The sequence below is a fragment of the Procambarus clarkii genome, unplaced genomic scaffold (assembly GCF_040958095.1).
Source record: "Procambarus clarkii isolate CNS0578487 unplaced genomic scaffold, FALCON_Pclarkii_2.0 HiC_scaffold_482, whole genome shotgun sequence".
Lineage (NCBI taxonomy): Eukaryota > Metazoa > Arthropoda > Malacostraca > Decapoda > Cambaridae > Procambarus > Procambarus clarkii.
Window position 1 is genome coordinate 1,417 of NW_027189515.1, and position 72,089 is coordinate 73,505.

The window sequence follows — 72,089 nt, forward strand, 5'->3', positions numbered from 1 at the left end:
TTGAATGAACAGCATGTTAAAATTTATGAATGCGTCTGTGGGGTTGACCGCTGAATGTAATGGACTTGAGTCGAGGACGGGTTGGTCCTGGGACCTCTGTTGTTTAATATATATATAAATGATTTAGATTCAGGTTTGAGTAGCAACATTTGCAAATTTGCCGATGATACGAAAATCGGTAGGGAAATTAATTCGGAAGAAGACTTACTATCACTTCAAGTTGATCTAGATAGGGTTTGAAATGGTCAATAGGATTGGCAGATGCAGTTTAATGCTGATAAATGTAAGTTCTGAGGTTAGGTAATGATGATAGAGTTACAAGATACGAGCTAGATGGTGTTGAGATTGCGAAAGGGATCTGGGAGTTATGATTAGTAAGAATTTAAGCTGAGTAGACGCAGGCTAACAGTAAGGAAAGAGCAAGAAAAATTCTTTATAGACAGCATAGAACATTGGTATAACAATTATGGGCCTGAGAATGTACAACAGTTTTATGATGACCTCATAAATAATACCTATGAGGCCATCAAAAATAGTGAGTCACGCCAAACAAAAAGAAGTACTAGTAAACAGGTCAGACACAACCAGTACTATGATGATGCTAAACTGAAAGAGCTTAAGGAGCCATGGTAACCGAAAACCTGAAGAAAAATGGAATATTTACGAAAAATTACGAAAATACTACAACGTTCTGGCAACACTCTGGTCCAAACCGTTTAATGATATCTTGAAAAATAACGTAGAGTCAAATTTCCCGCTGCAACTTTCGTGAATCTGGTCCTCGCGGCGTGAGTGCGCCGCGGGGTATTGTATCTTACGTTGTAGAAGTCTTATTTTCGTAATAGCGTTGAAAATAACATGTTATGCATAAAATGAATATAAACTCACTCATTGGCAACAGTATTGTGTGAGAGAGAGGGTGGTACGTGGCTCAGGCCCTCAGTGACTGTATGTCTCTCGTGGGAGTGGTTCTATCGCTGACGCGCTCTCACAATATCTCCCAGAACTCATGCTATTATTGTTATTTGTACTGCAATATGACTTACCAAACGAACAAGAGACAAGCATTGAAAGCTAGATGCATGCGAGCTCTCCATAGAAGGTACGAGCTGGCCGCAAATGCGTAAATCACGCATTGTCACGAGTGACCGCGAGTAGAGTAACTTGTCGCGCGCGCTACGCAACTCCAACTTTTACAACTAGATCTGGTTTCACAGCCTTTATTTATTATTCAATTTACATGAAACTTGCACACTATATGTAGAGTTTACGCCTCTAAAAACTTACGTCATTATTCTTATCTACGTAGATTTATTGATTTTATAAATAATGATACACTTCATTTTGTTGCATACGTTTTGGGAAACTTTTAAAAATCTGTATTTAGGAAAGACTTGGGTAAATACTGGTTCAGTAACAGGGTTGTTGATTTGTGGAACCAATTGCCACGTAACATTGTGGAGGTGGGGTCTCTCGATTGTTTCAAGCATGGGTTGGACATGTATATGAGTGGGATTGGATGGTTATAAATAGGAGCTGTCTCGTATGGGCCAATAGGCCTTCTGCAGTTGCCTTTGTTCTATGTTCTTATGTTTACAAGTGGATTGATGGACACAACAAACGGGATAATAATAGGGTATTAAAAGTATCAACACAAGACAGAACACGAAACAATGGGTATAAATTGGATAAATTTAGATTTAGGAAAGACTTGGGTAAATACTGGTTCAGTAACAGGGTTGTTGATTTGTGGAACCAATTACCGCATAACGTGGTGGAGGTGGTGTCCCTCGATTGTTTCAAGCGTGGGTTGGACATGTTTATGAGTGGGATTGGGTGGTTATAAATAGGAGCTGCCTCGTACGGGCCAATAGGCCTTCTGCAGTTATCTTTGTTTTTATATTCATATGCTCTCATAATCTTGCTCCTCCCCACCCGTCTTCTATCCCTCACTGACACCTGACTCCTACCCTCTTCTCTAGGACACTAATAAATACGCCTCCATCCTAAACATGGCACACCATCTGGTCACCACTTGGTCCGGGAGACATCTCCCGTCACGCAGGGTGCAGTCGCACCTCCACAGATCTCCAGTATCATCTATTGATACTGGAAATGGCTCAAAAGGGCCACCACTTACGGGCTATTCATGCCCGTGCCACCTTTTGGGTGGCTTAATCTTCTCTCTCTCTCTCTCTCTCATCAATCAATCTAAACATGGCCTCTGTAATCAGTAGGCGAAATGGCCAACCGCACGATCAGGGAAGCCCGGGCCACTCACGGCACAAACCCCCAGTATTTAGTTGAGAAAATTATAAGAACTAGGATATACGACTCTAGATACTGGAAAGAAGAATGCTTTGCCCTCTCGGCGGAATTACTAGTCGACAAAGCAATAGCCCTCAGGAGTATTGGTGGTGTTCACGGAGCCAACAGCATACCCACGCCATTCCTATGTCTCGTGCTAAAGATGCTCCACTCCAGATCCAACCTGAGACTGACATAATTATAGAATTCATCACACAAGAGGATTTTAAGTATGCTCGTGCTTTGGGGGCATTTTACTTGAGACTTGTATGTGGATCACTGAATTGTTACAAGTACCTGGAACCTCTCCTTAATGACTTTAGGAAACTACGCGTTATTGACCGTTCCGGCCAGTTCCAGTTTACTCACATGGATGAATATATTGATTGTTTATTAAGAGATGAATGTTCATGTGATATAATTTTACCGAGGATCCAAAAGAGACCGATTCATGAAGCCAACAACGAGCTTAAAGGTCGAGTATCCGTATTAAATGATGATTTGGACAACCACGAGAGGGAAAGTGATGAGGAGGACATCTTTCCTCCACCAAGACCAAGAAATGATCCAGTAGAGCCATCCCGAACAACACTCTGTGACGACCAGGATGGCAGAGGCCACTCTAGCTCCCCACACCGAGGCCTTCCATGTGACAGAGAAAGAGAAAAGCTTCGCAGAAGTCACTCACAGAAGACAGATCATGAAAGAGGCAAGGAAAGGTCGAGAAAGAGACATCGCAGCAGATCAGAACAACGTCAGCGACGAGGATCTCCAGCCCATCGTCCTCATCACCGAAAAAATCGTGGAGAAAGAGAATCAAATAGAGAGAGAGGAAGGGATTGGAATCGTTGTGAACGCAAAGGAAAACAATATCGCAGTGGACGTAGTAAATGAGATACCTTTTTGAGGATGTGGTAGGAGCTGACAGTGCTCCATTTGACCTGCAACCTCACTAATATCTCACTGCCCTCTCATGAGTTGACCTCACACTTGACTGCCGCCTCATGATATGAACCTCAAGCTTCCTGTGTTATCATTATATATATAATTATACACGAAGCCTTCTTTGGACTCTTGTATGTATTTGAAGACCTGTATTCACGTTTCTGTCTTATAAGAACTATGTATTAATAAACACTGTTGTAATAAATGAATGCTATTATTTACATCTCATTATTTACCATCCCAAAGAATAATATGTACCTTTATTCAAGTACAAATAAAATATTTAAATATCTTAGCGCCTGGTGCTTGGAGAGTAGCTGTGATTAGGGTCTTCATCTGGATGAAAAATGTGAAAACCTTCTTAAATGTGTTTTTTGATGTTTTTGACGTTGGTCGCAGAAAGGTGACATTTATATAAGGTATTTATATAAAGTCGTTTTTAACATTTAAAATACGTTAATTTCAGTCACTCAATTCATGGACCTTTGGTGCAAACGTATAACTAATGTTTTTAAACGTTTCTATTTTAAATTAAGTAAAAATGCTTAATGTATGTGGGTGGTTTTGTGCATGTGTGGGGTTGTGCTGGTCTGTGTGTGTGCGTGTACTTTTGATGTGTATGTTAAAGTGCAAATATGTAAGCACTACCATTACAAGAATAGGTGTATGGAGGTATTCCTTTTTTTTATTAATACATTAGGTACATCTGCATTTGTGCAGCTACCCTAGACTACATGAAGGGGGAGTACAGTGTCAAAAAGCTAGTTACGTGATGCTAAAAATTCCCCATCACACTGGATGGTTAGCCCGTTTTGAATGAACAGCATGTTAAAATTTATGAATGCGTCTGTGGGGTTGACCGCTGAATGTAATGGACTTGAGTCGAGGACGGGTTGGTCCTGGGACCTCTGTTGTTTAATATATATATAAATGATTTAGATTCAGGTTTGAGTAGCAACATTTGCAAATTTGCCGATGATACGAAAATCGGTAGGGAAATTAATTCGGAAGAAGACTTACTATCACTTCAAGTTGATCTAGATAGGGTTTTGAAATGGTCAAAGGATTGGCAGATGCAGTTTAATGCTGATAAATGTAAAGTTCTGAGGTTAGGTAATGATGATAGAGTTACAAGATACGAGCTAGATGGTGTTGAGATTGCGAAAGGGATCTGGGAGTTATGATTAGTAAGAATTTAAGCTGAGTAGACGCAGGCTAACAGTAAGGAAAGAGCAAGAAAAATTCTTTATAGACAGCATAGAACATTGGTATAACAATTATGGGCCTGAGAATGTACAACAGTTTTATGATGACCTCATAAATAATACCTATGAGGCCATCAAAAATAGTGAGTCACGCCAAACAAAAAGAAGTACTAGTAAACAGGTCAGACACAACCAGTACTATGATGATGCTAAACTGAAAGAGCTTAAGGAGCCATGGTAACCGAAAACCTGAAGAAAAATGGAATATTTACGAAAAATTACGAAAAATACTACAACGTTCTGGCAACACTGTGGTCCAAACCGTTTAATGATATCTTGAAAAATAACGTAGAGTCAAATTTCCCGCTGCAACTTTCGTGAATCTGGTCCTCGCGGCGTGAGTGCGCCGCGGGGTATTGTATCTTACGTTGTAGAAGTCTTATTTTTCGTAATAGCGTTGAAAATAACATGTTATGCATAAAATGAATATAAACTCACTCATTGGCAACAGTATTGTGTGAGAGAGAGGGTGGTACGTGGCTCAGGCCCTCAGTGACTGTATGTCTCTCGTGGGGAGTGGTTCTATCGCTGACGCGCTCTCACAATATCTCCCAGAACTCATGCTATTATTGTTATTTGTACTGCAATATGACTTACCAAACGAACAAGAGACAAGCATTGAAAGCTAGATGCATGCGAGCTCTCCATAGAAGGTACGAGCTGGCCGCAAATGCGTAAATCACGCATTGTCACGAGTGACCGCGAGTAGAGTAACTTGTCGCGCGCGCTACGCAACTCCAACTTTTACAACTAGATCTGGTTTCACAGCCTTTATTTATTATTCAATTTACATGAAACTTGCACACTATATGTAGAGTTTACGCCTCTAAAAACTTACGTCATTATTCTTATCTACGTAGATTTATTGATTTTATAAATAATGATACACTTCATTTTGTTGCATACGTTTTTGGGAAACTTTTAAAAATCTGTATTTAGGAAAGACTTGGGTAAATACTGGTTCAGTAACAGGGTTGTTGATTTGTGGAACCAATTGCCACGTAACATTGTGGAGGTGGGGTCTCTCGATTGTTTCAAGCATGGGTTGGACATGTATATGAGTGGGATTGGATGGTTATAAATAGGAGCTGTCTCGTATGGGCCAATAGGCCTTCTGCAGTTGCCTTTGTTCTATGTTCTTATGTTTACAAGTGGATTGATGGACACAACAAACGGGATAATAATAGGGTATTAAAAGTATCAACACAAGACAGAACACGAAACAATGGGTATAAATTGGATAAATTTAGATTTAGGAAAGACTTGGGTAAATACTGGTTCAGTAACAGGGTTGTTGATTTGTGGAACCAATTACCGCATAACGTGGTGGAGGTGGTGTCCCTCGATTGTTTCAAGCGCGGGTTGGACATGTTTATGAGTGGGATTGGGTGGTTATAAATAGGAGCTGCCTCGTACGGGCCAATAGGCCTTCTGCAGTTATCTTTGTTTTTATATTCATATGCTCTCATAATCTTGCTCCTCCCCACCCGTCTTCTATCCCTCACTGACACCTGACTCCTACCCTCTTCTCTAGGACACTAATAAATACGCCTCCATCCTAAACATGGCACACCATCTGGTCACCACTTGGTCCGGGAGACATCTCCCGTCACGCAGGGTGCAGTCGCACCTCCACAGATCTCCAGTATCATCTATTGATACTGGAAATGGCTCAAAAGGGCCACCACTTACGGGCTATTCATGCCCGTGCCACCTTTTGGGTGGCTTAATCTTCTCTCTCTCTCTCATCAATCAATCTAAACATGGCCTCTGTAATCAGTAGGCGAAATGGCCAACCGCACGATCAGGGAAGCCCGGGCCACTCACGGCACAAACCCCCAGTATTTAGTTGAGAAAATTATAAGAACTAGGATATACGACTCTAGATACTGAAAAGAAGAATGCTTTGCCCTCTCGGCGGAATTACTAGTCGACAAAGCAATAGCCCTCAGGAGTATTGGTGGTGTTCACGGAGCCAACAGCATACCCACGCCATTCCTATGTCTCGTGCTAAAGATGCTCCACTCCAGATCCAACCTGAGACTGACATAATTATAGAATTCATCACACAAGAGGATTTTAAGTATGCTCGTGCTTTGGGGGCATTTTACTTGAGACTTGTATGTGGATCACTGAATTGTTACAAGTACCTGGAACCTCTCCTTAATGACTTTAGGAAACTACGCGTTATTGACCGTTCCGGCCAGTTCCAGTTTACTCACATGGATGAATATATTGATTGTTTATTAAGAGATGAATGTTCATGTGATATAATTTTACCGAGGATCCAAAAGAGACCGATTCATGAAGCCAACAACGAGCTTAAAGGTCGAGTATCCGTATTAAATGATGATTTGGACAACCACGAGAGGGAAAGTGATGAGGAGGACATCTTTCCTCCACCAAGACCAAGAAATGATCCAGTAGAGCCATCCCGAACAACACTCTGTGACGACCAGGATGGCAGAGGCCACTCTAGCTCCCCACACCGAGGCCTTCCATGTGACAGAGAAAGAGAAAAGCTTCGCAGAAGTCACTCACAGAAGACAGATCATGAAAGAGGCAAGGAAAGGTCGAGAAAGAGACATCGCAGCAGATCAGAACAACGTCAGCGACGAGGATCTCCAGCCCATCGTCCTCATCACCGAAAAAATCGTGGAGAAAGAGAATCAAATAGAGAGAGAGGAAGGGATTGGAATCGTTGTGAACGCAAAGGAAAACAATATCGCAGTGGACGTAGTAAATGAGATACCTTTTTGAGGATGTGGTAGGAGCTGACAGTGCTCCATTTGACCTGCAACCTCACTAATATCTCACTGCCCTCTCATGAGTTGACCTCACACTTGACTGCCGCCTCATGATATGAACCTCAAGCTTCCTGTGTTATCATTATATATATAATTATACACGAAGCCTTCTTTGGACTCTTGTATGTATTTGAAGACCTGTATTCACGTTTCTGTCTTATAAGAACTATGTATTAATAAACACTGTTGTAATAAATGAATGCTATTATTTACATCTCATTATTTACCATCCCAAAGAATAATATGTACCTTTATTCAAGTACAAATAAAATATTTAAATATCTTAGCGCCTGGTGCTTGGAGAGTAGCTGTGATTAGGGTCTTCATCTGGATGAAAAATGTGAAAACCATCTTAAATGTGTTTTTTGATGTTTTTGACGTTGGTCGCAGAAAGGTGACATTTATATAAGGTATTTATATAAAGTCGTTTTTAACATTTAAAATACGTTAATTTCAGTCACTCAATTCATGGACCTTTGGTGCAAACGTATAACTAATGTTTTTAAACGTTTCTATTTTAAATTAAGTAAAAATGCTTAATGTATGTGGGTGGTTTTGTGCATGTGTGGGGTTGTGCTGGTCTGTGTGTGTGCGTGTACTTTTGATGTGTATGTTAAAGTGCAAATATGTAAGCACTACCATTACAAGAATAGGTGTATGGAGGTATTCCTTTTTTTTATTAATACATTAGGTACATCTGCATTTGTGCAGCTACCCTAGACTACATGAAGGGGGAGTACAGTGTCAAAAAGCTAGTTACATGATGCTAAAAATTCCCCATCACACTGGATGGTTAGCCCGTTTTGAATGAACAGCATGTTAAAATTTATGAATGCGTCTGTGGGGTTGACCGCTGAATGTAATGGACTTGAGTCGAGGACGGGTTGGTCCTGGGACCTCTGTTGTTTAATATATATATAAATGATTTAGATTCAGGTTTGAGTAGCAACATTTGCAAATTTGCCGATGATACGAAAATCGGTAGGGAAATTAATTCGGAAGAAGACTTACTATCACTTCAAGTTGATCTAGATAGGGTTTGAAATGGTCAAAGGATTGGCAGATGCAGTTTAATGCTGATAAATGTAAAGTTCTGAGGTTAGGTAATGATGATAGAGTTACAAGATACGAGCTAGATGGTGTTGAGATTGCGAAAGGGATCTGGGAGTTATGATTAGTAAGAATTTAAGCTGAGTAGACGCAGGCTAACAGTAAGGAAAGAGCAAGAAAAATTCTTTATAGACAGCATAGAACATTGGTATAACAATTATGGGCCTGAGAATGTACAACAGTTTTATGATGACCTCATAAATAATACCTATGAGGCCATCAAAAATAGTGAGTCACGCCAAACAAAAAGAAGTACTAGTAAACAGGTCAGACACAACCAGTACTATGATGATGCTAAACTGAAAGAGCTTAAGGAGCCATGGTAACCGAAAACCTGAAGAAAAATGGAATATTTACGAAAAATTACGAAAAATACTACAACGTTCTGGCAACACTCTGGTCCAAACCGTTTAATGATATCTTGAAAAATAACGTAGAGTCAAATTTCCCGCTGCAACTTTCGTGAATCTGGTCCTCGCGGCGTGAGTGCGCCGCGGGGTATTGTATCTTACGTTGTAGAAGTCTTATTTTTCGTAATAGCGTTGAAAATAACATGTTATGCATAAAATGAATATAAACTCACTCATTGGCAACAGTATTGTGTGAGAGAGAGGGTGGTACGTGGCTCAGGCCCTCAGTGACTGTATGTCTCTCGTGGGGAGTGGTTCTATCGCTGACGCGCTCTCACAATATCTCCCAGAACTCATGCTATTATTGTTATTTGTACTGCAATATGACTTACCAAACGAACAAGAGACAAGCATTGAAAGCTAGATGCATGCGAGCTCTCCATAGAAGGTACGAGCTGGCCGCAAATGCGTAAATCACGCATTGTCACGAGTGACCGCGAGTAGAGTAACTTGTCGCGCGCGCTACGCAACTCCAACTTTTACAACTAGATCTGGTTTCACAGCCTTTATTTATTATTCAATTTACATGAAACTTGCACACTATATGTAGAGTTTACGCCTCTAAAAACTTACGTCATTATTCTTATCTACGTAGATTTATTGATTTTATAAATAATGATACACTTCATTTTGTTGCATACGTTTTTGGGAAACTTTTAAAAATCTGTATTTAGGAAAGACTTGGGTAAATACTGGTTCAGTAACAGGGTTGTTGATTTGTGGAACCAATTGCCACGTAACATTGTGGAGGTGGGGTCTCTCGATTGTTTCAAGCATGGGTTGGACATGTATATGAGTGGGATTGGATGGTTATAAATAGGAGCTGTCTCGTATGGGCCAATAGGCCTTCTGCAGTTGCCTTTGTTCTATGTTCTTATGTTTACAAGTGGATTGATGGACACAACAAACGGGATAATAATAGGGTATTAAAAGTATCAACACAAGACAGAACACGAAACAATGGGTATAAATTGGATAAATTTAGATTTAGGAAAGACTTGGGTAAATACTGGTTCAGTAACAGGGTTGTTGATTTGTGGAACCAATTACCGCATAACGTGGTGGAGGTGGTGTCCCTCGATTGTTTCAAGCGTGGGTTGGACATGTTTATGAGTGGGATTGGGTGGTTATAAATAGGAGCTGCCTCGTACGGGCCAATAGGCCTTCTGCAGTTATCTTTGTTTTTATATTCATATGCTCTCATAATCTTGCTCCTCCCCACCCGTCTTCTATCCCTCACTGACACCTGACTCCTACCCTCTTCTCTAGGACACTAATAAATACGCCTCCATCCTAAACATGGCACACCATCTGGTCACCACTTGGTCCGGGAGACATCTCCCGTCACGCAGGGTGCAGTCGCACCTCCACAGATCTCCAGTATCATCTATTGATACTGGAAATGGCTCAAAAGGGCCACCACTTACGGGCTATTCATGCCCGTGCCACCTTTTGGGTGGCTTAATCTTCTCTCTCTCTCTCTCTCTCATCAATCAATCTAAACATGGCCTCTGTAATCAGTAGGCGAAATGGCCAACCGCACGATCAGGGAAGCCCGGGCCACTCACGGCACAAACCCCCAGTATTTAGTTGAGAAAATTATAAGAACTAGGATATACGACTCTAGATACTGGAAAGAAGAATGCTTTGCCCTCTCGGCGGAATTACTAGTCGACAAAGCAATAGCCCTCAGGTGTATTGGTGGTGTTCACGGAGCCAACAGCATACCCACGCCATTCCTATGTCTCGTGCTAAAGATGCTCCAGATCCAACCTGAGACTGACATAATTATAGAATTCATCACACAAGAGGATTTTAAGTATGCTCGTGCTTTGGGGGCATTTTACTTGAGACTTGTATGTGGATCACTGAATTGTTACAAGTACCTGGAACCTCTCCTTAATGACTTTAGGAAACTACGCGTTATTGACCGTTCCGGCCAGTTCCAGTTTACTCACATGGATGAATATATTGATTGTTTATTAAGAGATGAATGTTCATGTGATATAATTTTACCGAGGATCCAAAAGAGACCGATTCATGAAGCCAACAACGAGCTTAAAGGTCGAGTATCCGTATTAAATGATGATTTGGACAACCACGAGAGGGAAAGTGATGAGGAGGACATCTTTCCTCCACCAAGACCAAGAAATGATCCAGTAGAGCCATCCCGAACAACACTCTGTGACGACCAGGATGGCAGAGGCCACTCTAGCTCCCCACACCGAGGCCTTCCATGTGACAGAGAAAGAGAAAAGCTTCGCAGAAGTCACTCACAGAAGACAGATCATGAAAGAGGCAAGGAAAGGTCGAGAAAGAGACATCACAGCAGATCAGAACAACGTCAGCGACGAGGATCTCCAGCCCATCGTCCTCATCACCGAAAAAATCGTGGAGAAAGAGAATCAAATAGAGAGAGAGGAAGGGATTGGAATCGTTGTGAACGCAAAGGAAAACAATATCGCAGTGGACGTAGTAAATGAGATACCTTTTTGAGGATGTGGTAGGAGCTGACAGTGCTCCATTTGACCTGCAACCTCACTAATATCTCACTGCCCTCTCATGAGTTGACCTCACACTTGACTGCCGCCTCATGATATGAACCTCAAGCTTCCTGTGTTATCATTATATATATAATTATACACGAAGCCTTCTTTGGACTCTTGTATGTATTTGAAGACCTGTATTCACGTTTCTTGTCTTATAAGAACTATGTATTAATAAACACTGTTGTAATAAATGAATGCTATTATTTTCATCTCATTATTTACCATCCCAAAGAATAATATGTACCTTTATTCAAGTACAAATAAAATATTTAAATATCTTAGCGCCTGGTGCTTGGAGAGTAGCTGTGATTAGGGTCTTCATCTGGATGAAAAATGTGAAAACCATCTTAAATGTGTTTTTTGATGTTTTTGACGTTGGTCGCAGAAAGGTGACATTTATATAAGGTATTTATATAAAGTCGTTTTTAACATATAAAATACGTTAATTTCAGTCACTCAATTCATGGACCTTTGGTGCAAACGTATAACTAATGTTTTTAAACGTTTCTATTTTAAATTAAGTAAAAATGCTTAATGTATGTGGGTGGTTTTGTGCATGTGTGGGGTTGTGCTGGTCTGTGTGTGTGCGTGTACTTTTGATGTGTATGTTAAAGTGCAAATATGTAAGCACTACCATTACAAGAATAGGTGTATGGAGGTATTCCTTTTTTTATTAATACATTAGGTACATCTTCATTTGTGCAGCTACCCTAGACTACATGAAGGGGGAGTACAGTGTCAAAAAGCTAGTTACGTGATGCTAAAAATTCCCCATCACACTGGATGGTTAGCCCGTTTTGAATGAACAGCATGTTAAAATTTATGAATGCGTCTGTGGGGTTGACCGCTGAATGTAATGGACTTGAGTCGAGGACGGGTTGGTCCTGGGACCTCTGTTGTTTAATATATATATAAATGATTTAGATTCAGGTTTTAGTAGCAACATTTGCAAATTTGCCGATGATACGAAAATCGGTAGGGAAACTAATTCGGAAGAAGACTTACTATCACTTCAAGTTGATCTAGATAGGGTTTTGAAATGGTCAAAGGATTGGCAGATGCAGTTTAATGCTGATAAATGTAAAGTTCTGAGGTTAGGTAATGATGATAGAGTTACAAGATACGAGCTAGAAGGTGTTGAGATTGCGAAAGGGATCTGGGAGTTATGATTAGTAAGAATTTAAGCTGAGTAGACGCAGGCTAACAGTAAGGAAAGAGCAAGAAAAATTCTTTATAGACAGCATAGAACATTGGTATAACAATTATGGGCCTGAGAATGTACAACAGTTTTATGATGACCTCATAAATAATACCTATGAGGCCATCAAAAATAGTGAGTCACGCCAAACAAAAAGAAGTACTAGTAAACAGGTCAGACACAACCAGTACTATGATGATGCTAAACTGAAAGAGCTTAAGGAGCCATGGTAACCGAAAACCTGAAGAAAAATGGAATATTTACGAAAAATTACGAAAAATACTACAACGTTCTGGCAACACTGTGGTCCACACCGTTTAATGATATCTTGAAAAATAACGTAGAGTCAAATTTCCCGCTGCAACTTTCGTGAATCTGGTCCTCGCGGCGTGAGTGCGCCGCGGGGTATTGTATCTTACGTTGTAGAAGTCTTATTTTTCGTAATAGCGTTGAAAATAACATGTTATGCATAAAATGAATATAAACTCACTCATTGGCAACAGTATTGTGTGAGAGAGAGGGTGGTACGTGGCTCAGGCCCTCAGTGACTGTATGTCTCTCGTGGGGAGTGGTTCTATCGCTGACGCGCTCTCACAATATCTCCCAGAACTTATGCTATTATTGTTATTTGTACTGCAATATGACTTACCAAACGAACAAGAGACAAGCATTGAAAGCTAGATGCATGCGAGCTCTCCATAGAAGGTACGAGCTGGCCGCAAATGCGTAAATCACGCATTGTCACGAGTGACCGCGAGTAGAGTAACTTGTCGCGCGCGCTACGCAACTCCAACTTTTACAACTAGATCTGGTTTCACAGCCTTTATTTATTATTCAATTTACATGAAACTTGCACACTATATGTAGAGTTTACGCCTCTAAAAACTTACGTCATTATTCTTATCTACGTAGATTTATTGATTTTATAAATAATGATACACTTCAGTTTGTTGCATACGTTTTTGGGAAACTTTTAAAAATCTGTATTTAGGAAAGACTTGGGTAAATACTGGTTCAGTAACAGGGTTGTTGATTTGTGGAACCAATTGCCACGTAACATTGTGGAGGTGGGGTCTCTCGATTGTTTCAAGCATGGGTTGGACATGTATATGAGTGGGATTGGATGGTTATAAATAGGAGCTGTCTCGTATGGGCCAATAGGCCTTCTGCAGTTGCCTTTGTTCTATGTTCTTATGTTTACAAGTGGATTGATGGACACAACAAACGGGATAATAATAGGGTATTAAAAGTATCAACACAAGACAGAACACGAAACAATGGGTATAAATTGGATAAATTTAGATTTAGGAAAGACTTGGGTAAATACTGGTTCAGTAACAGGGTTGTTGATTTGTGGAACCAATTACCGCATAACGTGGTGGAGGTGGTGTCCCTCGATTGTTTCAAGCGCGGGTTGGACATGTTTATGAGTGGGATTGGGTGGTTATAAATAGGAGCTGCCTCGTACGGGCCAATAGGCCTTCTGCAGTTATCTTTGTTTTTATATTCATATGCTCTCATAATCTTGCTCCTCCCCACCCGTCTTCTATCCCTCACTGACACCTGACTCCTACCCTCTTCTCTAGGACACTAATAAATACGCCTCCATCCTAAACATGGCACACCATCTGGTCACCACTTGGTCCGGGAGACATCTCCCGTCACGCAGGGTGCAGTCGCACCTCCACAGATCTCCAGTATCATCTATTGATACTGGAAATGGCTCAAAAGGGCCACCACTTACGGGCTATACATGCCCGTGCCACCTTTTGGGTGGCTTAATCTTCTCTCTCTCTCTCTCTCTCATCAATCAATCTAAACATGGCCTCTGTAATCAGTAGGCGAAATGGCCAACCGCACGATCAGGGAAGCCCGGGCCACTCACGGCACAAACCCCCAGTATTTAGTTGAGAAAATTATAAGAACTAGGATATACGACTCTAGATACTGGAAAGAAGAATGCTTTGCCCTCTCGGCGGAATTACTAGTCGACAAAGCAATAGCCCTCAGGTGTATTGGTGGTGTTCACGGAGCCAACAGCATACCCACGCCATTCCAATGTCTCGTGCTAAAGATGCTCCAGATCCAACCTGAGACTGACATAATTATAGAATTCATCACACAAGAGGATTTTAAGTATGCTCGTGCTTTGGGGGCATTTTACTTGAGACTTGTATGTGGATCACTGAATTGTTACAAGTACCTGGAACCTCTCCTTAATGACTTTAGGAAACTACGCGTTATTGACCGTTCCGGCCAGTTCCAGTTTACTCACATGGATGAATATATTGATTGTTTATTAAGAGATGAATGTTCATGTGATATAATTTTACCGAGGATCCAAAAGAGACCGATTCATGAAGCCAACAACGAGCTTAAAGGTCGAGTATCCGTATTAAATGATGATTTGGACAACCACGAGAGGGAAAGTGATGAGGAGGACATCTTTCCTCCACCAAGACCAAGAAATGATCCAGTAGAGCCATCCCGAACAACACTCTGTGACGACCAGGATGGCAGAGGCCACTCTAGCTCCCCACACCGAGGCCTTCCATGTGACAGAGAAAGAGAAAAGCTTCGCAGAAGTCACTCACAGAAGACAGATCATGAAAGAGGCAAGGAAAGGTCGAGAAAGAGACATCGCAGCAGATCAGAACAACGTCAGCGACGAGGATCTCCAGCCCATCGTCCTCATCACCGAAAAAATCGTGGAGAAAGAGAATCAAATAGAGAGAGAGGAAGGGATTGGAATCGTTGTGAACGCAAAGGAAAACAATATCGCAGTGGACGTAGTAAATGAGATACCTTTATGAGGATGTGGTAGGAGCTGACAGTGCTCCATTTGACCTGCAACCTCACTAATATCTCACTGCCCTCTCATGAGTTGACCTCACACTTGACTGCCGCCTCATGATATGAACCTCAAGCTTCCTGTGTTGTCATTATATATATAATTATACACGAAGCCTTCTTTGGACTCTTGTATGTATTTGAAGACCTGTATTCACGTTTCTGTCTTATAAGAACTATGTATTAATAAACACTGTTGTAATAAATGAATGCTATTATTTTCATCTCATTATTTACCATCCCAAAGAATAATATGTACCTTTATTCAAGTACAAATAAAATATTTAAATATCTTAGCGCCTGGTGCTTGGAGAGTAGCTGTGATTAGGGTCTTCATCTGGATGAAAAATGTGAAAACCATCTTAAATGTGTTTTTTGATGTTTTTGACGTTGGTCGCAGAAAGGTGACATTTATATAAGGTATTTATATAAAGTCGTTTTTAACATATAAAATACGTTAATTTCAGTCACTCAATTCATGGACCTTTGGTGCAAACGTATAACTAATGTTTTTAAACGTTTCTATTTTAAATTAAGTAAAAATGCTTAATGTATGTGGGTGGTTTTGTGCATGTGTGGGGTTGTGCTGGTCTGTGTGTGTGCGTGTACTTTTGATGTGTATGTTAAAGTGCAAATATGTAAGCACTACCATTACAAGAATAGGTGTATGGAGGTATTCCTTTTTTTTATTAATACATTAGGTACATCTGCATTTGTGCAGCTACCCTAGACTACATGAAGGGGGAGTACAGTGTCAAAAAGCTAGTTACGTGATGCTAAAAATTCCCCATCACACTGGATGGTTAGCCCGTTTTGAATGAACAGCATGTTAAAATTTATGAATGCGTCTGTGGGGTTGACCGCTGAATGTAATGGACTTGAGTCGAGGACGGGTTGGTCCTGGGACCTCTGTTGTTTAATATATATATAAATAATTTAGATTCAGGTTTGAGTAGCAACATTTGCAAATTTGCCGATGATACGAAAATCGGTAGGGAAATTAATTCGGAACAAGTCTTACTATCACTTCAAGTTGATCTAGATAGGGTTTTGAAATGGTCAAAGGATTGGCAGATGCAGTTAATGCTGATAAATGTAAAGTTCTGAGGTTAGGTAATGATGATAGAGTTACAAGATACGAGCTAGATGGTGTTGAGATTGCGAAAGGGATCTGGGAGTTATGATTAGTAAGAATTTAAGCTGAGTAGACGCAGGCTAACAGTAAGGAAAGAGCAAGAAAAATTCTTTATAGACAGCATAGAACATTGGTATAACAATTATGGGCCTGAGAATGTACAACAGTTTTATGATGACCTCATAAATAATACCTATGAGGCCATCAAAAATAGTGAGTCACGCCAAACAAAAAGAAGTACTAGTAAACAGGTCAGACACAACCAGTACTATGATGATGCTAAACTGAAAGAGCTTAAGGAGCCATGGTAACCGAAAACCTGAAGAAAAATGGAATATTTACGAAAAATTACGAAAAATACTACAACGTTCTGGCAACACTGTGGTCCAAACCGTTTAATGATATCTTGAAAAATAACGTAGAGTCAAATTTCCCGCTGCAACTTTCGTGAATCTGGTCCTCGCGGCGTGAGTGCGCCGCGGGGTATTGTATCTTACGTTGTAGAAGTCTTATTTTTCGTAATAGCGTTGAAAATAACATGTTATGCATAAAATGAATATAAACTCACTCATTGGCAACAGTATTGTGTGAGAGAGAGGGTGGTACGTGGCTCAGGCCCTCAGTGACTGTATGTCTCTCGTGGGGAGTGGTTCTATCGCTGACGCGCTCTCACAATATCTCCCAGAACTCATGCTATTATTGTTATTTGTACTGCAATATGACTTACCAAACGAACAAGACACAAGCATTGAAAGCTAGATGCATGCGAGCTCTCCATAGAAGGTACGAGCTGGCCGCAAATGCGTAAATCACGCATTGTCACGAGTGACCGCGAGTAGAGTAACTTGTCGCGCGCGCTATGCAACTCCAACTTTAACAACTAGATCTGGTTTCACAGCCTTTATTTATTATTCAATTTACATGAAACTTGCACACTATATGTAGAGTTTACGCCTCTAAAAACTTACGTCATTATTCTTATCTACGTAGATTTATTGATTTTATAAATAATGATACACTTCATTTTGTTGCATACGTTTTTGGGAAACTTTTAAAAATCTGTATTTAGGAAAGACTTGGGTAAATACGGGTTCTGTAACAGGGTTGTTGATTTGTGGAACCAATTGCCACGTAACATTGTGGAGGTGGGGTCTCTCGATTGTTTCAAGCATGGGTTGGACATGTATATGAGTGGGATTGGGTGGTTATAAATAGGAGCTGTCTCGTATGGGCCAATAGGCCTTCTGCAGTTGCCTTTGTTCTATGTTCTTATGTTTACAAGTGGATTGATGGACACAACAAACGGGGTAATAATAGGGTATTAAAAGTATCAACACAAGACGGAACACGAAACAATGGGTATAAATTGGATAAATTTAGATTTAGGAAAGACTTGGGTAAATACTGGTTCAGTAACAGGGTTGTTGATTTGTGGAACCAATTACCGCATAACGTGGTGGAGGTGGTGTCCCTCGATTGTTTCAAGCGCGGGTTGGACATGTTTATGAGTGGGATTGGGTGGTTATAAATAGGAGCTGCCTCGTACGGGCCAATAGGCCTTCTGCAGTTATCTTTGTTTTTATATTCATATGCTCTCATAATCTTGCTTCTCCTCCCCACCCGTCTTCTATCCCTCACTGACACCTGACTCCTACCCTCTTCTCTAGGACACTAATAAATACGCCTCCATCCTAAACATGGCACACCATCTGGTCACCACTTGGTCTGGGAGACATCTCCCGTCACGCAGGGTGCAGTCGCACCTCCACAGATCTCCAGTATCATCTATTGATACTGGAAATGGTTCAAAAGGGCCACCACTTACGGGCTATTCATGCCCGTGCCACCTTTTGGGTGGCTTAATCTTCTCTCTCTCTCATCAATCAATCTAAACATGGCCTCTGTAATCAGTAGGCGACATGGCCAACCGCACGATCAGGGAAGCCCGGGCCACTCACGGCACAAACCCCCAGTATTTAGTTGAGAAAATTATAAGAACTAGGATATACGACTCTAGATACTGGAAAGAAGAATGCTTTGCCCTCTCGGCGGAATTACTAGTCGACAAAGCAATAGCCCTCAGGTGTATTGGTGGTGTTCACGGAGCCAACAGCATACCCACGCCATTCCTATGTCTCGTGCTAAAGATGCTCCAGATCCAACCTGAGACTGACATAATTATAGAATTCATCACACAAGAGGATTTTAAGTATGCTCGTGCTTTGGGGGCATTTTACTTGAGACTTGTATGTGGATCACTGAATTGTTACAAGTTCCTGGAACCTCTCCTTAATGACTTTAGGAAACTACGCGTTATTGACCGTTCCGGCCAGTTCCAGTTTACTCACATGGATGAATATATTGATTGTTTATTAAGAGATGAATGTTCATGTGATATAATTTTACCGAGGATCCAAAAGAGACCGATTCCTGAAGCCAACAACGAGCTTAAAGGTCGAGTATCCGTATTAAATGATGATTTGGACAACCACGAGAGGGAAAGTGATGAGGAGGACATCTTTCCTCCACCAAGACCAAGAAATGATCCAGTACAGCCATTCCGAACAACACTCTGTGACGACCAGGATGGCAGAGGCCACTCTAGCTCCCCACACCGAGGCCTTCCATGTGACAGAGAAAGAGAAAAGCTTCGCAGAAGTCACTCACAGAAGACAGATCATGAAAGAGGCAAGGAAAGGTCGAGAAAGAGACATCGCAGCAGATCAGAACAACGTCAGCGACGAGGATCTCCAGCCCATCGTCCCCATCACCGAAAAAATCGTGGAGAAAGAGAATCAAATAGAGAGAGAGGAAGGGATTGGAATCGTTGTGAACGCAAAGGAAAACAATATCGCAGTGGACGTAGTAAATGAGATACCTTTTTGAGGATGTGGTAGGAGCTGACAGTGCTCCATTTGACCTGCAACCTCACTAATATCTCACTGCCCTCTCATGAGTTGACCTCACACTTGACTGCCGCCTCATGATATGAACCTCAAGCTTCCTGTGTTATCATTATATATATAATTATACACGAAGCCTTCTTTGGACTCTTGTATGTATTTGAAGACCTGTATTCACGTTTCTGTCTTATAAGAACTATGTATTAATAAACACTGTTGTAATAAATGAATGCTATTATTAACATCTCATTATTTACCATCCCAAAGAATAATATGTACCTTTATTCAAGTACAAATAAAATATTTAAATATCTTAGCGCCTGGTGCTTGGAGAGTAGCTGTGATTAGCGTCTTCATCTGGATGAAAAATGTGAAAACCATCTTAAATGTGTTTTTTGATGTTTTTGACGTTGGTCGCAGAATGGTGACATTTATATAAGGTATTTATATAAAGTCGTTTTTAACATATAAAATACGTTAATTTCAGTCACTCAATTCATGGACCTTTGGTGCAAACGTATAACTAATGTTTTTAAACGTTTCTATTTTAAATTAAGTAAAAATGCTTAATGTATGTGGGTGGTTTTGTGCATGTGTGGGGTTGTGCTGGTCTGTGTGTGTGCGTGTACTTTTGATGTGTATGTTAAAGTGCAAATATGTAAGCACTACCATTACAAGAATAGGTGTATGGAGGTATTCCTTTTTTTTATTAATACATTAGGTACATCTGCATTTGTGCAGCTACCCTAGACTACATGAAGGGGGAGTACAGTGTCAAAAAGCTAGTTACGTGATGCTAAAAATTCCCCATCACACTGGATGGTTAGCCCGTTTTGAACGAACAGCATGTTAAAATTTATGAATGCGTCTGTGGGGTTGACCGCTGAATGTAATGGACTTGAGTCGAGGACGGGTTGGTCCTGGGACCTCTGTTGTTTAATATATATATAAATGATTTAGATTCAGGTTTGAGTAGCAACATTCGCAAATTTGCCGATGATACGAAAATCGGTAGGGAAATTAATTCGGAAGAAGACTTACTATCACTTCAAGTTGATCTAGATAGGGTTTTGAAACGGTCAAAGGATTAGCAGATGCAGTTTAATGCTGATAAATGTAAAGTTCTGAGGTTAGGTAATGATGATAGAGTTACAAGATACGAGCTAGATGGCGTTGAGATTGCGAAAGGGATCTGGGAGTTATGATTAGTAAGAATTTAAGCTGAGTAGACGCAGGCTAACAGTAAGGAAAGAGCAAGAAAAATTCTTTATAGACAGCATAGAACATTGGTATAACAATTATGGGCCTGAGAATGTACAACAGTTTTATGATGACCTCATAAATAATACCTATGAGGCCATCAAAAATAGTGAGTCACGCCAAACAAAAAGAAGTACTGGTAAACAGGTCAGACACAACCAGTACTATGATGATACTAAACTGAAAGAGCTTAAAGAATATCTGTCGATTTGCTATTGCATCAGCTGAGATTCGATATGGGACCATTAGGATTATAACCAACGAACTCTCTCCGTTTAGACGGTAGGTCTCCAGTTTGTGTGTGTGTGTGTGTGTGTGTGTGTGTGTGTGTGTGTGTGTGTGTGTGTGTGAGTGTATGTGTGTGTGTTAGAGAGAAATAGATGTAGTAGATATAAAAAAAGGAAAAATACATATATTTGATAGACGGGGTCCAAGAGCTAATAGCTCGATTCTGCAGATACATATAGTAAATACAAGGAGAAAATAAATACACACACACACACACACACACACATTAATTGATAATGACTGTTTTGTGTGCGTATCCATTTGTACTATTGTCAAGACCGACAGACACTTGAAGCTATGTGTGTGTATGTGTATCTGTAATTGAAGTGACATGTGTACGGTAATTATCTGTATGTGTCCATTTTAAAGGTACACATTAGTGAATGTGTATTTATGTAAATTGATTGACATATGTACGTGTGCGCGCGATTAGTGTTACTGTAATTTATATGGTTAACATTTATACGTTTGAATGACATAGTTTCCCATTATTGTCACATTTTTTGTTACATGTCTACTATTGTCAAGATGGACAGACACGTCCAGCTATGAGTGTTTATGTGTACCAGTAATTGAACTGACATGTGTACTGCAACTATCTGCGTGTGTCCATTTTAAAGGAATATATTGGTGAATGTTTATTTATGTAAATTGATTGGAATATGTATGTGGACGCTCGGTTAGTGTTACTGTAATTTATATGGTTAACGTTTGAATGACATAGTTTCTCCTCATTGTCATATTTTTTGTTACTATTTTGCTGTTCACTCTCACTCTCTCTGAATCCCGTGGACTAATTGTGCTCAAGTGTGTTTGTTTAGGGTAGCGTAACCATAGCCCTTTTACACAATAATTTGCAACTATTTGCTAAGGAACATTTCAAAAGATCATCTAAGTTTCTTATAAGTGTTCTTTTTTCTAACATACAAATCAATCACACAGCACCTAACCTCAGTCAGAAACACTTTTCTTACTATATCTCGCAACGTCTTTTGCATATATATCCTATCTTAAATAATTAACAATTTTAATTCATAACTGCCAACCCCCCTCCCATCCAAAGCTTTCAAAGCCACCAAACATCATTCCTTTCCCTTAACCTCTCCCAAATTATCTGTTGCACCAATACACAAACTAGGGGGCTTTATAGCTGAGTGGACGTCGCTCTCGACTCGTAATCGTAGCTCATTCGATCCCACGGTGATGGAACAAACGGAAATCAGCAGAGTTTCTATCATTCTGATGCCCCTGTTCCCTAGCAGTAAATATGTACCTGGGCGTTAGACAGCTGTTACGGGCTGCTTCCTGGGTGTGTGTGTGTGGAATGTTTTTTATTAGTTAGTAATAATTGATTGATTGACAGTTGAGAGGCGGGCCGAAAGAGTAGAGCTCAACCCTCGCAAGCACAACTAGGTGAACACAACTAGATAAATACTAACCAACCACGATCTCGACAATCCATTACACACACAACCCCCCCTCCCCCTCTCCCCCCCCCCCAACTCCCCAAATCGTTCTACCAATAAGTCAAGTCAATAATAAGTTTATAAGTCAATAAGTCAATAAGTTTAAGTCAATAAAAAATTAAAACAAATCAATTAATTCACCAAAAATACTAACTATAAATAAAGGGACCAAATTTGAGACATACAGCGACTCCAGCGTGGTCTAGTCGGAAGAGAACGTGTTCTCATCTGGATAGATTGCGATCGAGTCTGTCGGAACGGGTGTGTAACTGCAGGGCACAAATATTTGTGTGTCCCCTCCTGTAGCTGCCTCTGTTTCGACAGGTTCCCTGGATAGCTGGAATTGACCTGGCCCTTGGAAAGTGGGGAAGGGGTGAAATCCGTTGGGCCCACGGATGGATACCTTGGATCCATGGACCTAGAGCAGGTCTAATCACCTGGGATTCGAGCCCACGGTGGGAATAAGGGAGGAGATATGGGAAGGGGGGGGGGAAGGATGTTTCCCTGGAACCAAACCTCACATAAACCCGGACACTCACACACACACCCTCACCCGAACACTCACAGGGGCACTCACACTCACACACACCCATAGACTGTGATAAGGGAGACCATCTGAGGGGACACAGATGGCCTCCTGGACCCACAGGTATAACCGGACACACACGCACCCGGACACTCACAGGGATATACACACTCACACACAGACACACATCTATAGACACAAACTGTGATAAGGGAGACCATCTGAGGGGACACAGATGACCTCCTGGACACACAAGTATATATCAATATTTAATTTATTATTTAATTTTATTAAATAAGTAATCAAAGTAATGTTCTTTAATAAATTATTATTTTATTTATTATTTTAATATTATTAAATAATTATATTAATAAAACAAATTAAATTAAATTTAATAATTAAATATTTATTATTTAATTTACAAATATGACAGATTTTTTAAATATATATATATATATATATATATATATATATATATATATATATATATATATATATATATATATATATATATATATATATATATATATATACATGCGAACAAGCCTTAATGGTCCCCAGGACTATATGCAACTGAAAACTCACATGCCAGAAGTGACTCGAACCCATACTGCCAGGAGCAATGCAACTGGTATGTACAGGACGCCTTAATCCGCTTGTGTCAATTTTAAAGGAATATATTAGTGAATATATATTTATGTAAATTGATATATATATATATATATATATATATATATATATATATATATATATATTCTACCCACCTCAAGACTCCGCTCCAATATAGAAGCATCAAGAAATATGGACCAATAGGCTTTCTACAATCACTTCTATTCAATACCCATTGTTTTGTGTTCTGTCTTGTGTTGATGAAATTAATACCCTATTAATACCACCTCTTGTTCTGTCTTGTGTTGATGAAATTAATACCCTATTAATACCACCTCTTGTTCTGTCTTGTGTTGATGAAATTAATACCCTATTAATGCCACCTCACCCCATCCACCTCTCTCAAATGTAGATATAAAAACGGAGATGCGTAAGTTCTATTCAGTTGTGTATTTGTAAACTAAAGTCTTTGAAAATGTAATAAGTTTTACGAAACGCGCTCGTGTCGCGTCAGACTAGAAATAAAAATGAATTTTGGAGAATTGATTTTTGATTTACCTCCAACAGTGAAAAGAAATGTACGAAAGATTGAGAAAATTCGTGTTAGAATTATTAATCTTACTTTTTCGGTCATATTTAATAATATATATATATATATATATATATATATATATATATATATATATATATATATATATATATATATATATATATATATATATATATATATAAAGAGAATGTCTGTCTATGTAATGAGGCCACATGCTGGAGGCTGCAGCCATACACAGATTTATTTTAAATTTTTTTTATTAATATATTAATAAGGCTTATTATTACTAAATTAATGTATTTGTAGAGGGAATGGTCTGGGGTAGGGAACGGGCATAGGTTGATCAGTGTTGACTTTAGCTAAAGGATTTAGGAATAATTATTAATTATTCTTATCACTCCCCCCCCCCTACCAATTTAATTAAAGTTAATTGTAAAATAATGCTTGAGGTGGCTGAAAGCTTTTTCGTACTTAGAAAAAACCTAAATTAAACACATAAAGTAGTTTATTGGTCCTGATTTAAGTTAAAGGAAGAGGTGCAAAGGTGGTGGGGGGGGAGGATACGGGATTTAGAGGTGGAATGAAGAGAGGGAACAGGGGGAGTGGTGCAGGTGAAACAGGGAGGAAGAGGGGGGAACAGGGGGTGCTGTACAGGTGAAACAGGGATGGGGATGGGGGAACAGGGGGAGTGGTGCATATGAAACAGGGATGAAGAGGGAGAAACAGAGGGAGTGGTGCAGGTGAAACAGGGATGGGGATGGGGGAACAGGGGGAGTGGTGCAGGTGAAAGAGGGATGTGGATGGGGGAACAGGGGAGTGGTGCAGGTGAAACAGGGATGGGGATGGGGGAACAGGGGAGTGGTGCAGGTGAAACAGGGATGGGGATTGGGGAACAGGGGAGTGGTACAGGTGAAACAGGGATGGGGGAACAGGGGGAGTGGTGCAGGAGAAACAGGGATTGGGATGGGGGAACAGGGGAGTGGTGCAGGTGAAACAGGGATGGGGATGGGGGAACAGGGGGAGTGGTGCAGGTGAAACAGGGATTAAAGTAAAATTTATATAAGTAGATAGATGGATGTTTACATTGATTGCTAAATATATACATTGACGGATAGACGGATGCATAGATGCATCCGTCTATCTGATGGATGGAAAGACATATGAGTAGATGGATGGATAGACAGAAGAGTTGATGGACGGATAAATGGAATATAAATGTATATAATGATAAATGGTTGGTTTATGGGAAGATAGATTGATGGATTGACAGATATAAGTAGATAGATAGATGGATCCATTGATGGATTCATTTGTGCTTATCTCTTGAGGTTCTTCTTGAGATGATTTCGGGGCTTTAGTGTCCCCGCGGTCCGGTCCTCGACCACGCCTCCACCCCCCAGGAAGCAGCGCGTGACAGCTGACTAACACCCAGGTACCTGTTTTACTGCAAGGTAACAGGTGCACAAGGTGAAAGAAACTCTGCCCATTGTTTCTCGGCGGCGCCCGGAATCGAACCCGGGACCACAGGATCACAAGTCCAGTGTCGAGTGTGCTGTCCGCTCGGCCGACTGGCTCCCCGGTCGGAGGGGAGCCGGTGAACAGACGAATCAGGTTAAAGAATATCTGTCGATTTGCTATTGCATCAGCTGAGATTCGATATGGGACCATTAGGATTATAACCAACGAACTCTCTCCGTTTAGACGGTAGGTCTCCAGTTTGTGTGTGTGTGTGTGTGTGTGTGTGTGTGTGTGTGTGTGTGTGTGTGTGTGTGTGTGTGTGTGTGTGTGTGTGTGTGTGTGTGTGTGTGTGTGTGTATGTGTGTGTGTTAGAGAGAAATAGATGTAGTAGATATAAAAAAAGGAAAAATACATATATTTGATAGGCGGGGTCCAAGAGCTAATAGCTCGATTCTGCAGATACATATAGTAAATACAAGGAGAAAATAAATACACACACACACACACACACACATTAATTGATAATGACTGTTTTGTGTGCGTATCCATTTGTACTATTGTCAAGACCGACAGACACTTGAAGCTATGTGTGTGTATGTGTATCTGTAATTGAAGTGACATGTGTACGGTAATTATCTGTATGTGTCCATTTTAAAGGTACACATTAGTGAATGTGTCTTTATGTAAATTGATTGACATATGTACGTGTGCGCGCGATTAGTGTTACTGTAATTTACATGGTTAACATTTATACGTTTGAATGACATAGTTTCCCATTATTGTCACATTTTTTGTTACATGTCTACTATTGTCAAGATGGACAGACACGTCCAGCTATGAGTGTTTATGTGTACCAGTAATTGAACTGACATGTGTACTGCAACTATCTGCGTGTGTCCATTTTAAAGGAATATATTGGTGAATGTTTATTTATGTAAATTGATTGGAATATGTATGTGGACGCTCGGTTAGTGTTACTGTAATTTATATGGTTAACGTTTGAATGACATAGTTTCTCCTCGTTGTCATATTTTTTGTTACTATTTCGCTGTTCACTCTCACTCTCTCTGAATCCCGTGGACTAATTGTGCTCAAGTGTGTTTGTTTAGGGTAGCGTAACCATAGCCCTTTTACACAATAATTTGCAACTATTTGCTAAGGAACATTTCAAAAGATCATCTAAGTTTCTAATAAGTGTTCTTTTTTCTAACATACAAATCAATCACACAGCACCTAACCTCAGTCAGAAACACTTTTCTTACTATATCTCGCAACGTCTTTTGCATATATATCCTATCTTAAATAATTAACAATTTTAATTCATAACTGCCAACCCCCCTCCCATCCAAAGCTTTCAAAGCCACCAAACATCATTCCTTTCCCTTAACCTCTCCCAAATTATCTGTTGCACCAATACACAAACTAGGGGGCTTTATAGCTGAGTGGACGTCGCTCTCGACTCGTAATCGTAGCTCATTCGATCCCACGGTGATGGAACAAACGGAAATCAGCAGAGTTTCTATCATTCTGATGCCCCTGTTCCCTAGCAGTAAATATGTACCTGGGCGTTAGACAGCTGTTACGGGCTGCTTCCTGGGTGTGTGTGTGTGGAATGTTTTTTATTAGTTAGTAATAATTGATTGATTGACAGTTGAGAGGCGGGCCGAAAGAGTAGAGCTCAACCCTCGCAAGCACAACTAGGTGAACACAACTAGATAAATACTAACCAACCACGATCTCGACAATCCATTACACACACAACCCCCCCCTCCCCCTCTCCCCCCCCCCCCAACTCCCCAAATCGTTCTACCAATAAGTCAAGTCAATAATAAGTTTATAAGTCAATAAGTCAATAAGTTTAAGTCAATAAAAAATTAAAACAAATCAATTAATTCACCAAAAATACTAACTATAAATAAAGGGACCAAATTTGAGACATACAGCGACTCCAGCGTGGTCTAGTCGGAAGAGAACGTGTTCTCATCTGGATAGATTGCGATCGAGTCTGTCGGAACGTGTGTGTAACTGCAGGGCACAAATATTTGTGTGTCCCCTCCTGTAGCGGCCTCTGTAGCCCTTTTACACAATAATTTGCAACTATTTGCTAAGGAACATTTCAAAAGATCATCTAAGTTTCTAATAAGTGTTCTTTTTTCTAACATACAAATCAATCACACAGCACCTAACCTCAGTCAGAAACACTTTTCTTACTATATCTCGCAACGTCTTTTGCATATATATCCTATCTTAAATAATTAACAATTTTAATTCATAACTGCCAACCCCCCTCCCATCCAAAGCTTTCAAAGCCACCAAACATCATTCCTTTCCCTTAACCTCTCCCAAATTATCTGTTGCACCAATACACAAACTAGGGGGCTTTATAGCTGAGTGGACGTCGCTCTCGACTCGTAATCGTAGCTCATTCGATCCCACGGTGATGGAACAAACGGAAATCAGCAGAGTTTCTATCATTCTGATGCCCCTGTTCCCTAGCAGTAAATATGTACCTGGGCGTTAGACAGCTGTTACGGGCTGCTTCCTGGGTGTGTGTGTGTGGAATGTTTTTTATTAGTTAGTAATAATTGATTGATTGACAGTTGAGAGGCGGGCCGAAAGAGTAGAGCTCAACCCTCGCAAGCACAACTAGGTGAACACAACTAGATAAATACTAACCAACCACGATCTCGACAATCCATTACACACACAACCCCCCCCCTCCCCCTCTCCCCCCCCCCAACTCCCCAAATCGTTCTACCAATAAGTCAAGTCAATAATAAGTTTATAAGTCAATAAGTCAATAAGTTTAAGTCAATAAAAAATTAAAACAAATCAATTAATTCACCAAAAATACTAACTATAAATAAAGGGACCAAATTTGAGACATACAGCGACTCCAGCGTGGTCTAGTCGGAAGAGAACGTGTTCTCATCTGGATAGATTGCGATCGAGTCTGTCGGAACGTGTGTGTAACTGCAGGGCACAAATATTTGTGTGTCCCCTCCTGTAGCGGCCTCTGTTTCGACAGGTTCCCTGGATAGCTGGAATTGACCTGGCCCTTGGAAATTGGGGAAGGGGTGAAATCCGTTGGGCCCACGGATGGATACCTTGGATCCATGGACCTAGAGCAGGTCTAATCACCTGGGATTCGAACCCACGGTGGGAATAAGGGAGGAGATATGGGAAGGGGGGGGGGGAAGGATGTTTCCCTGGAACCAAACCTCACATAAACCCGGACACTCACACACACACCCTCACCCGAACACTCACAGGGGCACTCACACTCACACACACCCATAGACTGTGATAAGGGAGACTATCTGAGGGGACACAGATGGCCTCCTGGACCCACAGGTATAACCGGACACACACGCACCCGGACACTCACAGGGATATACACACTCACACACAGACACACATCTATAGACACAAACTGTGATAAGGGAGACCATCTGAGGGGACACAGATGACCTCCTGGACACACAAGTATATATCAATATTTAATTTATTATTTAATTTTATTAAATAAGTAATCAAATTAATGTTCTTTAATAAATTATTATTTTATTAAATTATTAAATAATTATATTAATAAAACAAATTAAATTAAATTTAATAATTAAATATTTATTATTTAATTTACAAATATGACAGATTTTTTAAATATATATATATATATATATATATATATATATATATATATATATATATATATATATATATATATATATATACATGCGAACAAGCCTTAATGGTCCCCAGGACTATATGCAACTGAAAACTCACATGCCAGAAGTGACTCGAACCCATACTGCCAGGAGCAATGCAACTGTTATGTACAGGACGCCTTAATCCGCTTGTGTCAATTTTAAAGGAATATATTAGTGAATATATATTTATGTAAATTGATATATATATATATATATATATATATATATATATATATATATATATATATATATATATATATATATACATATATATATATATATATATATATATATATATATATATATATATATATATATATATATATATATATTCTACCCACCTCAAGACTCCGCTCCAATATAGAAGCATCAAGAAATATGGACCAATAGGCTTTCTACAATCACTTCTATTCAATACCCATTGTTTTGTGTTCTGTCTTGTGTTGATGAAATTAATACCCTTTTAATACCACCTCTTGTTCTGTCTTGTGTTGATGAAATTAATACCCTATTAATACCACCTCTTGTTCTGTCTTATGTTGATGAAATTAATACCCTATTAATACCACCTCTTGTTCTGTCTTGTGTTGATGAAATTAATACCCTATTAATGCCACCTCACCCCATCCACCTCTCTCAAATGTAGATATAAAAACGGAGTTGCGTAAGTTCTATTCAGTTGTGTATTTGTAAACTAAAGTCTTTGAAAATGTAATAAGTTTTACGAAACGCGCTCGTGTCGCGTCAGACTAGAAATAAAAATGAATTTTGGAGAATTGATTTTTGATTTACCTCCAACAGTGAAAAGAAATGTACGAAAGATTGAGAAAATTCGTGTTAGAATTATTAATCTTACTTTTTCGGTCATATTTAATAATATATATATATATATATATATATATATATATATATATATATATATATATATATATATATATATATATATATATATATATATATATATATATATATATATATATATATATATATATATATAAAGAGAATGTTTGTCTATGTAATGAAGCCACATGCTGGAGGCTGCAGCCATACACAGATTTATTTTAAAAAAATTTTATTAATATATTAATAAGGCTTATTATTACTAAATTAATGTATTTTTAGAGGGAATGGTCTGGGGTAGGGAACGGGCATAGGTTGATCAGTGTTGACTTTAGCTAAAGGATTTAGGAATAATTATTAATTATTCTTATCACTCCCCCCCCCCCCTACCAATTTAATTAAAGTTAATTGTAAAATAATGCTTGAGGTGGCTGAAAGCTTTTTCGTACTTAGAAAAAACCTAAATTATATACATAAAGTAGTTTATTGGTCCTGATTTAAGTTAAAGGAAGAGGTGCAAAGGTGGTGGGGGGGGGGGAGGATACGGGATTTAGAGGTGGAATGAAGAGAGGGAACAGGGGGAGTGGTGCAGGTGAAACAGGGAGGAAGAGGGGGGAACAGGGGGTGCTGTACAGGCGAAACAGGGATGGGGATGGGGGAACAGGGGGAGTGGTGCATATGAAACAGGGATGAAGAGGGAGAAACAGGGGGGAGTGGTGCAGGTGAAACAGGGATGAAGAGGGAGAAACAGGGGGAGTGGTGCAGGTGAAACAGGGATGGGGATGGGGGAACAGGGGGAGTGGTGCAGGTGAAAGAGGGATGGGGATGGGGGAACAAGGGAGTGGTGCAGGTGAAACAGGGATGGGGATTGGGGAACAGGGGAGTGGTGCAGGTGAAACAGGGATGGGGGAACAGGGGGAGTGGTGCAGGTGAAACAGGGATGGGGATGGGGGAACAGGGGAGTGGTGCAGGTGAAACAGGGATGGGGATGGGGGAACAGGGGGAGTGGTGCAGGTGAAACAGGGATTAAAGGAAAATTTATATAAGTAGATAGATGGATGTTTACATTGATTGCTAAATATATACATTGACGGATAGACGGATGCATAGATGCATCCGTCTATCTGATGGATGGAAAGACATATGAGTAGATGGATGGATAGACAGAAGAGTTGATGGACGGATAAATGGAATATAAATGTATATAATGATAAATGGTTGGTTTATGGGAAGATAGATTGATGGATTGACAGATATAAGTAGATAGATAGATGGATCCATTGATGGATTCATTTGTGCTTATCTCTTGAGGTTCTTCTTGAGATGATTTCGGGGCTTTAATGTCCCCGCGGTCCGGTCCTCGACCACGCCTCCACCCCCCAGGAAGCAGCGCGTGACAGCTGACTAACACCCAGGTACCTGTTTTACTGCAAGGTAACAGGGGCACAAGGTGAAAGAAACTCTGCCCATTGTTTCTCGGCGGCGCCCGGAATCGAACCCGGGACCACAGGATCACAAGTCCAGTGTCCAGTGTGCTGTCCGCTCGGCCGACTGGCTCCCCGGTCGGAGGGGAGCCGGTGAACAGGCGAATCAGGTTAAAGAATATCTGTCGATTTGCTATTGCATCAGCAGAGATTCGATATGGGACCATTAGGATTATAACCAACGAACTCTCTCCGTTTAGACGGTAGGTCTCCAGTTTGTGTGTGTGTGTGTGTGTGTGTGTGTGTGTGTGTGTGTGTGTGTGTGTGTGTGTGTGTGTGTGTGTGTGTGTGTGTGTGTGTGTGTGTGTGTGTGTATGTGTGTGTGTTAGAGAGAAATAGATGTAGTAGATATAAAAAAAGGAAAAATACATATATTTGATAGGCGGGGTCCAAGAGCTAATAGCTCGATTCTGCAGATACATATAGTAAATACAAGGAGAAAATAAATACACACACACACATTAATTGATAATGACTGTTTTGTGTGCGTATCCATGTGTACTATTGTCAAGACCGACAGACACTTGAAGCTATGTGTGTGTATGTGTATCTGTAATTGAAGTGACATGTGTACGGTAATTATCTGTATGTGTCCATTTTAAAGGTACACATTAGTGAATGTGTATTTATGTAAATTGATTGACATATGTACGTGTGCGCGCGATTAGTGTTACTGTAATTTATATGGTTAACATTTATACGTTTGAATGACATAGTTTCCCATTTTTGTCACATTTTTTGTTACATGTCTACTATTGTCAAGATGGACAGACACGTCCAGCTATGAGTGTTTATGTGTACCAGTAATTGAACTGACATGTGTACTGCAACTATCTGCGTGTGTCCATTTTAAAGGAATATATTGGTGAATGTTTATTTATGTAAATTGATTGGAATATGTATGTGGACGCTCGGTTAGTGTTACTGTAATTTATATGGTTAACGTTTGAATGACATAGTTTCTCCTCATTGTCATATTTTTTGTTACTATTTCGCTGTTCACTCTCACTCTCTCTGAATCCCGTGGACTAATTGTGCTCAAGTGTGTTTGTTTAGGGTAGCGTAACCATAGCCCTTTTACACAATAATTTGCAACTATTTGCTAAGGAACATTTCAAAAGATCATCTAAGTTTCTAATAAGTGTTCTTTTTTCTAACATACAAATCAATCACACAGCACCTAACCTCAGTCAGAAACACTTTTCTTACTATATCTCGCAACGTCTTTTGCATATATATCCTATCTTAAATAATTAACAATTTTAATTCATAACTGCCAACCCCCCTCCCATCCAAAGCTTTCAAAGCCACCAAACATCATTCCTTTCCCTTAACCTCTCCCAAATTATCTGTTGCACCAATACACAAACTAGGGGGCTTTATAGCTGAGTGGACGTCGCTCTCGACTCGTAATCGTAGCTCATTCGATCCCACGGTGATGGAACAAACGGAAATCAGCAGAGTTTCTATCATTCTGATGCCCCTGTTCCCTAGCAGTAAATATGTACCTGGGCGTTAGACAGCTGTTACGGGCTGCTTCCTGGGTGTGTGTGTGTGGAATGTTTTTTATTAGTTAGTAATAATTGATTGATTGACAGTTGAGAGGCGGGCCGAAAGAGTAGAGCTCAACCCTCGCAAGCACAACTAGGTGAACACAACTAGATATATACTAACCAACCACGATCTCGACAATCCATTACACACACAACCCCCCCTCCCCCTCTCCCCCCCCCCAACTCCCCAAATCGTTCTACCAATAAGTCAAGTCAATAATAAGTTTATAAGTCAATAAGTCAATAAGTTTAAGTCAATAAAAAATTAAAACAAATCAATTAATTCACCAAAAATACTAACTATAAATAAAGGGACCAAATTTGAGACATACAGCGACTCCAGCGTGGTCTAGTCGGAAGAGAACGTGTTCTCATCTGGATAGATTGCGATCGAGTCTGTCGGAACGTGTGTGTAACTGCAGGGCACAAATATTTGTGTGTCCCCTCCTGTAGCTGCCTCTGTTTCGACAGGTTCCCTGGATAGCTGGAATTGACCTGGCCCTTGGAAAGTGGGGAAGGGGTGAAATCCGTTGGGCCCACGGATGGATACCTTGGATCCATGGACCTAGAGCAGGTCTAATCACCTGGGATTCGAACCCACGGTGGGAATAAGGGAGGAGATATGGGATGGGGGGGGGGGGAAGGATGTTTCCCTGGAACCAAACCTCACATAAACCCGGACACTCACACACCCTCACCCGAACACTCACAGGGGCGCTCACACTCACACACACCCATAGACTGTGATAAGGGAGACCATCTGAGGGGACACAGATGGCCTCCTGGACCCACAGGTATAACCGGACACACACGCACCCGGACACTCTGAGGGATATACACACTCACACACAGACACACATCTATAGACACAAACTGTGATAAGGGAGACCATCTGAGGGGACACAGATGACCTCCTGGACACACAAGTATATATCAATATTTAATTTATTATTTAATTTTATTAAATAAGTAATCAAATTAATGTTCTTTAATAAATTATTATTTTATTAAATTATTAAATAATTATATTAATAAAACAAATTAAATTAAATTTAATAATTAAATATTTATTATTTAATTTACAAATATGACAGATTTTTTAAATATATATATATATATATATATATATATATATATATATATATATATATATATATATATATATATATATATATATATAAATATATATATATATATATATATATATATATATATATATATATATATATATATATATATATATATATATATATATATATACATGCGAACAAGCCTTAATGGTCCCCAGGACTATATGCAACTGAAAACTCACATGCCAGAAGTGACTCGAACCCATACTGCCAGGAGCAATGCAACTGTTATGTACAGGACGCCTTAATCCGCTTGTGTCAATTTTAAAGGAATATATTAGTGAATATATATTTATGTAAATTGATATATATATATATATATATATATATATATATATATATATATATATATATATATATATATATATATATATATATATATATATTCTACCCACCTCAAGACTCCGCTCCAATATAGAAGCATCAAGAAATATGGACCAATAGGCTTTCTACAATCACTTCTATTCAATACCCATTGTTTTGTGTTCTGTCTTGTGTTGATGAAATTAATACCCTTTTAATACCACCTCTTGTTCTGTCTTGTGTTGATGAAATTAATACCCTATTAATACCACCTCTTGTTCTGTCTTGTGTTGATGAAATTAATACCCTATTAATACCACCTCTTGTTCTGTCTTGTGTTGATGAAATTAATACCCTATTAATGCCACCTCACCCCATCCACCTCTCTCAAATGTAGATATAAAAACGGAGATGCGTAAGTTCTATTCAGTTGTGTATTTGTAAACTAAAGTCTTTGAAAATGTAATAAGTTTTACGAAACGCGCTCGTGTCGCGTCAGACTAGAAATAAAAATGAATTTTGGAGAATTGATTTTTGATTTACCTCCAACAGTGAAAAGAAATGTACGAAAGATTGAGAAAATTCGTGTTAGAATTATTAATCTTACTTTTTCGGTCATATTTAATAATATATATATATATATATATATATATATATATATATATATATATATATATATATATATATATATATATATATATATAAAGAGAATGTCTGTCTATGTAATGAGGCCACATGCTGGAGGCTGCAGCCATACACAGATTTATTTTAAAAAAATTTTATTAATATATTAATAAGGCTTATTATTACTAAATTAATGTATTTTTAGAGGGAATGGTCTGGGGTAGGGAACGGGCATAGGTTGATCAGTGTTGACTTTAGCTAAAGGATTTAGGAATAATTATTAATTATTCTTATCACTCCCCCCCCCCTACCAATTTAATTAAAGTTAATTGTAAAATAATGCTTGAGGTGGCTGAAAGCTTTTTCGTACTTAGAAAAAACCTAAATTAAACACATAAAGTAGTTTATTGGTCCTGATTTAAGTTAAAGGAAGAGGTGCAAAGGTGGTGGGGGGTGGGGAGGATACGGGATTTAGAGGTGGAATGAAGAGAGGGAACAGGGGGGAGTGGTGCAGGTGAAACAGGGAGGAAGAGGGGGGAACAGGGGGTGCTGTACAGGTGAAACAGGGATGGGGATGGGGGAACAGGGGGAGTGGTGCATATGAAACAGGGATGAAGAGGGAGAAACAGGGGGGAGTGGTGCAGGTGAAACAGGGATGAAGAGGGAGAAACAGAGGGAGTGGTGCAGGTGAAACAGGGATGGGGATGGGGGAACAGGGGGAGTGGTGCAGGTGAAAGAGGGATGGGGATGGGGGAACAGGGGAGTGGTGCAGGTGAAACAGGGATGGGGATGGGGGAACAAGGGAGTGGTGCAGGTGAAACAGGGATGGGGATTGGGGAACAGGGGAGTGGTGCAGGTGAAACAGGGATGGGGGAACAGGGGGAGTGGTGCAGGTGAAACAGGGATGGGGATGGGGGAACAGGGGAGTGGTGCATGTGAAACAGGGATGGGGATGGGGGAACAGGGGGAGTGGTGCAGGTGAAACAGGGATTAAAGGAAAATTTATATAAGTAGATAGATGGATGTTTACATTGATTGCTAAATATATACATTGACGGATAGACGGATGCATAAATGCATCCGTCTATCTGATGGATGGAAAGACATATGAGTAGATGGATGGATAGACAGAAGAGTTGATGGACGGATAAATGGAATATAAATGTATATAATGATAAATGGTTGGTTTATGGGAAGATAGATTGATGGATTGACAGATATAAGTAGATAGATAGATGGATCCATTGATGGATTCATTTGTGCTTATCTCTTGAGGTTCTTCTTGAGATGATTTCGGGGCTTTAGTGTCCCCGCGGTCCGGTCCTCGACCACGCTTCCACCCCCCAGGAAGCAGCGCGTGACAGCTGACTAACACCCAGGTACCTGTTTTACTGCAAGGTAACAGGGGCACAAGGTGAAAGAAACTCTGCCCATTGTTTCTCGGCGGCGCCCGGAATCGAACCCGGGACCACAGGATCACAAGTCCAGTGTCCAGTGTGCTGTCCGCTCGGCCGACTGGCTCCCCGGTCGGAGGGGAGCCGGTGAACAGGCGAATCAGGTTAAAGAATATCTGTCGATTTGCTATTGCATCAGCTGAGATTCGATATGGGACCATTAGGATTATAACCAACGAACTCTGTCCGTTTAGACGGTTGGTCTCCAGTTTGTGTGTGTGTGTGTGTGTGTGTGTGTGTGTGTGTGTGTGTGTGTGTGTGTGTGTGTGTGTGTGTGTGTGTGTGTGTGTGTGTGTGTGTATGTGTGTGTGTTAGAGAGAAATAGATGTAGTAGATATAAAAAAAGGAAAAATACATATATTTGATAGGCGGGGTCCAAGAGCTAATAGCTCGATTCTGCAGATACATATAGTAAATACAAGGAGAAAATAAATACACACACACACACACACACACATTAATTGATAATGACTGTTTTGTGTGCGTATCCATGTGTACTATTGTCAAGACCGACAGACACTTGAAGCTATGTGTGTGTATGTGTATCTGTAATTGAAGTGACATGTGTACGGTAATTATCTGTATGTGTCCATTTTAAAGGTACACATTAGTGAATGTGTATTTATGTAAATTGATTGACATATGTACGTGTGCGCGCGATTAGTGTTACTGTAATTTATATGGTTAACATTTATACGTTTGAATGACATAGTTTCCCATTATTGTCACATTTTTTGTTACATGTCTACTATTGTCAAGATGGACAGACACGTCCAGCTATGAGTGTTTATGTGTACCAGTAATTGAACTGACATGTGTACTGCAACTATCTGCGTGTGTCCATTTTAAAGGAATATATTGGTGAATGTTTATTTATGTAAATTGATTGGAATATGTATGTGGACGCTCGGTTAGTGTTACTGTAATTTATATGGTTAACGTTTGAATGACATAGTTTCTCCTCATTGTCATATTTTTTGTTACTATTTCGCTGTTCACTCTCACTCTCTCTGAATCCCGTGGACTAATTGTGCTCAAGTGTGTTTGTTTAGGGTAGCGTAACCATAGCCCTTTTACACAATAATTTGCAACTATTTGCTAAGGAACATTTCAAAAGATCATCTAAGTTTCTAATAAGTGTTCTTTTTTCTAACATACAAATCAATCACACAGCACCTAACCTCAGTCAGAAACACTTTTCTTACTATATCTCGCAACGTCTTTTGCATATATATCCTATCTTAAATAATTAACAATTTTAATTCATAACTGCCAACCCCCCTCCCATCCAAAGCTTTCAAAGCCACGAAACATCATTCCTTTCCCTTAACCTCTCCCAAATTATCTGTTGCACCAATACACAAACTAGGGGGCTTTATAGCTGAGTGGACGTCGCTCTCGACTCGTAATCGTAGCTCATTCGATCCCACGGTGATGGAACAAACGGAAATCAGCAGAGTTTCTATCATTCTGATGCCCCTGTTCCCTAGCAGTAAATATGTACCTGGGCGTTAGACAGCTGTTACGGGCTGCTTCCTGGGTGTGTGTGTGTGGAATGTTTTTTATTAGTTAGTAATAATTGATTGATTGACAGTTGAGAGGCGGGCCGAAAGAGTAGAGCTCAACCCTCGCAAGCACAACTAGGTGAACACAACTAGATAAATACTAACCAACCACGATCTCGACAATCCATTACACACACAACCCCCCCCCTCCCCCTCTCCCCCCCCCCAACTCCCCAAATCGTTCTACCAATAAGTCAAGTCAATAATAAGTTTATAAGTCAATAAGTCAATAAGTTTAAGTCAATAAAAAATTAAAACAAATCAATTAATTCACCAAAAATACTAACTATAAATAAAGGGACCAAATTTGAGACATACAGCGACTCCAGCGTGGTCTAGTCGGAAGAGAACGTGTTCTCATCTGGATAGATTGCGATCGAGTCTGTCGGAACGTGTGTGTAACTGCAGGGCACAAATATTTGTGTGTCCCCTCCTGTAGCTGCCTCTGTTTCGACAGGTTCCCTGGATAGCTGGAATTGACCTGGCCCTTGGAAAGTGGGGAAGGGGTGAAATCCGTTGGGCCCACGGATGGATACCTTGGATCCATGGACCTAGAGCAGGTCTAATCACCTGGGATTCGAACCCACGGTGGGAATAAGGGAGGAGATATGGGAAGGGGGGGGGGGAAGGATGTTTCCCTGGAACCAAACCTCACATAAACCCGGACACTCACACACACACCCTCACCCGAACTCTCACAGGGGCACTCACACTCACACACACCCATAGACTGTGATAAGGGAGACCATCTGAGGGGACACAGATGGCCTCCTGGACCCACAGGTATAACCGGACACACACGCACCCGGACACTCAGAGGGATATACACACTCACACACAGACACACATCTATAGACACAAACTGTGATAAGGGAGACCATCTGAGGGGACACAGATGACCTCCTGGACACACAAGTATATATCAATATTTAATTTATTATTTAATTTTATTAAATAAGTAATCAAATTAATGTTCTTTAATAAATTATTATTTTATTAAATTATTAAATAATTATATTAATAAAACAAATTAAATTAAATTTAATAATTAAATATTTATTATTTAATTTACAAATATGACAGATTTTTTAAATATATATATATATATATATATATATATATATATATATATATATATATATATATATATATATAAATATATATATATATATATATATATATATATATATATATATATATATATATATATATATATATATATATACATGCGAACAAGCCTTAATGGTCCCCAGGACTATATGCAACTGAAAACTCACATGCCAGAAGTGACTCGAACCCATACTGCCAGGAGCAATGCAACTGTTATGTACAGGACGCCTTAATCCGCTTGTGTCAATTTTAAAGGAATATATTAGTGAATATATATTTATGTAAATTGATATATATATATATATATATATATATATATATATATATATATATATATATATATATATATATTCTACCCACCTCAAGACTCCGCTCCAATATAGAAGCATCAAGAAATATGGACCAATAGGCTTTCTACAATCACTTCTATTCAATACCCATTGTTTTGTGTTCTGTCTTGTGTTGATGAAATTAATACCCTTTTAATACCACCTCTTGTTCTGTCTTGTGTTGATGAAATTAATACCCTATTAATACCACCTCTTGTTCTGTCTTGTGTTGATGAAATAATACCCTATTAATACCACCTCTTGTTCTGTCTTGTGTTGATGAAATTAATACCCTATTAATGCCACCTCACCCCATCCACCTCTCTCAAATGTAGATATAAAAACGGAGATGCGTAAGTTCTATTCAGTTGTGTATTTGTAAACTAAAGTCTTTGAAAATGTAATAAGTTTTACGAAACGCGCTCGTGTCGCGTCAGACTAGAAATAAAAATGAATTTTGGAGAATTGATTTTTGATTTACCTCCAACAGTGAAAAGAAATGTACGAAAGATTGAGAAAATTCGTGTTAGAATTATTAATCTTACTTTTTCGGTCATATTTAATAATATATATATATATATATATATATATATATATATATATATATATATATATATATATATATATATATATATATATATATATATATATATATATATATGTCGTACCTAGTAGCCAGAACGCACTTCTCAGCCTACTATGCAAGGCCCGATTTGCCTAATAAGCCAAGTTTTCATGAATTAATGTTTTTTCGACTACCTAACCTACCTAACCTAACCTAACCTAACTTTTTCGGCTACCTAACCGAACCTAACCTATGAAGATAGGTTAGGTTAGGTTAGGTAGGGTTGTTTAGGTTCGGTCATATATCTACATTAATTTTAGCTCCAATAAAAAAAAATTGACCACATACACAATGAAATGGGTAGCTTTATCATTTCATAAGAAAAAAAATAGAGAAAATATATTAATTCAGGAAAACTTGGCTTATTAGGCCAATCGGGCCTTGCATAGTAGGCTGAGAAGTGCGTTCTGGCTACTAGGTACGACATATATATATATATATATATATATATATATATATATATATATATATATATATATATATATATATATATATATATATATATAAAGAGAATGTCTGTCTATGTAATGAAGCCACATGCTGGAGGCTGCAGCCATACACAGATTTATTTTAAAAAAATTTTATTAATATATTAATAAGGCTTATTATTACTAAATTAATGTATTTTTAGAGGGAATGGTCTGGGGTAGGGAACGGGCATAGGTTGATCAGTGTTGACTTTAGCTAAAGGATTTAGGAATAATTATTAATTATTCTTATCACTCCCCCCCCCCTACCAATTTAATTAAAGTTAATTGTAAAATAATGCTTGAGGTGGCTGAAAGCTTTTTCGTACTTAGAAAAAACCTAAATTAAACACATAAAGTAGTTTATTGGTCCTGATTTAAGTTAAAGGAAGAGGTGCAAAGGTGGTGGGTTGGGGGAGGATACGGGATTTAGAGGTGGAATGAAAAGAGGGAACAGGGGGAGTGGTGCAGGTGAAACAGGGAGGAAGAGGGGGGAACAGGGGGTGCTGTACAGGTGAAACAGGGATGGGGAAGGGGGAACAGGGGGAGTGGTGCATATGAAACAGGGATGAAGAGGGAGAAACAGGGGGGAGTGGTGCAGGTGAAACAGGGATGAAGAGGGAGAAACAGAGGGAGTGGTGCAGGTGAAACAGGGATGGGGATGGGGGAACAGGGGGAGTGGTGCAGGTGAAAGAGGGATGGGGATGGGGGAACAGGGGAGTGGTGCAGGTGAAACAGGGATGGGGATGGGGGAACAAGGGAGTGGTGCAGGTGAAACAGGGATGGGGATTGGGGAACAGGGGAGTGGTGCAGGTGAAACAGGGATGGGGGAACAGGGGGAGTGGTGCAGGTGAAACAGGGATGGGATGGGGGAACAGGGGAGTGGTTCAGGTGAAACAGGGATGGGGATGGGGGAACAGGGGGAGTGGTGCAGGTGAAACAGGGATTAAAGGAAAATTTATATAAGTAGATAGATGGATGTTTACATTGATTGCTAAATATATACATTGACGGATAGACGGATGCATAGATGCATCCGTCTATCTGATGGATGGAAAGACATATGAGTAGATGGATGGATAGACAGAAGAGTTGATGGACGGATAAATGGAATATAAATGTATATAATGATAAATGGTTGGTTTATGGGAAGATAGATTGATGGATTGACAGATATAAGTAGATAGATAGATGGATCCATTGATGGATTCATTTGTGCTTATCTCTTGAGGTTCTTCTTGAGATGATTTCGGGGCTTTAGTGTCCCCGCGGTCCGGTCCTCGACCACGCCTCCACCCCCCAGGAAGCAGCGCGTGACAGCTGACTAACACCCAGGTACCTGTTTTACTGCAAGGTAACAGGGGCACAAGGTGAAAGAAACTCTGCCCATTGTTTCTCGGCGGCGCCCGGAATCGAACCCGGGACCACAGGATCACAAGTCCAGTGTCCAGTGTGCTGTCCGCTCGGCCGACTGGCTCCCCGGTCGGAGGGGAGCCGGTGAACAGGCGAATCAGGTTAAAGAATATCTGTCGATTTGCTATTGCATCAGCTGAGATTCGATATGGGACCATTAGGATTATAACCAACGAACTCTGTCCGTTTAGACGGTTGGTCTCCAGTTTGTGTGTGTGTGTGTGTACTCACCTAGTTGTACTCACCTAGTTGTGTTTGCGGGGGTTGAGCTCTGGCTCTTTGGTCCCGCCTCTCAACCGTCAATCAACAGGTGTACAGATTCATGAGCCTATCGGGCTCTGTCATATCTACACTTGAAACTGTGTATGGAGTCAGCCTCCACCACATCACTTCCTAATGCATTCCATTTGTCAACCACTCTGACACTAAAAAAGTTCTTTCTAATATCTCTGTGACTCATTTGGCCACTCAGTTTCCACCTGTGTCCTCTTGTGCGTGTTCCCCTTGTGTTAAATAGACTGTCTTTATCTACCCTATCAATCCCCTTCAGAATCTTGAATGTGGTGATCATGTCCCCCCTAACTCTTCTGTCTTCCAGCGAAGTGAGGTTTAATTCCCGTAGTCTCTCCTCGTAGCTCATACCTCTCAGCTCGGGAACTAGTCTGGTGGCAAACCTTTGAACCTTTTCCAGTTTAGTCTTATCCTTGACTAGATATGGACTCCATGCTGGGGCTGCATACTCCAGGATTGGCCTGACATATGTGGTATACAAAGTTCTGAATGATTCTTTACACAAGTTTCTGAATGCCGTTCGTATGTTGGCCAGCCTGGCATATGCCGCTGATGTTATCCGCTTGATATGTGCTGCAGGAGACAGGTCTGGCGTGATATCAACCCCCAAGTCTTTTTCCTTCTCTGACTCCTGAAGAATTTCCTCTCCCAGATGATACCTTGTATCTGGCCTCCTGCTCCCTACACCTATCTTCATTACATTACATTTGGTTGGGTTAAACTCTAACAACCATTTGTTCGACCATTCCTTCAGCTTGTCTAGGTCTTCTTGAAGCCTCAAACAGTCCCCTTCTGTTTTAATCCTTCTCATAATTTTAGCATCGTCCGCAAACATTGAGAGAAATGAATCGATACCCTCCGGGAGATCATTTACATATATCAGAAACAAGATAGGACCGAGTACAGAGCCCTGTGGGACTCCACTAGTGACTTCACGCCAATCGGAGGTCTCACCCCTCACCGTAACTCTCTGCTTCCTATTGCTTAGATACTCCCTTATCCACTGGAGCACCTTACCAGCTACACCTGCCTGTCTCTCCAGCTTATGTACCAGCCTCTTATGCGGTACTGTGTCAAAGGCTTTCCGACAATCCAAGAAAATGCAGTCCGCCCAGCCCTCTCTTTCTTGCTTAATCTGTGTCACCTGATCGTAGAATTCTATCAAGCCTGTAAGGCAAGATTTACCCTCCCTGAATCCATGTTGGCGATTTGTCACGAAGTCCCTTCTCTCCAGATGTGTTACCAGGTTTTTTCTCACGATCTTCTCCATCACCTTGCATGGTATACAAGTCAAGGACACTGGCCTGTAGTTCAGTGCCTCTTGTCTGTCGCCCTTTTTGTATATTGGGACCACATTCGCCGTCTTCCATATTTCTGGTATGTCTCCCGTCTCTAGTGACTTACTATACACTATGGAGAGTGGCAGGCAAAGTGCCTCTGCACACTCTTTCAGTACCCATGGTGAGATCCCATCTGGACCAACAGCCTTTCTAACATCCAGATCCAGCAGGTGTCTCTTGACCTCCTCTCTCGTAATTTCGAACTCCTCCAAGGCCGCCTGGTTTACCTCCCTTTCTCCTAGCACAGTGACCTCACCCTGTTCTATTGTGAAGACCTCCTGGAACCTCTTGTTGAGTTCCTCACACACCTCTCTGTCATTCTCTGTATACCTGTCCTCGCCTGTTCTAAGTTTCAATACCTGTTCTTTCACTGTTGTTTTCCTTCTGATGTGACTGTGGAGTAGCTTTGGTTCGGTCTTGGCTTTGTTTGCTATATCATTTTCAAAATTTTTCTCTGCTTCTCTTCTCACCCTGACGTACTCATTCCTGGTTCTCTGGTATCTCTCTGCTTTCTGGTGTTCTGTTATTCCGGAAGTTCCTCCACGCCTTTTTGTTCAGTTTCTTCGCTTCCATACATGCCCTATTATACCATGGATTCTTCTGTTGCTTCTCGGATTTTTCCCTTTTGGCCGGGATGAACCTGTTTACTGCCTCCTGACACTTTTGGGTAACATAGTCCATCATACCCTGTACAGACTTGTCTCTGAGGTCAGTGTCCCAAGGTATTTCACTTAGGAAACTTCTCATCTGTTCATAATTCCCCTTTCGGTATGCCAGCCTTTTGATTCCTAGTTCTTTTTGGGGGGGAGATAAGTCCTAGCTCTACCAGGTACTCAAAGTTCAATACACTGTGGTCACTCATTCCCAAGGGCGCTTCCATCTTAACTTCCCTTATATCCCATTCATTTAGGGTAAATATCAAATCAAGCATTGCTGGTTCATCTTCTCCTCTCATTCTTGTTGGTTCTTTGGTGTGCTGGCTTAGAAAGTTTCTTGTTGCCACGTCCAGCAGCTTAGCTCTCCATGTTTCTGGTCCTCCATGCGGGTCTCTGTTCTTCCAATCTATCTTCCCATGGTTGAAGTCTCCCATAATTAGTAGTCCAGATCCATTCCTGCTAGCAACAGAAGCTGCTCTTTCTATTATGTTAATGGTGGCCATGTTGTTTCTATCATATTCCTGTCTAGGTCTTCTGTCATTTGGTGGTGGATTATATATGACTGCGACTATAATTTTTTTCCCTCCATTTGTTACAGTACCTGCTATGTAGTCACTGAAACCTTCGCAGCCCTGAATATCCATCTCCTCAAAATCCCAGCCTTGTCTTACCAGCAGAGCTACACCACCCCCACCTCTTCCTTCCCTCTCTTTCCTCATAACATAATAGTCCTGTGGGAACACTGCATTTGTTATCGCTTTCGTGATCTTTGTTTCTGTGAGGGCTATTATGTCTGGGTTTTCCTCTAGTACCAGTTCTCCAAGCTCATTTGCTTTATTTGTAATTCCATCTATGTTTGTGTACATCGCTTTGAGGCTCACTTTCTTCTGTCCCTTCTCAAATCGCCTCCTTGGTGAGTGTTCTGCTGGTGGGGGAGGCTGTTCCATGGGTGTGAGGACCTGTGAGGTGGATAACAGGGTCTCAGAGGATACTGGGATGAGGGGCGGGGGATCCAGTGAAGGGGGAGGGACAGGGAGGGTATGGGGTGAAAGGGGAGGGAGGACGGGAAGGAAAGGGGGGGAGGGAGGACTCGGGAGGAGGGGAGGGGTAGAAGGGTGGGGATTGGGTGTGGGGGGAGGGAGATTTTGCTGAACATTTGAGTGGGGGCAGGGAGGGTTTGGGGTAGGGGGGTTTTCTATGCAGTGGAGGGAGGCGGGGTTGTCCTCCCTTCTGGTGTTACTGGGTAGCTGGTTGTGGGTTCCCCCCTCGCCTCTGGGGGTGTTGGGTTGGGAGCTGTGACTTCCTGGTTTTCCCCTCTCGCCCTGCGCCTCTTCCTTGCTTCTGCCGCCACGGCTCTCTCCTCCCTTGTCATGTCTCTCTGGAGGAATACATTTTTTAATTTTCCCACGTTTTTCAGGGAGCTCTTCCTTGATAGGATCTTCTCCTTTGTGTTCTCGTTTGCAAACACTATCTTTATCATTCGGTCTCGGTCTTTGTTGTACCGGCCTAGCCTGAAAACCTTCTCAATGCTATGCTCAGCCCCTTCCATGTCTAGTGCCTTTAGTACTTCATTCACTGCTGCATTGTCCTTGTCACTCCACTCTGTCCTATTAGATCCTTCCTGCTCCTTAATACCCACAGCAACCACTGATCTGTTCTTTTCCAGCAGTTGGCTAGTGGAGCGTGCCGCCTCCTGCGAGGTGGCTGCTTTCATGGCCACCTCCATCACTGCAGTCATTACTTCAGAGTTATTTTTTTTTAGTATTTCCGCAAATGTTGCTTTTATTGTGGCATTCTCATCCAGAAAACTATTACCACCTTCTCCCTGGGTGGTTTTCTGATTTTCAGCCTCGATACCATTTTCTTTGAGGGCTCTAATCTCCTCCTTTGCTGCTGTCAGCTCTCTTTTCAGGTTGCTTATTTCGTTCTTCATTTCCTGCATCATTTCTTGCATCTCACTCTTGATGTCCTCCAGAAACTGGGCGAACATTTCCTTCATCTCGTCACCTTGGCTCTTTCCTGTTCCCCTGGGACCTCTGGCTGCCATGCTTGACCCTGTTGGGATGGGGGAGGGAGAGAGAGAGAGAGAGGAAGAGAGAGAGAAAGAGAGAGAGAGAAAGGGAGTGATAAAGGGAGAGATAAATGGGTGGGTGGGGGGGATCCGACCCTTCCACTGAAGTGAAAAGAAAGTAGAAGGGGAGGGGGGGGAGGAGATGGAGAGAGAGAGGCGGGAGGGAGAGAGAGGAGAGGGAGAGAGTGGGTGAGGGAGAGAGCGGGTGAGGGAGAGAGCGGGTGAGGTGTGTGTGTGTGTGTGTGGGCAGAGAGGGAGGGGGAAGGAAAGAGAGGGAGGGAGAGGGGGAGGGAGGGAGAGAGGGAGGGAGAGAGAGAGGGAGGGAGAGAGAGAGGGAGGGAGAGGGGGAGGGAGGGAGAGGGGGAGGGAGGGAGAGAGGGAGGGAGAGAGAGAGGGAGAGAGAGAGGGAGAGAGAGAGAGAGAGAGAGAGAGAGAGAGAGAGAGAGAGAGAGAGAGAGAGAGAGAGAGAGAGAGAGAGAGAGAGAGAGAGAGAGAGAGAGAGAGAGAGAGAGAGAGAGAGAGAGAGAGAGAGAGAGAGCAGGAGAGAGAGAGAGAGAGCAGGAGAGAGAGAGCAGGAGAGAGATAGTGGGAGAGGGAGAGAGGGAGTGGGAGAGAGGGAGAGTGGGGAGGGGAAGAGTGCGTGTATGGGCGATGCGGGGGACTGGGGGTGGGGGGGGGGGAGATGGCGACTAAGTCAGGTCAGGTCCGATGGTGCAGTCAAGATGGGGGGGGGGATAGTAAGGTCCTATCCCAGATGCCTTTTCCCCTGACTGGACAATTGTGTGTGTGTGTGTGTGTGTGTGCACGCGTGTGTGTGTCTGTTTTAGCGTGTGCACACTTGTGTGCGTGTATGTGTCAATATATCCCTTATGCGTTACCTCTGCCTAAATGAGCCACTCTGAGATTTTTAAATATATATATCCTGAACGAGAATTTGATAATCTTTTACCTCAATCTGTACACCTGATTAATTGACCAGAGAGGGGTACATACCAGTCTGCCTCCCGCTCACACAACCAGATGAGCGATGTATGATGACGATGGTTATCCGTCGTTGTCTCCCACTTGGTGATTCACTAAGTGCTGGTAGATTGATGAGGTCGTTCTTCTCTTTCAACACAAAGCTCTGGAGTCAGTCACTGTATCGTTATGTGACAGTTCACTAATTCACTGTACCACTGATCACAGTCACCACTCAACAGCACAATCAGGTAGCTCCACGGCGGGTCGTCCCACCCGGTCAGGTCACACACTTACATGCACCGGTGATGCCCTAGCTCCACTTTTGGTTTCTTCGCCAAATCTTCGCACTATCACTAGCGATATGACTATGCTATGTTGCACCCTGCTAGCTACACACTGCGAGAGGCCAAATACTATGATCTAGCCTCTATACTCCTTCAATGTCCCGAGAAATTGACGAATTTCCGCGGACCTCACTAATCACGTGTGTCCCCTACCTTCTCGCGCGCGCTGTGTGTGTGTGTGTGTGTGTGTGTGTGTGTGTGTGTGTGTGTGTGTGTGTGTGTGTGTGTGTGTGTGTGTGTGTGTGTGTGTGTGTGTGTGTGTGTGTGTGTGTGTGTATGTGTGTGTGTTAGAGAGAAATAGATGTAGTAGAAATAAAAAAAGGAAAAATACATATATTTGATAGGCGGGGTCCAAGAGCTAATAGCTCGATTCTGCAGATACATTTAGTAAATACAAGGAGAAAATAAATACACACACACACACACACACACATTAATTGATAATGACTGTTTTGTGTGCGTATCCATGTGTACTATTGTCAAGACCGACAGACACTTGAAGCTATGTGTGTGTATGTGTATCTGTAATTGAAGTGACATGTGTACGGTAATTATCTGTATGTGTCCATTTTAAAGGTACACATTAGTGAATGTGTATTTATGTAAATTGATTGACATATGTACGTGTGCGCGCGATTAGTGTTACTGTAATTTATATGGTTAACATTTATACGTTTGAATGACATAGTTTCCCATTATTGTCACATTTTTTGTTACATGTCTACTATTGTCAAGATGGACAGACACGTCCAGCTATGAGTGTTTATGTGTACCAGTAATTGAACTGACATGTGTACTGCAACTATCTGCGTGTGTCCATTTTAAAGGAATATATTGGTGAATGTTTATTTATGTAAATTGATTGGAATATGTATGTGGACGCTCGGTTAGTGTTACTGTAATTTATATGGTTAACGTTTGAATGACATAGTTTCTCCTCATTGTCATATTTTTTGTTACTATTTCGCTGTTCACTCTCACTCTCTCTGAATCCCGTGGACTAATTGTGCTCAAGTGTGTTTGTTTAGGGTAGCGTAACCATAGCCCTTTTACACAATAATTTGCAACTATTTGCTAAGGAACATTTCAAAAGATCATCTAAGTTTCTAATAAGTGTTCTTTTTTCTAACATACAAATCAATCACACAGCACCTAACCTCAGTCAGAAACACTTTTCTTACTATATCTCGCAACGTCTTTTGCATATATATCCTATCTTAAATAATTAACAATTTTAATTCATAACTGCCAACCCCCCTCCCATCCAAAGCTTTCAAAGCCACCAAACATCATTCCTTTCCCTTAACCTCTCCCAAATTATCTGTTGCACCAATACACAAACTAGGGGGCTTTATAGCTGAGTGGACGTCGCTCTCGACTCGTAATCGTAGCTCATTCGATCCCACGGTGATGGAACAAACGGAAATCAGCAGAGTTTCTATCATTCTGATGCCCCTGTTCCCTAGCAGTAAATATGTACCTGGGCGTTAGACAGCTGTTACGGGCTGCTTCCTGGGTGTGTGTGTGTGGAATGTTTTTTATTAGTTAGTAATAATTGATTGATTGACAGTTGAGAGGCGGGCCGAAAGAGTAGAGCTCAACCCTCGCAAGCACAACTAGGTGAACACAACTAGATAAATACTAACCAACCACGATCTCGACAATCCATTACACACACAACCCCCCTCCCCCTCTCCCCCCCCCCAACTCCCCAAATCGTTCTACCAATAAGTCAAGTCAATAATAAGCTTATAAGTCAATAAGTCAATAAGTTTAAGTCAATAAAAAATTAAAACAAATCAATTAATTCACCAAAAATACTAACTATAAATAAAGGGACCAAATTTGAGACATACAGCGACTCCAGCGTGGTCTAGTCGGAAGAGAACGTGTTCTCATCTGGATAGATTGCGATCGAGTCTGTCGGAACGTGTGTGTAACTGCAGGGCACAAATATTTGTGTGTCCCCTCCTGTAGCTGCCTCTGTTTCGACAGGTTCCCTGGATAGCTGGAATTGACCTGGCCCTTGGAAAGTGGGGAAGGGGTGAAATCCGTTGGGCCCACGGATGGATACCTTGGATCCATGGACCTAGAGCAGGTCTAATCACCTGGGATTCGAACCCACGGTGGGAATAAGGGAGAAGATATGGGAAGGGGGGGGGGAAGGATGTTTCCCTGGAACCAAACCTCACATAAACCCGGACACTCACACACACACCCTCACCCGAACACTCACAGGGGCACTCACACTCACACACACCCATAGACTGTGATAAGGGAGACCATCTGAGGGGACACAGATGGCCTCCTGGACCCACAGGTATAACCGGACACACACGCACCCGGACACTCACAGGGATATACACACTCACACACAGACACACATCTATAGACACAAACTGTGATAAGGGAGACCATCTGAGGGGACACAGATGACCTCCTGGACACACAAGTATATATCAATATTTAATTTATTATTTAATTTTATTAAATAAGTAATCAAATTAATGTTCGTTAATAAATTATTATTTTATTAAATTATTAAATAATTATATTAATAAAACAAATTAAATTAAATTTAATAATTAAATATTTATTATTTAATTTACAAATATGACAGATTTTTTAAATATATATATATATATATATATATATATATATATATATATATATATATATATATATATATATATATATATATATACATGCGAACAAGCCTTAATGGTCCCCAGGACTATATGCAACTGAAAACTCACATGCCAGAAGTGACTCGAACCCATACTGCCAGGAGCAATGCAACTGTTATGTACAGGACGCCTTAATCCGCTTGTGTCAATTTTAAAGGAATATATTAGTGAATATATATTTATGTAAATTGATATATATATATATATATATATATATATATATAAATATATATATATATATATATATATATATATATATATATATATATATATATATATATATATATATATATATATATATATATATATATATATATATTCTACCCACCTCAAGACTCCGCTCCAATATAGAAGCATCAAGAAATATGGACCAATAGGCTTTCTACAATCACTTCTATTCAATACCCATTGTTTTGTGTTCTGTCTTGTGTTGATGAAATTAATACCCTTTTAATACCACCTCTTGTTCTGTCTTGTGTTGATGAAATTAATACCCTATTAATACCACCTCTTGTTCTGTCTTGTGTTGATGAAATTAATACCCTATTAATACCACCTCTTGTTCTGTCTTGTGTTGATGAAATTAATACCCTATTAATGCCACCTCACCCCATCCACCTCTCTCAAATGTAGATATAAAAACGGAGATGCGTACGTTCTATTCAGTTGTGTATTTGTAAACTAAAGTCTTTGAAAATGTAATAAGTTTTATGAAACGCGCTCGTGTCGCGTCAGACTAGAAATAAAAATGAATTTTGGAGAATTGATTTTTGATTTACCTCCAACAGTGAAAAGAAATGTACGAAAGATTGAGAAAATTCGTGTTAGAATTATTAATCTTACTTTTTCGGTCATATTTAATAATATATATATATATATATATATATATATATATATATATATATATATATATATATATATATATATATATATATAAAGAGAATGTCTGTCTATGTAATGAAGCCACATGCTGGAGGCTGCAGCCATACACAGATTTATTTTAAATTTTTTTATTAATATATTAATAAGGCTTATTATTACTAAATTAATGTATTTTTAGAGGGAATGGTCTGGGGTAGGGAACGGGCATAGGTTGATCAGTGTTGACTTTAGCTAAAGGATTTAGGAATAATTATTAATTATTCTTATCACTCCCCCCCCCCCCCTACCAATTTAATTAAAGTTAATTGTAAAATAATGCTTGAGGTGGCTGAAAGCTTTTTCGTACTTAGAAAAAACCTAAATTAAACACATAAAGTAGTTTATTGGTCCTGATTTAAGTTAAAGGAAGAGGTGCAAAGGTGGTGGGGGGGGGGAGGATACGGGATTTAGAGGTGGAATGAAGAGAGGGAACAGGGGGAGTGGTGCAGGTGAAACAGGGAGGAAGAGGGGGGAACAGGGGGTGCTGTACAGGTGAAACAGGGATGGGGATGGGGGAACAGGGGGAGTGGTGCATATGAAACAGGGATGAAGAGGGAGAAACAGGGGGGAGTGGTGCAGGTGAAACAGGGATGAAGAGGGAGAAACAGAGGGAGTGGTGCAGGTGAAACAGGGATGGGGATGGGGGAACAGGGGGAGTGGTGCAGGTGAAAGAGGGATGGGGATGGGGGAACAGGGGAGTGGTGCAGGTGAAACAGGGATGGGGATGGGGGAACAGGGGAGTGGTGCAGGTGAAACAGGGATGGGGATTGGGGAACAGGGGAGTGGTGCAGGTGAAACAGGGATGGGGGAACAGGGGGAGTGGTGCAGGTGAAACAGGGATGGGGATGGGGGAACAGGGGAGTGGTGCAGGTGAAACAGGGATGGGGATGGGGGAACAGGGGGAGTGGTGCAGGTGAAACAGGGATTAAAGGAAAATTTATATAAGTAGATAGATGGATGTTTACATTGATTGCTAAATATATACATTGACGGATAGACGGATGCATAGATGCATCCGTCTATCTGATGGATGGAAAGACATATGAGTAGATGGATGGATAGACAGAAGAGTTGATGGACGGATAAATGGAATATAAATGTATATAATGATAAATGGTTGGTTTATGGGAAGATAGATTGATGGATTGACAGATATAAGTAGATAGATAGATGGATCCATTGATGGATTCATTTGTGCTTATCTCTTGAGGTTCTTCTTGAGATGATTTCGGGGCTTTAGTGTCCCCGCGGTCCGGTCCTCGACCACGCCTCCACCCCCCAGGAAGCAGCGCGTGACAGCTGACTAACACCCAGGTACCTGTTTTACTGCAAGGTAACAGGGGCACAAGGTGAAAGAAACTCTGCCCATTGTTTCTCGGCGGCGCCCGGAATCGAACCCGGGACCACAGGATCACAAGTCCAGTGTCCAGTGTGCTGTCCGCTCGGCCGACTGGCTCCCCGGTCGGAGGGGAGCCGGTGAACAGGCGAATCAGGTTAAAGAATATCTGTCGATTTGCTATTGCATCAGCTGAGATTCGATATGGGACCATTAGGATTATAACCAACGAACTCTCTCCGTTTAGACGGTAGGTCTCCAGTTTGTGTGTGTGTGTGTGTGTGTGTGTGTGTGTGTGTGTGTGTGTGTGTGTGTGTGTGTGTGTGTGTGTGTGTGTGTGTGTGTGTGTGTGTGTGTGTGTGTGTGTGTGTATGTGTGTGTAATTACCTAAGTGTAATTACCTAAGTGTAGTTACAGGATGAGAGCTACGCTCGTGGTGTCCCGTCTTCCCAGCACTCTTTGTCATATAACGCTTTGAAACTACTGACGGTCTTGGCCTCCACCACCTTCTCACTTAACTTGTTCCAACCGTCTACCACTCTATTTGCGAAGGTGAATTTTCTTATATTTCTTCGGCATCTGTGTTTAGCTAGTTTAAATCTATGGCCTCTTGTTCTTGAAGTTCCAGGTCTCAGGAAGTCTTCCCTGTCGATTTTATCAATTCCTGTTACTATTTTGTACGTAGTGATCATATCACCTCTTTTTCTTCTGTCTTCTAGTTTTGGCATATTTAATGCTTCTAACCTCTCCTCGTAGCTCTTGCCCTTCAGTTCTGGGAGCCACTTAGTAGCATGTCTTTGCACCTTTTCCAGTTTGTTGATGTGCTTCTTAAGATATGGGCACCACACAACAGCTGCATATTCTAGCTTTGGCCTAACAAAAGTCATGAACAACTTCTTTAGTATATCGCCATCCATGTATTTAAATGCAATTCTGAAGTTAGAAAGCATTGCATAGGCTCCTTGCACAATATTCTTAATGTGGTCCTCAGGTGATAGTTTTCTATCTAGAACCACTCCTAGATCTCTTTCTTTATCAGAATTCTTTAAAGATTTCTCACATAATATATAGGTTGTGTGGGGTCTATGTTCTCCTATTCCACATTCCATAACATGACATTTATTAACATTAAATTCCATTTGCCAAGTGGTGCTCCATATACTTATTTTGTCCAGGTCTTCTTGAAGGGCATGACAATCATCTAAATTTCTTATCCTTCCTATTATCTTAGCATCATCAGCAAACATGTTCATATAATTCTGTATACCAACTGGTAGATCATTTATGTACACAATAAACATCACTGGTGCAAGAACTGAATCCTGTGGTACTCCACTTGTGACATTTCTCCATTCCGATACATTGCCTCTGATTACTGCCCTCATTTTTCTATCAGTCAGAAAATTTTTCATCCATGATAGAAGCTTACCTGTCACCCCTCCAATATTTTCCAGTTTCCAGAACAACCTCTTATGTGGAACTCTGTCGAAAGCCTTTTTTAGGTCCAGATAGATGCAGTCAACCCAGCCATCTCTTTCCTGTAATATCTCTGTGGCCCGATCATAGAAACTGAGTAAATTCGATACACAGGATCTTCCTGATCGAAAACCATACTGTCTGTCTGATATTATATCATTTCTCTCCAGGTGTTCTACCCATTTAGTTTTGATTAGCTTTTCCAATACTTTCACTATTACACTTGTCAATGATACAGGTCTATAATTGAGGGGGTCTTCCCTGCTGCCACTTTTGTAGATTGGAACTATGTTAGCCTGTTTCCACACGTCTGCTACGATTCCTGTACACAGGGATGCCTGAAAGATCAGGTGAAGTGGAATGCTGAGCTCAGATGCACATTCTCTCAGAACCCATGGTGAAACGCCATCTGGGCCAGCTGCTTTGTTCCTCCCGAGCTCCTTTAGCATATTTTCCACTTCATCTCTAGACACCTCTATCCGCTCTATGTTGTTCTCTGGAATTCTTATTGTGTCTGGTTCTCTGAAGATTTCATTTTGTACAAACACACTTTGGAACTTTTCATTTAATGTTTCACACATTTCCTTTTCATTTTCCGTGAATCTGTTTCCCATTTCCAACCTCTGGATATTATCCTTTACCTGCAATTTGTTGTTTATGAATTTGTAGAATAGGCCCGGTTCTGTTTTACATTTATCTGCTATCCCTTTTTCAAAATTTCTTTCTGCCTCTCTCCTTACTGCTGTATAATTGTTTCTCGCATCTTTGTATCGCTGGTATGTTTGGGGGTTTGGCCTCTTCCTATACTGATTCCATTTTTGTGTCTTTTGGTCTCTTGCCCTCTCACAATTTCTGTCGAACCAATCCTGTTTTCTGGTCCTGCATCTCTGTTTTGGTATAAATTTTTTTGTGCCTTTATCATATATTTCACAAAACTTGCCATACATCTCATTCACTTCCTTGCCTAGCATCAAGTCTGTCCAATTATACTCACTAAAAAAATTTCTAAGGTCACCATAATGTCCTCTCCTGAAGTCTGGTTTTTCAACTGCTTCAACCTCCTTATTTTCTTCCAGCTTATAACGCATTGCATACTTTATTCCCAAAAAGACATGGTCACTTTTACCCAAGGGAGGAAGGTACTGAATGTCAAATATCTCTTCCTCCTTCCTGGTAAATATCAAATCTAGCATGGAGGGAACGTCCCCTTCCCTCATCCTCGTAGCTTGTTTAACATGTTGATACAAGAATGTTTCCAGGATGAGGTCTACAAATTTACAGGTCCAAAAATCTTCTGTTTTAGCTTCATATGCTTCCCAGTCTATGGATTTCAAGTTGAAGTCACCGACTATCAACAGTCGTGATCTATCGTTATCCGCTCTCGCTATAATCTCTCTCATTATTGTTATAAGACCTTCACGTTTACTATCTAGCTCCTCCTTTGACCATGTGCTGCTTGGCGGTGGACTATATGCATTTATCATCATTAGTTTATCATCCTCATAGCAGATCTCTAGTGCTATTATGTCAACTTCTTGTGGATTGGCAGTCATTATTTCCTTCACCTTTAGGTGTTCTTTTACCAGCACAGCAACGCCACCGCCTTTCCTAATTTTTCTGTCCCGTCTCCAAATTGAGTAGCCCCTTGGGAATATGACCTCATTTAAAATTACATCTTCAAGTTTTGTCTCCGTGAGTGCAACAATGTCTGGTGTCTGCAGCTGTATTACATCACTTAACTCCAGTATCTTCGATCTCACTCCATCTATGTTGGTGTATGCAATCTTCAGGAACTTGTTCCCCCTCTCCTTATTCTTCACTCCCCCTCTCTCTATTGATTTTGTTGGTTTGCCTTTATGTACCACTTTACTGGTTTGCCTACCCCTATCACTTTGTAGAAAAAAGAATTTATTTCTTCTTCATTCCTGCTCTCATTTAAATGTTTTGCCTCGGCGAGGTTCAGTTTCAGCTTCTCTCTATCTTCTTTTGAAAGATCTCGTCTTAACGACCACCCTTTCCCATCCTCATCCCTTTGCAATTTTCTAGCATTCCTTAGTACTTCTTCCATCTGTTTGGCACCGTTTAGGGTGATCCTCAAAGGTCGATCTTTCCCTTTTACGTACCTGCCTATTCTCCTGTAGTCGCACACATTCTCTCTGTTTGTAAGACCTTCCACGAGGCCAACAATTTTATCTACTACTTTAGCTTCTTCTACAGCTCTTTCTGACCTAGATGTTATCGCCTTTTCTTTGCAGCCAAAAATGATCAGGGACTTACTCCGATCAACTGTGTTTTGCACCAACTTCGGGTTAGATGCCAATTCTTTCCTCACTTCTAGCCTAATGTTTGTTTTATCTTGGTTGCTGCAGTGTTTGACTTCCTTTACTGCTTCTTCTATTTTTTCCTTCTCCTTGGCCACTTGTGCATAAGTGAGTTGCATATCTTTCTTGCACTGTTCTATTCCCTGTGTAACTTCCTCCATCTGTGCTGACAAAAGCTGTTTCTCCTGTTGAATTTCCTTGCCTAACCTATTGTAGTCATTTATGTTTAAATTTACTTTAACTTCTTCCAAAGCTATTTTTAAGAGTTTATTTTCTTCTTCCATGGCTTTGCAATTTGTTTCCAATTGATTCTTATCCTTGCGCAAGTCTTTCACTAAACCCGTTAGAGAGAAATAGATGTAGTAGATATAAAAAAAGGAAAAATACATATATTTGATAGGCGGGGTCCAAGAGCTAATAGCTCGATTCTGCAGATACATATAGTAAATACAAGGAGAAAATAAATACACACACACACACACACACACATTAATTGATAATGACTGTTTTGTGTGCGTATCCATGTGTACTATTGTCAAGACCGACAGACACTTGAAGCTATGTGTGTGTATGTGTATCTGTAATTGAAGTGACATGTGTACGGTAATTATCTGTATGTGTCCATTTTAAAGGTACACATTAGTGAATGTGTATTTATGTAAATTGATTGACATATGTACGTGTGCGCGCGATTAGTGTTACTGTAATTTATATGGTTAACATTTATACGTTTGAATGACATAGTTTCCCATTATTGTCACATTTTTTGTTACATGTCTACTATTGTCAAGATGGACAGACACGTCCAGCTATGAGTGTTTATGTGTACCAGTAATTGAACTGACATGTGTACTGCAACTATCTGCGTGTGTCCATTTTAAAGGAATATATTGGTGAATGTTTATTTATGTAAATTGATTGGAATATGTATGTGGACGCTCGGTTAGTGTTACTGTAATTTATATGGTTAACGTTTGAATGACATAGTTTCTCCTCATTGTCATATTTTTTGTTACTATTTCGGTGTTCACTCTCACTCTCTCTGAATCCCATGGACTAATTGTGCTCAAGTGTGTTTGTTTAGGGTAGCGTAACCATAGCCCTTTTACACAATAATTTGCAACTATTTGCTAAGGAACATTTCAAAAGATCATCTAAGTTTCTAATAAGTGTTCTTTTTTCTAACATACAAATCAATCACACAGCACCTAACCTCAGTCAGAAACACTTTTCTTACTATATCTCGCAACGTCTTTTGCATATATATCCTATCTTAAATAATTAACAATTTTAATTCATAACTGCCAACCCCCCTCTCATCCAAAGCTTTCAAAGCCACCAAACATCATTCCTTTCCCTTAACCTCTCCCAAATTATCTGTTGCACCAATACACAAACTAGGGGGCTTTATAGCTGAGTGGACGTCGCTCTCGACTCGTAATCGTAGCTCATTCGATCCCACGGTGATGGAACAAACGGAAATCAGCAGAGTTTCTATCATTCTGATGCCCCTGTTCCCTAGCAGTAAATATGTACCTGGGCGTTAGACAGCTGTTACGGGCTGCTTCCTGGGTGTGTGTGTGTGGAATGTTTTTTATTAGTTAGTAATAATTGATTGATTGACAGTTGAGAGGCGGGCCGAAAATGTAGAGCTCAACCCTCGCAAGCACAACTAGGTGAACACAACTAGACAAATACTAACCAACCACGATCTCGACAATCCATTACACACACAACCCCCCCTCCCCCTCTCCCCCCCCCCCCCCAACTCCCCAAATCGTTCTACCAATAAGTCAAGTCAATAATAAGTTTATAAGTCAATAAGTCAATAAAAAATTAAAACAAATCAATTAATTCACCAAAAATACTAACTATAAATAAAGGGACCAAATTTGAGACATACAGCGACTCCAGCGTGGTCTAGTCGGAAGAGAACGTGTTCTCATCTGGATAGATTGCGATCGAGTCTGTCGGAACGTGTGTGTAACTGCAGGGCACAAATATTTGTGTGTCCCCTCCTGTAGCTGCCTCTGTTTCGACAGATTCCCTGGATAGCTGGAATTGACCTGGCCCTTGGAAAGTGGGGAAGGGGTGAAATCCGTTGGGCCCACGGATGGATACCTTGGATCCATGGACCTAGAGCAGGTCTAATCACCTGGGATTCGAACCCACGGTGGGAATAAGGGAGGAGATATGGGAAGGGGGGGGAAGGATGTTTCCCTGGAACCAAACCTCACATAAACCCGGACACTCACACACACACCCTCACCCGAACACTCACAGGGGCACTCACACTCACACACACCCATAGACTGTGATAAGGGAGACCATCTGAGGGGACACAGATGGCCTCCTGGACCCACAGGTATAACCGGACACACACGCACCCGGACACTCACAGGGATATACACACTCACACACAGACACACATCTATAGACACAAACTGTGATAAGGGAGACCATCTGAGGGGACACAGATGACCTCCTGGACACACAAGTATATATCAATATTTAATTTATTATTTAATTTTATTAAATAAGTAATCAAATTAATGTTCTTTAATAAATTATTATTTTATTAAATTATTAAATAATTATATTAATAAAACAAATTAAATTAAATTTAATAATTAAATATTTATTATTTAATTTACAAATATGACAGATTTTTTAAATATATATATATATATATATATATATATATATATATATATATATATATATATATATATATATATACATGCGAACAAGCCTTAATGGTCCCCAGGACTATATGCAACTGAAAACTCACATGCCAGAAGTGACTCGAACCCATACTGCCAGGAGCAATGCAACTGTTATGTACAGGACGCCTTAATCCGCTTGTGTCAATTTTAAAGGAATATATTAGTGAATATATATTTATGTAAATTGATATATATATATATATATATATATATATATAAATATATATATATATATATATATATATATATATATATATATATATATATATATATATATATATATATATATATTCTACCCACCTCAAGACTCCGCTCCAATATAGAAGCATCAAGAAATATGGACCAATAGGCTTTCTACAATCACTTCTATTCAATACCCATTGTTTTGTGTTCTGTCTTGTGTTGATGAAATTAATACCCTTTTAATACCACCTCTTGTTCTGTCTTGTGTTGATGAAATTAATACCCTATTAATACCACCTCTTGTTCTGTCTTGTGTTGATGAAATTAATACCCTATTAATACCACCTCTTGTTCTGTCTTGTGTTGATGAAATTAATACCCTATTAATGCCACCTCACCCCATCCACCTCTCTCAAATGTAGATATAAAAACGGAGATGCGTAAGTTCTATTCAGTTGTGTATTTGTAAACTAAAGTCTTTGAAAATGTAATAAGTTTTACGAAACGCGCTCGTGTCGCGTCAGACTAGAAATAAAAATGAATTTTGGAGAATTGATTTTTGATTTACCTCCAACAGTGAAAAGAAATGTACGAAAGATTGAGAAAATTCGTGTTAGAATTATTAATCTTACTTTTTCGGTCATATTTAATAATATATATATATATATATATATATATATATATATATATATATATATATATATATATATATATATATATATATATATATATATATATATATATATATATATATATATATATATGTCGTACCTAGTAGCCAGAACTCACTTCTCAGCCTACTATGCAAGGCCCAATTTGCCTAATAAGCCAAGTTTTCATGAATTAATTGTTTTTCGACTACCTAACCTACCTAACCTAACCTAACCTAACTTTTTCGGCTACCTAACCTAACCTAACCTATAAAGATAGGTTAGGTTAGGTTAGGTAGGGTTGGTTAGGTTCGGTCATATATCTACGTTAATTTTAACTCCAATAAAAAAAAATTGACCTCATACATAATGAAATGGATAGCTTTATCATTTCATAAGAAAAAAATTAGAGAAAATATATTAATTCATGAAAACTTGGCTTATTAGGCAAATCGGGCCTTGCATAGTAGGCCAAAAAGTGAGTTCTGGCTACTAGGTACGACATATATATATTTATATATATATATATATATATATATATATATATATATATATATATATATATATATATATATATATATATATATATATATATATATATAAAGAGAATGTCTGTCTATGTAATGAAGCCACATGCTGGAGGCTGCAGCCATACACAGATTTATTTTAATTTTTTTTTATTAATATATTAATAAGGCTTATTATTACTAAATTAATGTATTTTTAGAGGGAATGGTCTGGGGTAGGGAACGGGCATAGGTTGATCAGTGTTGACTTTAGCTAAAGGATTTAGGAATAATTATTAATTATTCTTATCACCCCCCCCCCCTACCAATTTAATTAAAGTTAATTGTAAAATAATGCTTGAGGTGGCTGAAAGCTTTTCGTACTTAGAAAAAACCTAAATTAAACACATAAAGTAGTTTATTGGTCCTGATTTAAGTTAAAGGAAGAGGTGCAAAGGTGGTGCGGGGGGGAGGATACGGGATTTAGAGGTGGAATGAAGAGAGGGAACAGGGGGAGTGGTGCAGGTGAAACAGGGAGGAAGAGGGGGGAACAGGGGGTGCTGTACAGGTGAAACAGGGATGGGGATGGGGGAACAGGGGGAGTGGTGCATATGAAACAGGGATGAAGAGGGAGAAACAGGGGGGAGTGGTGCAGGTGAAACAGGGATGAAGAGGGAGAAACAGAGGGAGTGGTGCAGGTGAAACAGGGATGGGGATGGGGGAACAGGGGGAGTGGTGCAGGTGAAAGAGGGATGGGGATGGGGGAACAGGGGAGTGGTGCAGGTGAAACAGGGATGGGGATGGGGGAACAGGGGAGTGGTGCAGGTGAAACAGGGATGGGGATTGGGGAACAGGGGAGTGGTGCAGGTGAAACAGGGATGGGGGAACAGGGGGAGTGGTGCAGGTGAAACAGGGATGGGGATGGGGGAACAGGGGAGTGGTGCAGGTGAAACAGGGATGGGGATGGGGGAACAGGGGGAGTGGTGCAGGTGAAACAGGGATTAAAGGAAAATTTATATAAGTAGATAGATGGATGTTTACATTGATTGCTAAATATATACATTGACGGATAGACGGATGCATAGATGCATCCGTCTATCTGATGGATGGAAAGACATATGAGTAGATGGATGGATAGACAGAAGAGTTGATGGACGGATAAATGGAATATAAATGTATATAATGATAAATGGTTGGTTTATGGGAAGATAGATTGATGGATTGACAGATATAAGTAGATAGATAGATGGATCCATTGATGGATTCATTTGTGCTTATCTCTTGAGGTTCTTCTTGAGATGATTTCGGGGCTTTAGTGTCCCCGCGGTCCGGTCCTCGACCACGCCTCCACCCCCCAGGAAGCAGCGCGTGACAGCTGACTAACACCCAGGTACCTGTTTTACTGCAAGGTAACAGGGGCACAAGGTGAAAGAAACTCTGCCCATTGTTTCTCGGCGGCGCCCGGAATCGAACCCGGGACCACAGGATCACAAGTCCAGTGTCCAGTGTGCTGTCCGCTCGGCCGACTGGCTCCCCGGTCGGAGGGGAGCCGGTGAACAGGCGAATCAGGTTAAAGAATATCTGTCGATTTGCTATTGCATCAGCTGAGATTCGATATGGGACCATTAGGATTATAACCAACGAACTCTCTCCGTTTAGACGGTAGGTCTCCAGTTTGTGTGTGTGTGTGTGTGTGTGTGTGTGTGTGTGTGTGTGTGTGTGTGTGTGTGTGTGTGTGTGTGTGTGTGTGTGTGTGTGTGTGTGTGTGTGTGTGTGTGTGTGTGTGTGTGTATGTGTGTGTGTTAGAGAGAAATAGATGTAGTAGATATAAAAAAAGGAAAAATACATATATTTGATAGGCGGGGTCCAAGAGCTAATAGCTCGATTCTGCAGATACATATAGTAAATACAAGGAGAAAATAAATACACACACACACACACACACACATTAATTGATAATGACTGTTTTGTGTGCGTATCCATGTGTACTATTGTCAAGACCGACAGACACTTGAAGCTATGTGTGTGTATGTGTATCTGTAATTGAAGTGACATGTGTACGGTAATTATCTGTATGTGTCCATTTTAAAGGTACACATTAGTGAATGTGTATTTATGTAAATTGATTGACATATGTACGTGTGCGCGCGATTAGTGTTACTGTAATTTATATGGTTAACATTTATACGTTTGAATGACATAGTTTCCCATTATTGTCACATTTTTTGTTACATGTCTACTATTGTCAAGATGGACAGACACGTCCAGCTATGAGTGTTTATGTGTACCAGTAATTGAACTGACATGTGTACTGCAACTATCTGCGTGTGTCCATTTTAAAGGAATATATTGGTGAATGTTTATTTATGTAAATTGATTGGAATATGTATGTGGACGCTCGGTTAGTGTTACTGTAATTTATATGGTTAACGTTTGAATGACATAGTTTCTCCTCATTGTCATATTTTTTGTTACTATTTCGCTGTTCACTCTCACTCTCTCTGAATCCCGTGGACTAATTGTGCTCAAGTGTGTTTGTTTAGGGTAGCGTAACCATAGCCCTTTTACACAATAATTTGCAACTATTTGCTAAGGAACATTTCAAAAGATCATCTAAGTTTCTAATAAGTGTTCTTTTTTCTAACATACAAATCAATCACACAGCACCTAACCTCAGTCAGAAACACTTTTCTTACTATATCTCGCAACGTCTTTTGCATATATATCCTATCTTAAATAATTAACAATTTTAATTCATAACTGCCAACCCCCCTCCCATCCAAAGCTTTCAAAGCCACCAAACATCATTCCTTTCCCTTAACCTCTCCCAAATTATCTGTTGCACCAATACACAAACTAGGGGGCTTTATAGCTGAGTGGACGTCGCTCTCGACTCGTAATCGTAGCTCATTCGATCCCACGGTGATGGAACAAACGGAAATCAGCAGAGTTTCTATCATTCTGATGCCCCTGTTCCCTAGCAGTAAATATGTACCTGGGCGTTAGACAGCTGTTACGGGCTGCTTCCTGGGTGTGTGTGTGTGGAATGTTTTTTATTAGTTAGTAATAATTGATTGATTGACAGTTGAGAGGCGGGCCGAAAATGTAGAGCTCAACCCTCGCAAGCACAACTAGGTGAACACAACTAGACAAATACTAACCAACCACGATCTCGACAATCCATTACACACACAACCCCCCCCCTCCCCCTCTCCCCCCCCCCCCCCCAACTCCCCAAATCGTTCTACCAATAAGTCAAGTCAATAATAAGTTTATAAGTCAATAAGTCAATAAAAAATTAAAACAAATCAATTAATTCACCAAAAATACTAACTATAAATAAAGGGACCAAATTTGAGACATACAGCGACTCCAGCGTGGTCTAGTCGGAAGAGAACGTGTTCTCATCTGGATAGATTGCGATCGAGTCTGTCGGAACGTGTGTGTAACTGCAGGGCACAAATATTTGTGTGTCCCCTCCTGTAGCTGCCTCTGTTTCGACAGGTTCCCTGGATAGCTGGAATTGACCTGGCCCTTGGAAAGTGGGGAAGGGGTGAAATCCGTTGGGCCCACGGATGGATACCTTGGATCCATGGACCTAGAGCAGGTCTAATCACCTGGGATTCGAAAACACGGTGGGAATAAGGGAGGAGATATGGGAAGGGGGGGGAAGGATGTTTCCCTGGAACCAAACCTCACATAAACCCGGACACTCACACACACACCCTCACCCGAACACTCACAGGGGCACTCACACTCACACACACCCATAGACTGTGATAAGGGAGACCATCTGAGGGGACACAGATGGCCTCCTGGACCCACAGGTATAACCGGACACACAAGCACCCGGACACTCACAGGGATATACACACTCACACACAGACACACATCTATAGACACAAACTGTGATAAGGGAGACCATCTGAGGGGACACAGATGACCTCCTGGACACACAAGTATATATCAATATTTAATTTATTATTTAATTTTATTAAATAAGTAATCAAATTAATGTTCTTTAATAAATTATTATTTTATTAAATTATTAAATAATTATATTAATAAAACAAATTAAATTAAATTTAATAATTAAATATTTATTATTTAATTTACAAATATGACAGATTTTTTAAATATATATATATATATATATATATATATATATATATATATATATATATATATATATATATATATATATATATATATACATGCGAACAAGCCTTAATGGTCCCCAGGACTATATGCAACTGAAAACTCACATGCCAGAAGTGACTCGAACCCATACTGCCAGGAGCAATGCAACTGTTATGTACAGGACGCCTTAATCCGCTTGTGTCAATTTTAAAGGAATATATTAGTGAATATATATTTATGTAAATTGATATATATATATATATATATATATATATATAAATATATATATATATATATATATATATATATATATATATATATATATATATATATATATATATATATATATATATATATATATATATATATTCTACCCACCTCAAGACTCCGCTCCAATATAGAAGCATCAAGAAATATGGACCAATAGGCTTTCTACAATCACTTCTATTCAATACCCATTGTTTTGTGTTCTGTCTTGTGTTGATGAAATTAATACCCTTTTAATACCACCTCTTGTTCTGTCTTGTGTTGATGAAATTAATACCCTATTAATACCACCTCTTGTTCTGTCTTGTGTTGATGAAATTAATACCCTATTAATACCACCTCTTGTTCTGTCTTGTGTTGATGAAATTAATACCCTATTAATGCCACCTCACCCCATCCACCTCTCTCAAATGTAGATATAAAAACGGAGATGCGTAAGTTCTATTCAGTTGTGTATTTGTAAACTAAAGTCTTTGAAAATGTAATAAGTTTTACGAAACGCGCTCGTGTCGCGTCAGACTAGAAATAAAAATGAATTTTGGAGAATTGATTTTTGATTTACCTCCAACAGTGAAAAGAAATGTACGAAAGATTGAGAAAATTCGTGTTAGAATTATTAATCTTACTTTTTCGGTCATATTTAATAATATATATATATATATTATATATATATATATATATATATATATATATATATATATATATATATATATATATATATATATATATATATATATATATATATATATATATATATATATATATATATATATATATATATGTCGTACCTAGTAGCCAGAACTCACTTCTCAGCCTACTATGCAAGGCCCAATTTGCCTAATAAGCCAAGTTTTCATGAATTAATTGTTTTTCGACTACCTAACCTACCTAACCTAACCTAACCTAACTTTTTCGGCTACCTAACCTAACCTAACCTATAAAGATAGGTTAGGTTAGGTTAGGTAGGGTTGGTTAGGTTCGGTCATATATCTACGTTAATTTTAACTCCAATAAAAAAAAATTGACCTCATACATAATGAAATGGATAGCTTTATCATTTCATAAGAAAAAAATTAGAGAAAATATATTAATTCATGAAAACTTGGCTTATTAGGCAAATCGGGCCTTGCATAGTAGGCCAAAAAAGTGAGTTCTGGCTACTAGGTACGACATATATATATATATATATATATATATATATATATATATATATATATATATATATATATATATATATATATATATATATATATAAAGAGAATGTCTGTCTATGTAATGAAGCCACATGCTGGAGGCTGCAGCCATACACAGATTTATTTTAAATTTTTTTATTAATATATTAATAAGGCTTATTATTACTAAATTAATGTATTTTAGAGGGAATGGTCTGGGGTAGGGAACGGGCATAGGTTGATCAGTGTTGACTTTAGCTAAAGGATTTAGGAATAATTATTAATTATTCTTATCACTCCCCCCCCCCCCCTACCAATTTAATTAAAGTTAATTGTAAAATAATGCTTGAGGTGGCTGAAAGCTTTTTCGTACTTAGAAAAAACCTAAATTAAACACATAAAGTAGTTTATTGGTCCTGATTTAAGTTAAAGGAAGAGGTGCAAAGGTGGTGGGGGGGGGGAGGATACGGGATTTAGAGGTGGAATGAAGAGAGGGAACAGGGGGAGTGGTGCAGGTGAAACAGGGAGGAAGAGGGGGGAACAGGGGGTGCTGTACAGGTGAAACAGGGATGGGGATGGGGGAACAGGGGGAGTGGTGCATATGAAACAGGGATGAAGAGGGAGAAACAGGGGGGAGTGGTGCAGGTGAAACAGGGATGAAGAGGGAGAAACAGAGGGAGTGGTGCAGGTGAAACAGGGATGGGGATGGGGGAACAGGGGGAGTGGTGCAGGTGAAAGAGGGATGGGGATGGGGGAACAGGGGAGTGGTGCAGGTGAAACAGGGATGGGGATGGGGGAACAGGGGAGTGGTGCAGGTGAAACAGGGATGGGGATTGGGGAACAGGGGAGTGGTGCAGGTGAAACAGGGATGGGGGAACAGGGGGAGTGGTGCAGGTGAAACAGGGATGGGGATGGGGGAACAGGGGAGTGGTGCAGGTGAAACAGGGATGGGGATGGGGAACAGGGGGAGTGGTGCAGGTGAAACAGGGATTAAAGGAAAATTTATATAAGTAGATAGATGGATGTTTACATTGATTGCTAAATATATACATTGACGGATAGACGGATGCATAGATGCATCCGTCTATCTGATGGATGGAAAGACATATGAGTAGATGGATGGATAGACAGAAGAGTTGATGGACGGATAAATGGAATATAAATGTATATAATGATAAATGGTTGGTTTATGGGAAGATAGATTGATGGATTGACAGATATAAGTAGATAGATAGATGGATCCATTGATGGAGTCATTTGTGCTTATCTCTTGAGGTTCTTCTTGAGATGATTTCGGGGCTTTAGTGTCCCCGCGGTCCGGTCCTCGACCACGCCTCCACCCACCAGGAAGCAGCGCGTGACAGCTTGACTAACACCCAGGTACCTGTTTTACTGCAAGGTAACAGGGGCACAAGGTGAAAGAAACTCTGCCCCATTGTTTTCTCGGCGGCGCCCGGAATCGAACCCGGGACCACAGGATCACAAGTCCAGTGTCCAGTGTGCTGTCCGCTCGGCCGACTGGCTCCCCGGTCGGAGGGGAGCCGGTGAACAGGCGAATCAGGTTAAAGAATATCTGTCGATTTGCTATTGCATCAGCTGAGATTCGATATGGGACCATTAGGATTATAACCAACGAACTCTCTCCGTTTAGACGGTAGGTCTCCAGTTTGTGTGTGTGTGGTGTGTGTGTGTGTGTGTGTGTGTGTGTGTGTGTGTGTGTGTGTGTGTGTGTGTGTGTGTGTGTGTGTGTGTGTGTGTGTGTGTGTGTGTGTATGTGTGTGTAATTACCTAAGTGTAATTACCTAAGTGAGTTACAGGATGAGAGCTACGCTCGTGGTGTCCCGTCTTCCCAGCACTCTTTGTCATATAACGCTTTGAAACTACTGACGGTCTTGGCCTCCACCACCTTCTCACTTAACTTGTTCCAACCGTCTACCACTCTATTTGCGAAGGTGAATTTTCTTATATTTCTTCGGCATCTGTGTTTAGCTAGTTTAAATCTATGGCCTCTTGTTCTTGAAGTTCCAGGTCTCAGGAAGTCTTCCCTGTCGATTTTATCAATTCCTGTTACTATTTTGTACGTAGTGATCATATCACCTCTTTTTCTTCTGTCTTCTAGTTTTGGCATATTTAATGCTTCTAACCTCTCCTCGTAGCTCTTGCCCTTCAGTTCTGGGAGCCACTTAGTAGCATGTCTTTGCACCTTTTCCAGTTTGTTGATGTGCTTCTTAAGATATGGGCACCACACAACAGCTGCATATTCTAGCTTTGGCCTAACAAAAGTCATGAACAACTTCTTTAGTATATCGCCATCCATGTATTTAAATGCAATTCTGAAGTTAGAAAGCATTGCATAGGCTCCTTGCACAATATTCTTAATGTGGTCCTCAGGTGATAGTTTTCTATCTAGAAACCACTCCTAGATCTCTTTCTTTATCAGAATTCTTTAAAGATTTCTCACATAATATATAGGTTGTGTGGGGTCTATGTTCTCCTATTCCACATTCCATAACATGACATTTATTAACATTAAATTCCATTTGCCAAGTGGTGCTCCATATACTTATTTTGTCCAGGTCTTCTTGAAGGGCATGACAATCATCTAAATTTCTTATCCTTCCTATTATCTTAGCATCATCAGCAAACATGTTCATAATAATTCTGTATACCAACTGGTAGATCATTTATGTACACAATAAACATCACTGGTGCAAGAACTGAACCCTGTGGTACTCCACTTGTGACATTTCTCCATTCCGATACATTGCCTCTGATTACTGCCCTCATTTTTCTATCAGTCAGAAAATTTTTCATCCATGATAGAAGCTTACCTGTCACCCCTCCAATATTTTCCAGTTTCCAGAACAACCTCTTATGTGGAACTCTGTCGAAAGCCTTTTTTAGGTCCAGATAGATGCAGTCAACCCAGCCATCTCTTTCCTGTAATATCTCTGTGGCCCGATCATAGAAACTGAGTAAATTCGATACACAGGATCTTCCTGATCGAAAACCATACTGTCTGTCTGATATTATATCATTTCTCTCCAGGTGTTCTACCCATTTAGTTTTGATTAGCTTTTCCAATACTTTCACTATTACACTTGTCAATGATACAGGTCTATAATTGAGGGGGTCTTCCCTGCTGCCACTTTTGTAGATTGGAACTATGTTAGCCTGTTTCCACACGTCTGCTACGATTCCTGTACCAAGGATGCCTGAAAGATCAGGTGAAGTGGAATGCTGAGCTCAGATGCACATTCTCTCAGAACCCATGGTGAAACGCCATCTGGGCCAGCTGCTTTGTTCCTCCCGAGCTCCTTTAGCATATTTTCCACTTCAATCTCTAGACACCTCTATCCGCTCTATGTTGTTCTCTGGAATTCTTATTGTGTCTGGTTCTCTGAAAGATTTCATTTTGTACAAACACACTTTGGAACTTTTCATTTAATGTTTCACACATTTCCTTTTCATTTTCCGTGAATCTGTTTCCCATTTCCAACCTCTGGATATTATCCTTTACCTGCAATTTGTTGTTTATGAATTTGTAGAATAGGCCCGGTTCTGTTTTACATTTATCTGCTATCCCTTTTTCAAAATTTCTTTCTGCCTCTCTCCTTACTGCTGTATAATTGTTTCTCGCATCTTTGTATCGCTGGTATGTTTGGGGGTTTGGCCTCTTCCTATACTGATTCCATTTTTGTGTCTTTTGGTCTCTTGCCCTCTCACAATTTCTGTCGAACCAATCCTGTTTTCTGGTCCTGCATCTCTGTTTTGGTATAAATTTTTTGTGCCTTTATCATATATTTCACAAAACTTGCCATACATCTCATTCACTTCCTTGCCTAGCATCAAGTCTGTCCAATTATACTCACTAAAAAAATTTCTAAGGTCACCATAATGTCCTCTCCTGAAGTCTGGTTTTTCAACTGCTTCAACCTCCTTATTTTCTTCCAGCTTATAACGCATTGCATACTTTATTCCCAAAAAGACATGGTCACTTTTACCCAAGGGAGGAAGGTACTGAATGTCAAATATCTCTTCCTCCTTCCTGGTAAATATCAAATCTAGCATGGAGGGAACGTCCCTTCCCTCATCCTCGTAGCTTGTTTAACATGTTGATACAAGAATGTTTCCAGGATGAGGTCTACAAATTTACAGGTCCAAAAATCTTCTGTTTTAGCTTCATATGCTTCCCAGTCTATGGATTTCAAGTTGAAGTCACCGACTATCAACAGTCGTGATCTATCGTTATCCGCTCTCGCTATAATCTCTCTCATTATTGTTATAAGACCTTCACGTTTACTATCTAGCTCCTCCTTTGACCATGTGCTGCTTGGCGGTGGACTATATGCATTTATCATCATTAGTTTATCATCCTCATAGCAGATCTCTAGTGCTATTATGTCAACTTCTTGTGGATTGGCAGTCATTATTTCCTTCACCTTTAGGTGTTCTTTTACCAGCACAGCAACGCCACCGCCTTTCCTAATTTTTCTGTCCCGTCTCCAAATTGAGTAGCCCCTTGGGAATATGACCTCATTTAAAATTACATCTTCAAGTTTTGTCTCCGTGAGTGCAACAATGTCTGGTGTCTGCAGCTGTATTACATCACTTAACTCCAGTATCTTCGATCTCACTCCATCTATGTTTGGTGTATGCAATCTTCAGGAACTTGTTCCCCTCTCCTTATTCTTCACTCCCCTCCTCTATTGATTTTGTTGGTTTGCCTTTATGTACCACTTTACTGGTTTGCCTACCCCTATCACTTTGTAGAAAAAAGAATTTATTTCTTCTTCATTCCTGCTCTCATTTAAATGTTTTGCCTCGGCGAGGTTCAGTTTCAGCTTCTCTCTATCTTCTTTGAAAGATCTCGTCTTAACGACCACCCTTTCCCATCCTCATCCCTTTGCAATTTTCTAGCATTCCTTAGTACTTCTTCCATCTGTTTGGCACCGTTTAGGGTGATCCTCAAAGGTCGATCTTTCCCTTTTACGTACACCTGCCTATTCTCCTGTAGTCGCACACATTCTCTCTGTTTGTAAGACCTTCCACGAGGCCAACAATTTATCTACTACTTAGCTTCTTCTACAGCTCTTTCTGACCTAGATGTTATCGCCTTTTCTTGCAGCCAAAAATGATCAGGGACTTACTCCGATCAACTGTGTTTTGCACCAACTTCGGTTAGATGCCAATTCTTTCCTCACTTCTAGCCTAATGTTTGTTTTATCTTGGTTGCTGCAGTGTTTGACTTCCTTTACTGCTTCTTCTATTTTTTCCTCTCCTTGGCCACTTGTGCATAAGTGAGTTGCATATCTTTCTTGCACTGTTCTATCCTGTGTAACTTCCTCCATCTGTGCTGACAAAAGCTGTTTCTCCTGTTGAATTTCCTTGCCTAACCTATTGTAGTCATTTATGTTTAAATTTACTTAACTTCTTCCAAAGCTATTTTTAAGAGTTTATTTTCTTCTTCCATGGCTTTGCAATTTGTTTCCAATTGATTCTTATCCTTGCGCAAGTCTTCACTAAACCCGTTAGAGAGAAATAGATGTAGTAGATATAAAAAAAGGAAAAATACATATATTTGATAGGCGGGGTCCAAGAGCTAATAGCTCGATTCTGCAGATACATATAGTAAATACAAGGAGAAAATAAATACACACACACACACACACACACATTAATTGATAATGACTGTTTTGTGTGCGTATCCATGTGTACTATTGTCAAGACCGACAGACACTTGAAGCTATGTGTGTGTATGTGTATCTGTAATTGAAGTGACATGTGTACGGTAAT

At 40.2% G+C, this 72,089-nt stretch overlaps 2 protein-coding genes and 2 pseudogenes across 2 annotated transcripts; all 4 read left to right on the plus strand.

Moving 5' to 3' along the window:
* Positions 1–2,242: 2,242 nt before the first annotated feature.
* LOC123747923 (pre-mRNA-splicing factor 38A pseudogene) lies at positions 2,243–7,326 on the plus strand (annotated as a pseudogene).
* Positions 7,327–10,373: 3,047 nt separating this feature from the next.
* LOC138361561 (pre-mRNA-splicing factor 38-like) lies at positions 10,374–11,389 on the plus strand. Its single transcript, XM_069320830.1, has 2 exons — positions 10,374–11,142; positions 11,352–11,389. Exons 1-2 carry the CDS (start codon positions 10,374–10,376, stop codon positions 11,387–11,389), a joined length of 807 nt encoding a protein of 268 aa, XP_069176931.1.
* A 3,048-nt stretch (positions 11,390–14,437) lies between these two features.
* Positions 14,438–15,453, plus strand: LOC138361562 (pre-mRNA-splicing factor 38-like). Its single transcript, XM_069320831.1, has 2 exons — positions 14,438–15,206; positions 15,416–15,453. The coding sequence occupies exons 1-2, from the start codon at positions 14,438–14,440 to the stop codon at positions 15,451–15,453; spliced, it is 807 nt and encodes a 268-aa protein (XP_069176932.1).
* Positions 15,454–18,495: 3,042 nt separating this feature from the next.
* Positions 18,496–19,449, plus strand: LOC123753006 (pre-mRNA-splicing factor 38A pseudogene; annotated as a pseudogene).
* Positions 19,450–72,089: the final 52,640 nt, after the last annotated feature.

Bases quoted from the DNA above. Each gene is read 5' to 3' on its own strand.
- LOC138361562 (XM_069320831.1), top strand. From the start codon at position 14,438: ATGGCCAACCGCACGATCAGGGAAGCCCGGGCCACTCACGGCACAAAC. The intron at 15,207-15,415 runs GCAAGGAAAGGT...AGGATGTGGTAG, and splicing joins GAAGACAGATCATGAAAGAG to GAGCTGACAGTGCTCCATTT.
- LOC138361561 (XM_069320830.1), top strand. From the start codon at position 10,374: ATGGCCAACCGCACGATCAGGGAAGCCCGGGCCACTCACGGCACAAAC. The intron at 11,143-11,351 runs GCAAGGAAAGGT...AGGATGTGGTAG, and splicing joins GAAGACAGATCATGAAAGAG to GAGCTGACAGTGCTCCATTT.